The 66,202-nt window shown below is 33.0% G+C and overlaps 2 protein-coding genes and 1 long non-coding RNA gene across 3 annotated transcripts; 2 read left to right on the forward strand and 1 right to left on the reverse strand.

Moving 5' to 3' along the window:
* The first annotated feature begins 8,475 nt into the window (after positions 1-8,475).
* LOC134247035 (uncharacterized) lies at positions 8,476-9,093 on the forward strand. The gene has a single exon (XM_062729380.1). The coding sequence runs from the start codon at positions 8,476-8,478 to the stop codon at positions 9,091-9,093; it is 618 nt and encodes a 205-aa protein (XP_062585364.1).
* A 15,052-nt stretch (positions 9,094-24,145) lies between these two features.
* Positions 24,146-27,026, reverse strand: LOC134247037 (uncharacterized). Its single transcript, XR_009987756.1, has 3 exons — positions 26,895-27,026; positions 25,908-26,009; positions 24,146-24,596 (listed from the first exon to the last, which is right to left on the reverse strand). It is a non-coding gene; the product is annotated as an uncharacterized LOC134247037 (long non-coding RNA).
* A 5,233-nt stretch (positions 27,027-32,259) lies between these two features.
* LOC134247038 (uncharacterized) lies at positions 32,260-41,734 on the forward strand. The gene is made up of 2 exons (XM_062729382.1): positions 32,260-33,913; positions 39,834-41,734. Exons 1-2 carry the CDS (start codon positions 32,260-32,262, stop codon positions 41,504-41,506), a joined length of 3,327 nt encoding a protein of 1,108 aa, XP_062585366.1. The 3' UTR covers positions 41,507-41,734.
* The last annotated feature ends 24,468 nt before the right edge of the window (positions 41,735-66,202 follow it).

The following is a 66,202-nucleotide window of genomic DNA, read 5'->3' on the forward strand; positions in this document are numbered from 1 at the left end:
CTCATATGAATTCTCAATCATTCAATTTGAAAAAAAGATCTAAGAGATTTATTTCAGTTGAATTAATAACATTGCAAGCACTTCAGATTTCTTGTCTAACTGTATCTTCTGGTTTAAAAACCTACTGAGACAAATGATTATTCAAAGGTCAAGCTTTTTGTTAAAGTCATTAGATTTTTAATTTTCCCGACACTTCACATAATTACTGCTTGTAAAAATCCTGCAGAAACTTAAATATTTTCCCTGTTTTTAGTGTAAATGGATACAAGCTAGATAGATTAAAGGCCACATTTTCGAATTTCCACAAAAAAAAATATATCACATAAAAAATGTTTTAATAGAAAACAAAGTGCCACACACACACTTTCACATCCTGATATTTAAGCTGCCCAACAATTTGAGAGAGATTATAATTCTAATAATAAAAAAGTACATGTATTTAAATCATATGACTAAAAACTGATCTAAACACACAGTTAGTCTCTTGGTATAATAATTGTTGGTTATCTTTACAAATCATATATAAACTATGGAGTAAAATTGTCGTCCCAGAGCGATGATGTTAGATTTACAGGTGGGGCATGTTACATTAAAGCTGTTTTTTCTTGTTATTAAGTAATGTGTTATTACTAATCATGCAGATTAATTAATTATTGTTTTTTTTTTAAATACTTCAGATTGTATTAATTTAAATTGTAATGCGTTCAAAGGAAATATGATTATTTTAAAATCATTCAAATTTGAGGAAATAGTCGTTTTCAATTGAAAGTATCGATTTTCTTCGTTCCATTGTAAACAACATATTGTTTCATGAATTGTTTGTATCAGTACCTGTCATACATAATAAAGGTAATATTATGAGTTTTAATCAGCTGTATTAAAATCATCATGTCTCTCTTCTCCATTTTACTGCAGTATCACCAGGGCACATGACAAAATGTCAGTAAATGGACCCCCGGTATAGTGCTCAAGACATCCTTAGGTGTGACTTGTGCGAGTAACATGTGGTATAGAGTCCTTGCGAGTTTTGCCATGTCAACCTGTGTAAGGCCTGTGTAGGAGAGCATCTTTCTGATTCAACCATAAAACAAAGAGTCGTACCATATAAAGAAAGAACCTCAACTCCTAAATACCCAAAATGTTAAAAACATTACAAGAACTGTGAACTCCACTGTGAGCAATGTGACATTCCTGTCTGTTCTACCTGCATCTCCTCAGGAAAACATAAGGGACATAATTTATCAGATGTGTTGCAAAAATATGCACAAAAATAAAAGACATAAAAAAGATTTAAAAGAACTTAAGACTAGAATTCACCCAAAATATGAAGGAATTGGGTCAAGCATAAAAAAGTAAAAAAGACGACTTGGAATCACATTATAGTAAACTTACAGCATCCGTCATCAAACAAGGAGAAGACTGACAGAAAAATTAATATCATTGTCAGCAAGCAGAAATCGGAGATTGATAAGGCAAAAACGAAACACCTGGCTGTTCTAAATAATCAGGAAAAAGAACTCAAACACATTACTTTTGATGTAAGAAAGGGTATTGTTGATATGAAGAACATTCTGGAATCCAGTAATATTTCCTAAGCTATGTATACAATTCCAGAAATACAGAGTTCAGAGATTTACCTCCTGACCAAAAAGTAGCATTACCAAGTTTCACTCCTCTTATGATCAACACAGAACAGCTTCATCAAATGTTTGGTTCTCTGTCAGCATTATCCATTTCAACACAATAACATGGCTACACAATCAAACCACTGTTTGATAAGCCAGATCTCATCACCACCATAGACACTGGGTTAGTTACCTGTCTCAGTGATGAAGAAATGTGGACATGTGGAGATGACAAAATTATGAAACTCTACAACCACCAGGGAAAATTACTAAAGTCAGGGGTAATAAAGGAGGCATATAAAATGTTTTACCTTGACTAAATCAGTGCTACATTATAACGTCATAGTAGGCGAGATGACGTCCATTTTAGAACACAGGCTTTCCTAATATTGGTATTAAGAGATGTAATTTAACGCTATTAAATGATTAGAAACGTGTAAACATTAACAAAAATAAAATGTTTTTATTTTGTTCTGCTGTATCTGTTATTGTGATTAAAATCTACCACCGATGACGTCATATGTAAACATCAAGTAACTTGGGAATTGATCATGTCGAGTAAAGAGAATTTGGCTACGACGGCATGTACAAAGATACGTAAAATGAAGTTAAAAAGGAAATATCGTGAATAGTATGTGAAATTCATATGGAGTTAAGTTAATTAAACAGGTATACTACTTTATTTTTATCAATTATATTCTCTTTCGAAGACAATCAGCTATATACCTATCTCGGTCGGCCTTTCCTTGTCACTTGTGAAAAAAATGATGCAACAGAACAACAATAAGCTGGATATTTCAAAACATAAGATTTGTACAGATGGATAGTTTGCCTTCTGAAAAACTTGGAAAGGGCTGCTAGAATCCCGAGTTAAGCATGATTTTACTAAAAATCTCGGTTCATACATGTATGTATAAAATTCAAAACATAGGGAAAGGTTTCGTGCAAATGTGTGGAATAATTATTTTACTGACAAGACAGTGGGATTCTAGCAGCACGTTTTAGACAAAATATATTTTATATATATATTATTTACTCAAAGAAATTATTCAAAACAGTAAATGAAAGGTGCTTCACATTAATCAAACTTGAAATAAATTCCTTATTGATGGTGTGGTCCAAAGGATAATTATTTTCTACAGTCTCTCAGAAAAGGCAATTAGTATGTTCATTTTAAATCAGTATAAATTTATATTGACCACAAAATGAAAGAATGTTTTGTGCCGTAAAGTGAAAATATATGACGTCATAATGGATCTAGCACAAAAAGTCAAACTTAGCCTATTCGGTCAAGGGTTTATTTAAAGAAATTGTAGGGTAGTTCTGTTAGCTTTTTATTAAGGAAAATTTCGCCATTAATAGAAGTCACGATATGCCATGGCGGTGGTGCACGTCTTTGCGTTAGACACTGTTTTATCTCTATGCAAAAGTTAAAAACGGTTCATGTTTATCCGCGGTTTTGGTACACAAAGTTATCCCACTTTTTCCCAAGGAAAACGTCTTACAGTAAAACAGTTAAAGTTTGAACACGGATATAGCGAATTATATATAAATTATTACCAACTTCCAAAATTCTTAACAAATCTTTGTAAAATTTTACGGTTATAACGAATTTACGGTATAGCGAACTGATTATGTAAGTCCCGTTGGGGAAATATAACGTCAAAGATTTCAAAATTTGAATAATTGAACTGACTTTATTTTTCTTCAGCATTTATATATAAAATTCAATTCATAATAAAACGGTATTAATGGTAATATTTGCTTCCCTAACATATTTTAGTCACTTGCAAAAGGAAAAAACATTATGCCAATCGCTATATATGGTTACTTTATCAAACTTATCAAAAAGTCTAATTTTCCAGAAAAAAGAATTATATGCTTCCTTAACATACCCGCGCAGACAGACGGACATGAGTAACAACAATATACCCGAACTTTCTTTAGAAAGTGCGGGTATAACAATGCCCATGTTGTCTTTCTGTATTACTGTATCGACCCGTTTCTATTGCCAAATGATTGGTGGTGTCCTGTAGATATTCAATACCGTTGACAACAATATGTGCAGTGATGAGATGGGTAGTCGACTATAAAATACATGAATGTACAAAACATCATTATGTACGCTCACGAGTCTGTACACAGTTTCCCATTAAAGAAAGTATACAGAGCTAGAGTATTCTACAGTATTCAGACTATACACTTCTAATTTGTGATTGGTAGAAATTGCATGATGTGGAAATTTTCAATAATTGGATGATTGAAATGCTGTTTAACTTACAAGTAATATAATAATTGTAGGACAAAAAAAATTGAATAAGTGAAATTAAAAGGAATGAAAACTGACACTTTGAAATTTTCACAGGCAACTTTTAAAAAATGTTGTTATAAAAAATGTAACAATTAACTTATAAATGCCATCTAATGTGCTGTGTACATTCCTGGTAATGACGTCACACATGTGATGAGGTCATAATAGTCATTACATCGTTGTGTATTTTGTATTGTATTGTTATCATGTAAATAACCAAGTTACTTTTAGATAAAGTGTTTGCACCGGAAAGATGTGTCAGTTTTCATTCGTTAAAGGTATTTTTCTTTTTTTCATGCAAACGTTACAATCTCCCTTTTTTTCTAAATTTTGCACCGTGCTTCGTATATTGTTGAGCAATGTCTGTAAAAATTTATTTCAGAATTACAAAGATATAAGCTACTAAAGAGTACTATAGAGTAAACTGTCAGTTTACTGTTTAGATTTACTTCCTAAAGAGGCAAATCTTTTCGTAAATAAGAAAACAATTGTACCTTGTGCATGTATAATAAAGGGACTTAGCATTTACCATGTAATAGGCAAAATTTTGGATTTCCAAACATACCAGTTAGAAGTCTCATTGTATAATAAAGAACAGAGTTGGATAGTCAGAAAATCCCCATAAAAATATTTACTGAATGTTAAGAAAATTTCAATTTTTTAAATACTGATTTACACAAAGTTTGCTTATGCATGTGAATGCATATCATAAAATTTACGTGTACATTTATACATGAAGAGTAAAGCTTTGCATAGTTAAATTTTACTGTTTAAAGATTGCATCTCTAATTAAATGTGTTCATGTAAATGGGGTTGTTGCTAACAAAAATGACTTTTTTTTATAAAGGAAATATGCCATACAACGAAAGTTGTATGTAACATACATTTATTATATATAATAATATAATATATATATATATATATATATATTTAGAGAGAGAGTCAAGAGAGAGAGAGAGAGAAGCCAGAGAGAGAAGAGAGAGAGACACAAAATTTGTTTGTTTACCAAGAGAAGAGGAATATTTTAAAAGCAATAATGATTGACTGCGTGGCGCAGTGTTAGAGCGTCTGCTCTTGAGACGTGAAGTTTGGAGTTGTTCCTTACGTCGCAGGTTCGAATCCAACTGTTGGACGCAGAACCGGTCCTCAAATGAGACCGTATAAACCGAGGTCTTGTGTCGTAATAGGTGATGGCACGAAAAAGATCCCAAAGGCTGTAAGTGCCGAGTGTAGAACAAAATTTGTAGCTCTCCACCGGCAAGTGGTGGCGTGTCGTGTGAGTGAAAAATTATCGAGAGGGACTTTTAAAAAGTAAAAAGTAAAAGCAATAATGCATATTGACTATTTTTTTTCTATAAAGCCCCACCCTAACTCAAAAATCTTTGACCCTGGGGCCATGAATTTCACAATTGTGGAAAGAGACACAATGCTGGGTTCAATCCTGGTTTCAGTTGGAAAGATAGAATTAATTTTGAAGGTTTTAGTCCCACTCATCAGTCCTCAGAGTGGAGTGACCATGAAATTCATAAATTTGCTTCCCTTCACCCATAAATGCAATCGACCAAAATTGACTGAAACTGGTATAGTGGTTTCAGAAAATCTTCAACTGTTAACGCTCGATGTTACCGCTACATGTATGTTAATACTGAAGGACAACAACAAAAACAGATAGCAATAGGTCACCTAATTGACAAAAGTAACCTGAAATATATTAACGCAGGACATGAATGATGATAATAATAATAATTATTTCAGTTTTATGTAATTTGTTTTTCATTCCCTCAATATGGAGGATTTGAAATGCAAACTAAGTTAATAAACATAATATAATAAATATAACATTTAAACCGGACATCAACATTCTTTTCATTAAAATTTCACTGCATGGCATTAACCATTGAGTCCTCATTTCATCGACTAAAGGGTGTTATTTTATCCTTTGAAGTATATGATTTTTTTTTTTAGAAACATATTTTAAACAGATGAAAAGTGGATATTAAAATCACGTGACCAAACGCCTGGACGAGGCAGGTAAGTTTTATTAGTATAGTTTTAAAGGAGCCGTGCAGTATTTACAGGTAAGAAAGAAACCCAATAATTAATGTTTTTCACTTGTAAAATTAAAAAATTCTGCTTTAATTAGATATGATTTCCAATAGAATCAAATAATTATAAGGTGATAGAGTTAGCTAGTCTGAGAGTAAAAATGTAGATAAAACCATTAGAAAAATCTAAAATTCTTTTACAAGACCATAGGACATTAAACAATAAATTGCAGTGTATTTACCTCTGGAAATTGTTATGAAATGGTAAAATGTGAAAATGGTAAAAGGTTAATTAAGATTACGAACAATGAACACTCGATGTTGAATGAACACTCGATGTATAAGTTGATCATATTTTTTAGAGACTGATCAAAAGGTGGGTTAGTTAACGGGCGTTCGCTTTTTGATCTGTAGGCTTTGGTTCGATTCTCCCTGCCCCGCGTCAAATCTAAGACACAAAAACGGGTAGTGAATGTCAATTCCTTCATCAAACGTCTGGCATTAGAAGTGAAAGTCACAGATTATTTTGATGTTACTTTGAAAAAAAAAACAAGTTTCTTAGCTACGATAGGCTATGGCACGATAATTAACCCTTACCGCTCCTTGGCCCAGAATGTCGAGTAAATTTAAAGGCAAAAATTTAAAGCCCTTCATGGTTACATTTTTCAATATATCCTCCCCTAACTAGGAAAATTTAAACACACGCTAAGGGTGAAATCATATTTTATTTGTCTTCCTTCTTTGTTAAGTAACTACATGCATATATATTATATTTAAGTTTGAATAGACTAGAAAACAATGAGTAAATTAGAAACAAGCTCTGAGAAATTATTGATAATTTTCCGGTGCAGATGTCACATACGTTTACAATGCATTGTCACCATAATTAAAACTACTTCTGAGCAATCTGAATCATTTAGTACAGTGTATGTTTAATACTTAATTCCATAGATGACTGCAAAAGATAAACAACTAGTTCAACGGTGATTTAATTATAAAATAGAATAACATGACATTAGGGGTAACAACATGGAGTTTAAAAAGAAAATTGAGACGTCAAACGTATACTGATAAAATTATTCCAAAGTCTCAATCCGGTAAACCCTAATTACACCAAAATCAATTTAAAATAGATATAAGAAAACGCTAAATATCAACGATTATGCAGAGATTTTCTTGTTCTCAAAAGTGTATTTTAAGAAAAATTTATGTATTTTTGCGTTGTTTTTTTTCGACTAATAGGATAGAATGTATATATGCGCAGTACTTCAAGGTAGGGACAAAGAAAGACCATTGTAAATGTTAAGTGTCATTCAAATTAGGTAATTCTAATATCCGGTTCTTCAGATTGGACCGTATAAACCGTATACATTTTTTTAATAAAACAATTTTAAACTCACTGAAGTAAGTACAAAATTCATTCTAATGTGTTACTCAACACTTTAGCTTTAAAAAAAAAATAATTAGAAATCAATCACGTGTTGTAACTTTGACAATGTCTGTTTTTTTCACAGATTTTATGTGTTCTGCATTCATATTAAATAATTTCCAGTCTTTTAAAACAATGTTTGTTTCTTGGGTTTTCATTCCATATAGTATAACTTACTTCTAAATCTATGTGCTACATACTGTAATAATATTTATCCAAAAACATATGTGATCTAAAACTTTTGGTGTACAATACACTTTAATGATGATAGGCATTATTTAAAAAAAAAAAATAAACGGCCACCGTCTAAGCATGAATGGTTTGTATGAAATTGGAAGGCATTCTTATATCTGTACATCACACGTGTTTTTTTCCACCCAAGATGGAAAAGGTAAGCAGTTTAACACAAGAAAAAAACATTAATATAAGACATGGAGATAAAACATCTCTCTAACACACACACTATCACTCACTCACTCTCATTTTTTTTCATTCGTTATTGTAGTGTCATATGTGGATTTTTCCAAAACGTCATTAATGGACCCTCGGTATTGTGCTCAAGACATCATTAGATGTGACCTCTGTGAGATACATGTGGTACAAAGTCATTGTGAGCTTTGTCATGTCAACCTGTGTAAGGCCTGTGTAGGAGAGCATCTCTCTGATTCAACCAAAAAACATAGAGTCGTACCATATAAAGAAAGAACCTCAGCTCCTAACTATCCAAAATGTCCAAAACATTCCAAGAATTGTGAACTTTACTGTGAGCAATGTGACATTCCTGTCTGCTCTATCTGTCTGTCCTTGGGTAAACATAAAGAACATCTACTATCCGATGTTTTACAAAAACTCAACTTCAAAACAAAAGACTTGGAAAAAGAATTAAAAGAACTTGAGACTAGAATTTACCCTAAATATGAAGAAATTGCGTCAGGGATAAGATCCAACAAAGACAATTTGGAAACACACTACAGTAGATTAACGACAGCTGTCACCACACAAGGTGAAGAGTGGCACAGAGAAATTAACATCATTGTTAACAAACAGAAATCTGAAATTGATGAGATGAAAACTCAACACCTGGCTGCTCTAAATAAACAGGAAAATGAAATCAAACAGATTGCCGCAGAAGTGAATCAGTACATACTTGATCTGAAGGAAATACTCGACTGCAATGAAGCGTCCTTAACCTTTGCGTACAAATCCAGAAATGCAGAGTTCAGACATTTACCTCCAGACCTCGATGTATCATTACCAGGTTTCTCTCCTCGTCAGATCAACACAGAAGTGCTCCGTAAATTGTTAGGTTTTCTGTCACCATTATCCATTACAATAGAAGATTGCATGTACACATTCAAACCACTGCTTGATGAACCAGAGCTCATTGCCACCATAGACACTGGGTATGCAAATCTTAACAGTGTTGCCTGTCTCAGTGATGAAAATATCTGGACATGTGGTGATGACAAAATTATTAAACTCTACAACTTCCAGGGCAAACTACTGAAGTCAATCAAAACCAAGTCAAGGAGATGGCCAGCTGACTTAACAGTGACAAATTGTGGAGATCTAGTTTATACTGATAGTGAAACAAGAACTGTAAATGGCCAAAACTATACAATACAAAAGATATTTCAATGCTTTCAAGATGATAAAATGTACGAGGCTTTATTAGCGCATTGACTGAAAAAAGCTTTGACTTATTCACTTAATGTGGTAGTGGCAGATCTCAGTGCCATTATAAAAAGTCCTACTCCTATTAAACCTCAAATCATTGGTAGATTTGGTAGACTAACTGGTATTAGTATATCGTGAATTAATTGATGTTTTACTTGTATTCATTATATAGATCCTCATTTCAAATACTAAAGTCAATCTTTAATAAAAATCAAATTTACCTCTTTTGTTTGACTGGTGGCCCGAGCCTTGTTTGAACTTTGACACCAGAATCTCTGCCATCTGGGTTACCTTGACATTAGACTGAAGGTCATAGTTCAGCTTGACTTTGATATCATCATTATTGTCCACAGTAAGTTTGTTGGCAATCTCCTCCATTGGTAATTGGAAATTTCTTGTTACGATATTTTTTTTTTGATTGTTTGATTAAAACTTGATATTTGCATAATATGTACATAGATTTTTTTTTCAATATTTAAGAAGGTCTTCAGCTAGATAAATTCGTAACAAAGTGAGTTAGTGACCTAATACGGAGTCATACAGGGTGTGAAATAGAAATCCGTATTGGACGAGGCGAAGTCGAATATGACTTCATATCAGGTCACTAACCGACTGTGTAACTAAAAGTATTGTTTATATTTCAACAAAGTAAATAGTTCGCAGCTAGGATAAGGCTGTCCGTAAAATATCAAACCGTTCAAACTGTAGTTACTTCTCTGAATTACCTAGATATGACGTCATAATAGAACATGACGTCAAGTCACTGTAACGGGAATCCCGGCAATAAGAATTTGAAGAACTTTCTGGTTTTATAATTTCTTTTATATCAATAATTATATTGGCTCTGAAATTAATATAAAATATACAATAACATTAGAATGGTACAATAAAATATAATAGTAGATATACATAGGAGTCATTATTCAAATAGTGTCATAAATGAATATTTCACTCTATGGAATGTTGTTACACTATGTATGTACAAAGGGCAATAACCCTTACAAGCTCAATCTACTTTCCAAAATCGTGAAGAGTTATCTTTCATATATAATCAAAATAATAAAACAGTAATGCATTCCGGTTTGTGGAACCAAGTCCATCTGACATACTGTATGGATCTTTTCAGATATGGTGTTACAATGTTTCTGTACTGTTTCTGTCAGTAAGTCAGTATAAGATTTCAATATTTCAATAATTCACCAGATCTAGCTTTCTACGTCTGTACATGTCTAAAACTCTGATATCTTTTAAACTGAGTAAATATCACACACTAGACAATGTAAAACCCTTGACCAATGAAATGTAAATCTTCAACCAATGAATGAATGTGTGTGTGAAATGTATAGGTGGATCAAGAGGGATGGGTGGTAACACTTAATACCTCATTAGTAATAGAAAGACTTTAGATTTTAATTTATTTAACTATCTTAAATTTATTTTATTTATCACTTATTAAATTATTTAGTAAAATATACATCTACTACAGACTCCCCCCCCCATTAGTAAATGACGTCCCCGTCATTTCCATAATGGGCTATTACCTGGTTACATGCAGCAACACTATTCTTACAAAATACTGCATTCACGCTTCACTGCATCTGAAATATATACAAATAAAATCAAATTAATTATTCTTTAAAATATCAAGCATTGTTTGCACAATTTTATCCTCATATTTTTTCATTTCTTGGGACTTCTTCAAGTCATGTAGAAATTCACATTTCTTCATCCATTCCAGTGAATGTTGTTGGGTAAATACATATTCCTGGTTGCTCATCCAAGCAGGTTTTCTCCTCTCCCTTCCACTTCTTCTTGGTATCTGTCTATCTTCCCCTGACCTCATGCTATCATCTCGATCCACATGATCTACTTCTGCATCTGGCTGCTGATGCTGCTCATGCGGAATCTCTACCTCAGCAGTCTCCTGCTGCTGTTCCTCTCTAGGAAGTACTTCAGCATCCTGCTGCTGATGCTGTTCCCCTGGAATCTCTGTATCAGGTTCCTGTGTTCTCTCCTTACCCTCAACATTACCTGCATCATGATGCTCTTCTTCTTCCATCTGGTTCTGTATATCTCTCTGTACCGGTACATATACTACTTCCATTTCTCCATCTGAACTGCTTTCCTCATCTCTATGGGATATAACTTCATGAATATCCTCTTTCTCTTTACTCTGTAGTCTTGTTCTGGGTCTAGGCCTAGGTTTAGGAATTTCTTTTACCTTCTCGAGTTCTTCATGAGTTTTGTAATTGTTCAGCTGACTAATTGGGAGAAGTAGATTTCTATGTAGTGTTCTTATTTTACCCTTGGTTGTCTCTCTCTGGATCTGAAATACTGGAATGTTTGGATCTGGTTGGTCTAAGACTATATAAGGTTCTTCTTCCCATTTATCGGAAATTTTATGTTTCCCGTCAAAAGATACAATTTTAACTAACACCCTGTCACCTGTCTGGATCTCTGCTCCTCTTACTCTCTGATCATACCCTCCTTTCTGTTTCTCTTGAGCTCTCTTTGTATTCCTGTTGACTAATTCATATGCTGCCTTCATATTCTCTTTCAGGTCGTTGATATACTTTGAAGTTGACTTCCATTCTGTTTTCTTGATTCCAAATTCCTCATCTATAGGCAATCGAGGGTTTCTGCCAAACATAAGATAATAGGGTGATATTCCTGTTGACTCGTTTCTGGTGCAGTTATAAGCATGTACAAGGGGATTGATGTATAATTTCCAATTCTGCTTTTGTGATTGTTTCAATGTGCCTAACATATCAAGTAGTGTTCTGTTGTATCTTTCACATTGCCCGTTCCCCATTGCGTGATAAGATGTTGTTATTGATTTTTTCATTCCTGTAATTTCACATAGCTCCTTGATAATCTGACTTTCGAAGTTTGCACCCTGATCCGAATGTATTCTACTGGGAATTCCATAATAATTAATAAAGTTGTTAAATAATGCCTCTGCAGTTGTTTTCGCAGTCATATTCCTTGTTGGTATAGCTTGGGCAAATCTGGTGTAGTGATCTGTGATGACTAGTATATGCTGGAATCCTCCTTTACTCATTTCCAAAGTAAGGAAATCCATACACACCAACTCGAAAGGATATGATGATGTAATACTGACAAGTGGTGCTCTCTGATTGGTAGCTTTTCTGTGTACGCATCTGTTGCAGTTCTTAATTCAGTTGTCTATATCCTGATTCATTCCTGCTCAGTAGAATCTGTCCTTAATAAGCGCTACTGTTCTTTCTCGTCCTGGATGACCGAATTTATCATGAAGTTCTGATAAAACCTTGTCCTTGAATTTTCTTGGCAGAACTAACTGTTGATTTAATGTCTCTGCAACTGTTGTTTCCCTGAAAAGAATGTTGTTAATTAAATGAAGTTTATTAAAATTTCTTACCAATGCTTGTGATTCAAATCCAAATGGTAAGTCTTCCAGTCTTGGTTTCTGTTTGCGTCTAATAAAATAAATCCATGTTTTAAGAGTTGGATCTGAACTCTGTTCCTCATGCCAATTCATCTCCTGGTCAATAATCTTTTATGCTGACATGTTCTTGTCTATAACTGTTGAATCTATAGAAAAAGAAGTTATCAGTGGACCTGAATGTACCGCCTGACACACTTCTCTAATAGAATCCCTAGAAATAGACTGAAATTTATCATTAGAATTGAGTCTTCTTGATAATGCGTCAGCATCCTGGTTCTGCTTCCCTGGCCTGTAAAGAATGTTAATGTCATAGGCAGATAGTGCTGCCAACCACCTATGTCCTGCAGCGTCAAGTCGTGCTGTCGTCAAGACGTATGTCAGTGGGTTATTGTCTGTTAGAACTGTAAATTTGTGTCCGTACAAATAATCATTAAACTTTTCTGTGATTGCCCACTTTAAAGCCAGGAATTCTACTTTATGTACTGGATAATTTCTTTCGGCGGGACTCAAACTGCGACTTGCAAAACTGATGACTCTCTTTTGACCATGTTGCTCTTGGTATAACACTGCTCCTAATCCTGATTGACTGGCATCTGTATGTAATTCAAAGGACAGGTTATAATCAGCAAATCCTAAAATTGGAGGAGAAGTCAAGAGTTTCTTAAGATGGTTGAAAGCTTCTTCCGTTATTGTTTCCATCTGAATTCCATTCTTGCTTGTTTACGCATCTTGTCCTTGTTACATTTACTGTTGGTTTTTGGCATAAGTTCAGTTAACGGTTTGGAAATTTTGCTGAAATTTGGTATAAATTTTCTGTAGTATCCAATAAACCCAATAAATTTTCTGATTTCCTCTGGAGAACGAGGTGCTGGCCAATCTAAAACTTTTTGAACTTTTTCTGGGTCGGTTCCAATGCCCTCCTCTGACACAATGTGACCTACATATTTCACTTTCTTCATAAAGAGACTACATTTCTTCGGAGACAGCTTTAATCCTGCTTCTCGTAGTTTGTCGAATACCAACTGCAATCTTTGGATATGTTCCTCATAAGAATTGGAAAATACGATCAAATCATCTAAGAAAATAAAACAGATGTTCAAATGAAGATCTCCTAAGCAATTTTCCATGAGTCTTTGATAGGTAGCCGGGCTATTGGATAATCCGAAAGGAAGACGATTAAATTCATAAAAAGCCTAACGGTCCCACTGTGAAAGCTGTACGTTCCTTGTGTTTCTCTAGAATTTCAACCTGGTGGTACCCTGACTTCATGTCCAACAGAGAGAAGTACTTGTTTCCAGAAAGGACATTCAGAACTTCATCGATTCTCGGTAGGGCATATGCGTCTTTCTGGATTCGTTGATTTAGTTGACGGTAATCGATACACGTCCGTAACTTGCCATCTTTCTTCCGACATATAACAACATTGCTGGAAAATGGTGAACTGGATTTTCTTATCACCCTGAATCCAAAAGCATTTGTAGATGGTTTCTTATTTCCTCAAACATGGCTGGTGGAATTCTTCTTGTTCTTTGTTTGAATGGTGTCTGGTCTAGTAAATCAATTCTGTGTCTCACAGTGTTGTTGAATCCAATATCTCTATCATTCTTTGAAAATATGTCTCTATAATCTTGTAGTAATTGTTGAATTTTCTCTTGTTGTTCTTGGGTTAAACCTTCTGATGATATTTTAACCTCTTGTAAGTATGAATAATCTTCTGGTCTAAGCTGAGTTGTTTTGTCAATTATAGCCACTGGATGTAATTCACATATGATTTCTCTGGGATTGATGGTCACTGTTCTTGTAGTTAAATTGCTTATGTGGACTGGAATTTCCTGTCCTTCGTTATAGTTATATGAAGCAATTGTTGGTTCTATATCCAGGTCTTCAGGAATTCTGGAGTAACTAGTGGCTTGAAGCAATGCACATGTGCTCTGGTATGGTACCTTCTTATCCGGAAATCCTGTTATAACTACTTGGCTGTTTGGTGGTATGATGGTACGTTCTGATGACTTAATAACAGCTAGCCTGATATTCTGCCTAATCAGTTCCTTTTCTCTAAGTTGCAGACTTCTAAAGGCTAAAAACCATGTTTAAGCTGTTTCTTGTAGAAATCTTTCTCCATTCTGTACATGTGTATTCTCTAGTAATACTTTGATAATATTGGTACCAAGTAGTACTGGAACTCTGTTACTGTAGTTAGAATCATGAACTATCAAAAATAAGCATGGCTGTGGTCGACTATCTGGAATTCCTAATGATTTAATTTCCAGTTCAATGTATCCCGAGTATGTCAAAGCATTTCCATCCGCACATTCAATATTTATGAAATCTTCCATAGGATGTATGGTTTGTACTTGTAAAAAGTTTTCATAAAATGACTGGGAAATTGTTGATACAGTAGATCCAGTGTCAATAAGAGCTTTTGTTGTTATTTCTCCAGATATAATAATTTCAGTTTCTGTTGATTCTCCAATTAACTTTGGTAATCTGTTGGGGCTCTGCATACTCTGACCTATCGTTTGCCCCTTGGCGAAGGTCGATATACGTTTAAATATCCTCTCTTCATATGATCACCTCTGACTCGGCATCCTATCTCTAAATGGCCTTGCTGACCACATTTCCAGCATACTGGTGTTTCTCCTTGTGGTCTGTAAGCTGTATTTTGGTTTACAAATTCTGGTGTCAAAGGTGTCTGTTGATACTGGAATCTGACATTCATTGGCCTTCTGAATCTGTGAGGGCCTCTGTATCTTGGTGTGTAATTTCCTCGTACTATACTTCTACTCTGATGTTGATCATTTGCTCTTTCTCTTTTTAACGCTTCTAATTCTGTAGATAATCTGTTAACAGTGGTAATCAGTTCCTCAGTTTCATTTGATTTCTTTTCCACATTTGTTCTTTTCGCTGGTATAGGTTTATTTTGTTTGTCTGACTCGCTTTTCCTTTTCTCTCTGTCTTGCTCCAATATCCTCATAGCTCTCCTTAAGTCGTCAAATTCTGGATACTTATCATAGAGATGACCGGATATGTCCTTTAAACTGGTTCTCATCCCTGACCAAAACATGTTTCTTAGCATATCATTCTCATCATCTGGATTCACTAGTCCTTGTATGAGAGCTTTTGATAACAAGTCTTCTAACCTGCATCCCCAGGCAGATACATCTTCATTTTCCTGCTGTTTGCACTGTAAAAATTTCCCAGCAAAGACTCTTTCTCTTCAACTAAACTATAAATGCTATCCAGCTTGTATAATATTTCATCCACTGATGCATTAGGTCCTAACCTCATCAACACTCTACTTGCTGATCCTTGTAATGATCGACGCATAGCTAAACAAATAATATTGTCAGCATACCCATCTATTTGTAAACATTCAACTTCATACTTCCACTGATCATACAGTATATCACACTTTTTGTCACCCGAAAATATTGAAATTTTAGGGACACCACTAAGAGGGATATGTGATAGTGGATTGGGTTGGGTGGATGCATGGGCTGAAGTATTGGGAGGGGTAGATGGGTGGGATGATGGGCTTTGTTTGGGTTGGGACTGGGCTGGGGTTGCGAAACTAGGCTGGGGAGGGAAAGTGACTTGTTGTGAAGGATTTGCTGACAGACTGGGTGATTCACTTTTCAATTTCTCTGCATAATGCAAAACCCATTGTTTAAATTCTACTGAGCTACCACTCTCAGGCTTAATCTCTAATTCTTTCATTATATCTGATAAATCAGACATCTCATCTTGAGTCATACTTGCCATGATGACCACAAATAAACAACACAAATACAAATTCATATATCAATGAAAAATAAGTCAGAGACTCAATAGTGATACATGCAAGAAACCGCCGCGTAGCAGCAATGCAAAGAAACCGTAGTGTTTGTTCAATACACGAACACACATACACACACACAAGTTGTTTATCACATCTTTAAATTGTTTGCTGGTTTTAAATTGTATTTTTACATGTTTATTTTAAATATTGGTTTAGTTGTTTGTTTGTTTACTCTTGTTTATTTCAACCTAATTAAATTGCACTAAGTCTATAATTAAATTAACTTATTGTTTAATCAAAGCAGACAGATATTAGTATAGTATGATAACACTAAGGGTATAGGAACCTCAAACAGACAAATTACTTGATCAGAAAATATTGAGTTGTTGTTTTGTACAGTATGTGATGTTCAACAGTAACTATCTGTGTGTTGTGTACACAAACCAAATGTCTCAAGACTGGGATAAGATTGATGAATCAACTCTCAACCCGAATTTCCTCAGATCAATATACAACTGACACCTGTTATCAAGTTCTTACCTTTCAATAAACCAGGTCAGTGTCAATGGATGTTATAATTAGTGGTATGAGTTTTCAATAATAATAGATTTGAACCACTAAATACACAAAGCAAACCACAAGGTAAACAAACTAAGTAATTAAAATTCAATACACAATGACCCTACGTACACACAAGTTTGGGTCAAATAAATGTTCAAACACTGAATTAAATAATAGCTATATACACCTTAATTAAAGGAGTCAAATATATTTACATTTTCCAACGCTGTTGGTCCATGGTATCCGCGAATGATCATCGACGAAGGCCTTTGTAACAGATAAACATGTGCACATTGTAAACAGAGAAAATTCAGATTACTAAAGAGTCAGTGTCACTGAAAAGCTTGGTCGGATATTTCCGGAAATGTTCACAGGAATGGCATGCACTAAATAGAATAATCGGATACTTCCGGAATCGTTGTACCACTTGGGATATGAATCGTCGTTGTGACGTGGACGGTGGACGTCGGATGTTGTGACGTAGAGGAGCGCTCTAAATGGGTTGAGGTTCATTTACGTTGGGCGCCATTTTTGTAACGGGAATCCCGGCAATAATAATTTGAAGAACTTTTTGGTTTTATAATTTCTTTTATATCAATAATTATATTGGCTCTGAAATTAATATAAAATATACAATAACATTAGAATGGTACAATAAAATATAATAGTAGATATACATAGGAGTCATTATTCAAATAGTGTCATAAATGAATATTTCACTCTATGGAATGTTGTTACACTATATATGTACAAAGGGCAATAACTCTTACAAGCTCAATCTACTTTCCAAAATCGTGAAGAGTTATCTTTCATATATAATCAAAATAATAAAACAGTAATGCATACAGGTTTGTGGAACCAAGTCCATCTGACATACTGTGTGGATCTTTTCAGATATGGTGCTACAATGTTTCTGTACTGTTTCTGTCAGTAAGTCAGTATAAGATTTCAATATTTCAATAATTCACCAGATCTAGCTTTCTACGTCTGTACATGTCTAAAACTTTGAGATCCTTTTAAACTGAGTAAATATCACTCACTAGACAATGTAAAACCCTTGACCAAAGAAATGTAAATCTTCAACCAATGAATGAATGTGTGTGTGAAATGTATAGGTGGATCAAGAGGGATGGGTGGTAACACTTAATACCTCATTAGTAATAGAAAGACTTTAGATTTTAATTTATTTAACTATCTTAAATTTATTTTATTTATCACTTATTAAATTATTTAGTAAAATATACATCTACTACACATACTTGAGCTGACATGACGGGGAAAGTGTCATGATTATTACACGGCATGTAGATTTATTATGGGGAATTGTTAAATTTAAGAGCACGGGTTTTTTTAAGCTTGTTTGTGCTGTTATAATGTTTAACATTTGATATTTAAATGTGTCTATTTCTTTTGCTTGTCCGTAGACAGAGTTAGGATTTTATGAATCGTGTTTATATTGGACTGGCACAAGTGAAAGACAAGGATAAATTGAAGATATTCTGCATGAATCTAAAATAGAAGTATGTCTTCTAACTGAATTTTGACCGTTCACGGTAGCCTAGTGGTAGAGCGTTCGCTTCGTGATCGGGAGGCCCGGGTTCGATTCTCGCTCTCGTAGGTAGTGACTGTTCCTTCGCCAAGCGCTCGGCATTAGAAGTGAAAGTCACGGGTCTTTCGGATATGACCTTAAAAACGTATGTCCCGTGTCGCGGTAGGCGCTGGCACGATAAAGAACCCTCACTTCTCAATGGCCCTGAGTGCCGAGTATAGGTCTAAATTTGAAGCCCTTCACCGGCAAACGGTGACGTCTCCATATGAGTGAAAAATTCTCAAGAGGGACGTTAAACAATATACAATCAATCAATCTAACTGAATTTTGCTGGGGGATCGTATGTAGTTTATCTGTTTTTGTATAAATCGCGATAAAGTGTGGAAAATACCCCTCTTTACGTTGGTAATTTTAATTTATCGTAAAATATTTTCTTAAGAAATAAAAATGAAACCTGCCCCCAGTACTTTTTATGTATCAGGGATAACGATTAATTGATGTATGTAACAAACTTTGCACAATATTTTCGTTTTGCACTTGTGCCGAGGTGATTTTTGTGCAACATTTAAGAATATCAAAAATGTCCGTCACGTCATGTTGTGACGTAGAGGAGCGCTCTAAATGGGTTGAGGTTCATTTACGTTGGGCGCCATTTTTGTAACGGGAATCCCGGCAATAATAATTTGAAGAACTTTTTGGTTTTATAATTTCTTTTATATCAATAATTATATTGGCTCTGAAATTAATATAAAATATACAATAACATTAGAATGGTACAATAAAATATAATAGTAGATATACATAGGAGTCATTATTCAAATAGTGTCATAAATGAATATTTCACTCTATGGAATGTTGTTACACTATATATGTACAAAGGGCAATAACTCTTACAAGCTCAATCTACTTTCCAAAATCGTGAAGAGTTATCTTTCATATATAATCAAAATAATAAAACAGTAATGCATACAGGTTTGTGGAACCAAGTCCATCTGACATACTGTGTGGATCTTTTCAGATATGGTGCTACAATGTTTCTGTACTGTTTCTGTCAGTAAGTCAGTATAAGATTTCAATATTTCAATAATTCACCAGATCTAGCTTTCTACGTCTGTACATGTCTAAAACTTTGAGATCCTTTTAAACTGAGTAAATATCACTCACTAGACAATGTAAAACCCTTGACCAAAGAAATGTAAATCTTCAACCAATGAATGAATGTGTGTGTGAAATGTATAGGTGGATCAAGAGGGATGGGTGGTAACACTTAATACCTCATTAGTAATAGAAAGACTTTAGATTTTAATTTATTTAACAATCTTAAATTTATTTTATTTATCACTTATTAAATTATTTAGTAAAATATACATCTACTACACATACTTGAGCTGACATGACGGGGAAAGTGTCATGATTATTACACGGCATGTAGATTTATTATGGGGAATTGTTAAATTTAAGAGCACGGGTTTTTTTAAGCTTGTTTGTGCTGTTATAATGTTTAACATTTGATATTTAAATGTGTCTATTTCTTTTGCTTGTCCGTAGACAGAGTTAGGATTTTATGAATCGTGTTTATATTGGACTGGCACAAGTGAAAGACAAGGATAAATTGAAGATATTCTGCATGAATCTAAAATAGAAGTATGTCTTCTAACTGAATTTTGACCGTTCACGGTAGCCTAGTGGTAGAGCGTTCGCTTCGTGATCGGGAGGCCCGGGTTCGATTCTCGCTCTCGTAGGTAGTGACTGTTCCTTCGCCAAGCGCTCGGCATTAGAAGTGAAAGTCACGGGTCTTTCGGATATGACCTTAAAAATGTAGGTCCCGTGTCATGGTAGGCGTTGGCACGATAAAGAACCCTCACTTCTTAATGGCCCTGTGTGCCGAGTATAGGTCTAAATTTGAAGCCCTTCACCGGCATTCTCAAGAGGGACGTTAAATAATATACAATCAATCAATCTAACTGAATTTTGCTGGGGGATCGTATGTAGTTTATCTGTTTTTGTATAAATCGCGATAAAGTGTGGAAAATACCCCTCTTTACGTTGGTAATTTTAATTTATCGTAAAATATTTTCTTAAGAAATAAAAATGAAACCTGCCCCCAGTACTTTTTATGTATCAGGAATTAATTGATGTATGTAACAAACTTTGCACAATATTTTCGTTTTGCACTTGTGCCGAGGTGATTTTTGTGCAACATTTAAGAATATCAAAAATGTCCGTCACGTGATCAACACAGTCATCTGACATCACATAAATGTTTTTTTCCCTGATTAAACTGTTATCTCAAGTTGACTGCAATTTCAAACAAGGATCACATATTAAAAATTAAAATCAAGCTCAAAATAAAATGTAAGCCTTCGGACAGCCTTATCATAACTGCGTTACGATTGAAAAGAAAAATTCTTTTATATTTATGGTCTGAAACTTTGAAATTTTTCGTTGGAAGGTATCTTTCTCGATGATTGATTTCAAGAAGTTAATCAGAAAAAATACCATCTTTTTAACATGGAAAGCAGTCGAACAGATGAGAAATAATTTTATCATCTTGCGCCTTAGTACCATATTAATGTAAAGGAAATACAGAAGTTACACGAAGTGCACTGTTTCTGTATCTGGGCAAGACGAAGGTATGCTTTAAAATGAACGGAGACAAAGACAACTGCATTTAACAAGAAGCCATAAAAAATCATTTGGGAACTGTCATAATCTATCACCCAAAGGCATATAAAGATCCTACCAATAATCATGTATGAATCATGTTTAAAGTAATGGAATAAGATCAAATTGAAGTTATAAATCACTTTTATGATATATATTATTGTCACATTATACAATTTTGCATTATAACAATGTGACCTTAATTTGTGCGAAAAACCATCTGAGTTTAAAAACTGCGTCGAGCTGTACAAATAAATAGTGTTTTTCTTTGATTAAAAAGATTTGTTATATGACTTTTGTAGAACATTTAATAAAACATTTATTATGAGACATGGTTATATACTGTAAAAGCACAAATATTCGTGGGAAATTAAATTTTGTTTATTTTGTTGTTAACAATTATGAACGAAATATAATCCCACACGCAAATTCATAGTTTAAAAGTAATGAATAAGATCACATTCAAAACTACAGAATTAAATGCCAACGAAACTTTTTGATGGCAAATCAGAGAAATTTTATTCCCATGAAAATATGTGCTTCTAATGTACATTATCCTTATAATTTTGAACCCTTACAATATCCTGTGATCAAATTTCTAAAGTTAGTAGAACATTCACAGGTATAATAAGATATAAGTGTAATAAGCAAAATGCGTAATGATAATTAAGGTATGAAGCTTATTTCAACTTTTGTTATACGATATCACATAACTTGGGGCAGTTTTCACTTTATACACCGCGAATTTAATTTTAATGTAGAGAATGGGACATCTTTTCTATTTTTTCCTTCGAAAAAAGTCTTCAAATATCGCATATTTTAAAAGTTAACGTCAAGCGGAGTAATAAATTTTTGACGTAACTCATTGTGACGTAGGCAAAATGGATAAATCCGTCGTTTAACCAATCAAATGACGTGTACAACAAAAATCAAATTATGTATAAATAATTATAATATCAATAATAATACATTAATTTATAAAGCACTAAATATTAATAAATTAATTCTAAAGAGCGTTGTACAACAAAACGCTACTAAACATTGGGATTTATGATTTAGGAATTTAGGAGATATGAATGCATGTACGAGGGCCGTTCAAAAATTACGCGGAATGTGCTATTATTTACTTATATTTACATTTGCAAATGTTTTCCTTTATATAACACTACTGAAGGCAAGCGGTTTTTATAACTGTGTAAATACAGGTACGGGGTCAAGAGGTTATAGATGTGCGTTTGGATAAACGTTCGACGTAATTTCTCTGTGACATCATAAAGGGTCGACGCGCGTTTAGTGGATTACATACATGCCGCTGGGTTTGAAAAATTAACGCATTTCACACGTTAAAAGTAACAATCAGGCAGATATAAAGTATGAGTAAGTCACAAATGTAAATATAAGTAATAAGGTATCATTTTTTGAGTTTTATTGAGATGTAAAACGGGTTGGCACATGATCAAATTCGGGCTTTATGAGATTTGATCACGTGATCAACCCGTTTTACATCTCAATAAAACTCAAAAAATGATACCTTATTTCTTAATTACAGACGTCATATAGTTGTGAAATTTCACAAAAATATGTATCTTAAAGATTCCAAGTAATTGTGGGCAAAAGTTCTGTATTTAAAAAATAAATTCTACTAAAATAATCGGTATGTTGATATCGCTTATAAAGAGGTACGGAGCACGACAAAAAAATTAAAGCAAAAACATGCGGAATCCAAAATTTAAAGCAAAAACATGCGGAATCCAAAATTTAACTCATTTATTTTCTATAATTCGCGATATTTTTCGACAATTTTCTCAAATATATCTTTAAATTGTTCTATTATTATCACTGGGTGAAAAAAGTGGTTTCCCATCATGGGAAACCTTATGGAAACCACATGGAAACCTCAAGTTTACATCATGTTTCCCAGTGGTTTCCGTAGCGGATGCTAGGTTATTCCGCCAAGTTTCCGTGACACGGAAACCCCCTACGCTCCGATTCCATAAGGTATTCCGAACCATGGAAACCTCTGTAAACCTGAAGTTTCCCGAACATCCATGTAGTTTCCCGTAATGGAAAACCTGAAGATTCCACTGGTTTCCAGAATCAGGAAACTTGATGGAATCGGGGCGTAGGGGGTTTCCGTGGAATGGAAACTTGGTGGAATCTTTAGGTTTCCTTTTACGGGAAACTACATGGAAGCTCGGGAAACCTCACGATTCCTAAAGTTTCCTTGACTCAGGAAACCATATGGAATCGAGGCATAGTGGTTTCCGTGGAAAGGAAAATTGATGGAATCTTTAGGTTTCCTTATACGGGAAACTACATTGAAGCTCGGGAAACCTCACGATTCCTAAAGTTTCCTCGACTCAGGAAACCATATGGAATATGAGCGTAGTGGTTTCCGTGGAATGGGAACTTAATGGAATCGTAAGGTTTTCTTTTATGGGAAACTACATGGAAGCTCGTGAAACCTTATGATTCCTGAAGTTTCCTTGACTCAGGAAACTATATGGAATTTGTGTAGCACTTTCTGTGTGGCAGAAACTTGGTGGAATTGTCTGGAGTCCCATTCCTGGTGGAAATTACTGGGAAACTTCAAGATTCCCTAACTTTTCTAAAGGAAGCAATGTGAAATAATGCGTATTCTTTTAAAAATCTATCAAAAAGATTTATTACATGTAAAAGAAAAAAGCATTACCATTTTATATGTTTAATAATTCATTTGATGTACAAAAACTGTAACTGAATTTTTCAATGATATCAAAATATTAAATAAATTCATATATCTTAGATAAACAATGGAACAGTCTTTCACATTTAAGTCCATTCATAAGGGTCATTAAGTACTTCTTTCAACATCAGTTTCCTGGTTTTCTTCACATTACCTATGATCTGCAATATTCATACAAAATTATTATATGATGTCAGAATTATAATGCTTGAATATAACTTAGAAATCTGAAATATCAGTCAATGTCCTTTAATATACCAATATTAATAATTACTTTCCATGACCATGATACACATGATTTCAGCACTTAATGTATCTCTTTAATATTTAATGCTTTATGATGAGTGAAAAAAAATAACATAATATAAATAATGTTTTCAGCCTTATTATGTCATTGAGAATATATTACTACATGTATCTCATACTAAGAACCCTGCTTTAAGTTTGATTAGTTTGAGAGAAAACATACTTTTTATAATAACAAAAATATTAGGGAGAGATTTTTTTTTTAAATTTTGATATTCGACCTAGAAATTGGTTGAAGATCATTGCAGACCCTCCACCCCATTGCACAAAAGCTAGATTACACCAGGGGAGAAATATACTCTGGACTACGATTTTAAATAAAGATATACAGTAGATTTTGATACTGACCTTTGACCTAGAAAATTAGTCCAAGGTCACTCTTCATCCTCTATCCACAGGCTCTCTGTAGTTTAAGTTTGAGAGAGAAATATGCACAGAACAAGTGATATCAGATGGAGTGATGGGTAGACACTGTCTTAGGGCATCCATATAACAGGACCTAAAAATAATGCAATATATATGTATTACAGTATATATACACATGTACTTGTATGTTAATGATTTATCATATGCTGCATTGGACACCTATGATTTTATTATGGTTTAAGTATACATGTATCTTATGAGTAATTTTATACCGGTATTGCATGTACGCTCAGTTTATTTAAGAAATAAATAACAAGTTTATAAACTTCAATGGGAGAGATACCACAAATGTATATATAAACAAGTAATTTAATATTTTTTTTTTTTTTGCATATATTGACCAACATTATTTACATCCATTCATCACGTTCATGAATTGGCTGATCAAAATTCAGTCAGTTTTAGATCTATATGATATACCATAAAGGACTTTCACATTTACAAAAGTTATTCCCCTTTGCAAGGTCGATCTGGGGTCAACCGGCTTAAGACGCTGTTTTCCCTCTTTAACCGTATCAACTTTGAGGGACAATATCTTAGAAATAAAATCTGTATGAACATGTTCATTCATCTTCGCTAGCCAAGGGTTTCCGATCCGATACCTACTCTACAACCCTTGGCAGATTTGGCCGAAATTTTTAGAACTCGCGCAAACGAATTTGATTGGCTGCGAAGCCCAAGTCTTCGCAAGGTTTTTACTAATCGACGATTTTCGGCTGAATTAAAGTCTGCTCGTGTTTTATGCACAAAATAAAAGTAATATTTACAATGGATGAAAGTTAGGACGTGATCTATGCTTAAAAAACAAGGTATTAATTAATTTGATTTTTTTTTTCTTTTAATTATATATGTTTTCAAGAATTATTGAAAGGACCACATAAGTCCCTGTTCCGCATTTTAGATGCATCAATTTAAGCCAATCAAATGTCACGGCTCATTGATAATAATTGATACGGCAACAAGTAGAAAGTAGTGTCAAACTCTTGACTAAAAATCCACGAAGAACGATACTTTCTACAACTTTTGAGGTGTGCCCACTGCCCACAGCTGTATGAAGTTGTTTGGATATATTCCACATGGAGGTCGCCATATTGTTTCAAACGTCATATTGATCTACGTATGTTACAGCTATTTTCATTGGACAAATATTAAAGAGCTTCAAGGGACTTAATTCAATTACGGCGATAGGCGGCGCAATCAAAGTTCCCGTTTGATAGGACTAAATCTGCCAAGGGTTGTAGAGTAGGTATCGGATAGGAAACCCTTGGCTGGCGAAGATGATGTTCATTATGATTTTCATGTTGCCCCCATACTCTGGCAATACAGATACAGATCGTAATTGTCCAATATTTTTGAAGATTGAAAATATTAACAAGTAACTTACAAAGGACAAGTGGGAAAAATGAGCGATACGCCGACAATTGGAGAAAACTCTTAGGAAAGTGAAATTCGTCTATTGGTGATGACTATTCCTGTTTTAATGTCACTGAAAGATGAAGAGACATTAAAAATTTAAGCCCTATTGTCATACACGCATGCTGTTTTTTCATCCATATAACCTTTTAGTATCATATAATTTACCAAAATTTAATACTTCAAATAATTTCATTGAATATCTATGAAATAAAGGAAACTCTAAAAACTTAGTGACTTGCAGAAATTATTCCTTGGAGAGAAAAAAATCTATCATATTTCATATAAATATGTGCATAATGAGCCTTTTTTTATTCATTTAGAACATATGGTATGTGCCTCATTTCCCCAAGAAATTTTCAAAGACAATGGACTATCTGTAAGCAGAAATCATTGATGTTTACTTACATTGGAAAAATTTATGAAAATAATTAATTTCCTATTTTTTTATTTTAAATAATGCTAAAATTAATTTAATCTATTAAAAATAATCTAAATGACTGTAAAATAACATTTAAATTTTTTCATAATCTTAATCTATGGGCAGATCACTCTAACTTCATAAAACTACCTGATATTAAAGTAGAACTCTTTAGTGTGCAGTTTTTAGAGCTTCCTTTAAGTAATCAAAATACTGACCAGCAAGAAATCAGTTAATAAGCATTTCCTTTTTTTCATTCAAATTTCCAGAGAGATCTCAGAGTTTTTTTCCTGTACAATTCAGGTTCAAGACGACAAAGTTTTATTGAAGTATATATATTAGAGAACTGATTGTATGCCAATCATAGCAATACACACATAACATGGAGGGGGCAAATTGTTTCAGCCCTAGCTTTTACATAAAACTTCTTGTAGCTCACAGCTGATATACCACAGTTCAGTATTTAAATAAAATTTAGAATTTTTTTTTTCAGGCAATTATCATATACATACTAATCATGAATGAATTACCACTTACCGAATGACCACATCCTGAATCATCATACATTTTCTATGATTTTTTCTCACTGGTTTTCTTTTAAAGTCACATAGTTTTCTTCTCTCTGAAATGATAAATTATGTCCAGGTACTATTGCATTCTAATTTAAACTTATTATGTAATAGCATTAGCAACAACCGGGATGGCAGAAAAAATAACCAGAAGTCTCTGTCGAGACTGTAGCTTTACTGGTTTGTACTTATCAAAAACTGATGCACAGAATTATGTCTCTTAGTATAGTCTACTTGTGTGCCAAGTTATATTTAAATCAGACTAAAATTTAAGGAGGAGTAGTGTTTGCAGACAGACAGACGGACGCCGGACGCGTTACTATCGCGTAAGCTCTTCTGGTCTCTGATCAGTAGAGCTAAAACCAAGATGCGCTTGTGAAACACAGCAACAAAGTTCGAAAATGCAATTTTTTTAGCATATATAGGTCACAGTCAAGATCACATAATCATTCTCCTTGTTGCCATTTGAAAGCACTTCATTAGTGGAGTATGCATACTAAATACGTAGCCAATATCTCGTATAGTTCTAAAGTTATGGTGAAGGTTTAAGTTGACAACAGACAGACAGATATACAGTTATGGCAAAAGTTTGAACATTATAACTTGGTATACACACAGCCACTTCGAGATATCAAGGGTAAAATTCACAGCACAGCGGGACTGCATTTTGACTTCGAGGGATCAAGGGTTTCAAGAGATCAGGAGTTCGAGAACTCAAGAGCAAATCTGCTTAGTTATATAGTGGAAAAAATCGGAACCGGAGACTCACTTCAAGCGATCAAGAACTTCAGAGAAATCGAAGTTCAAGCCATCAAGAGTTACCTGTATATACAGATATAAGAAGCATGTTATTATTTGCAATTTTGACCTAATGACAGCTAAATCTGTTCAGTAAGACAATACTGTGTACATGTATTTAAGTAGTTTTATTGTGCATGATTATTTACTTATTTTCTTGATCTTCTCAACTTGAAGTGTTCTGTATTTTATTACCAAGTTTGTAATAAACATAATGAAACATACCCTTTTCCACATCACATCCTGTATCAGACCTTCGACCAATATCACCCCTAGGGCATTTGTCCCTCTGCCTGATATTGGTGTCTCGGGCTAGGATGTGATATGGAAAAGAGTATGTATTATTCGCTATACATTGACCTACTCAGGTCAATAATTAGTGTTGTAAAATCGGACATATTTTACTATCGATTATCAAATTGAATCGGAAGAACACAATCGATTATATAATCGATAATTTGAACTATTAAAAAGGTTAAATTTATTAATTCAGCACGAGTAGAATTCCATGACATGTGACCGCGAACTTCAACTTATCTTTATTGGCATACGACATTTTACACATTTTACAAATAACCGAGTCCATCAGTATATTATTTTTGCATGGAGGCCCATCACCCTTTTTCAGAAAGCCAAAAAATTTCAAACTTTAGATTGTGTTGCACCAGGATATTGATATAATTAGGCGTCAACCTCTTCACCATGCACGTTCGCCATTTTGTTTACCGCCGATTAGAGTGACGTCCCTTTGGTAAATATAAAAGTTAAACCTGATCGGCTTAAAAAATACGGCATGAAAAATATAGCGATCTATCGATGATAATATTTACAATCGATTGTCGCCGATCTGGGCCTTTAAACGACGATTTTTCGATAGTCGTAACAACACTATCAATAATTGTGAAAAAACTGATAATTCAAGGTGATGATTCATTTGCATTTCTTGACATACTATCAATATTAATTCACTATTAGGCTTTTTTGAGCAGTAAACTATTTCAATAAACAATAAAACAAGTCTTATCTCTTCAGAAAAGTGGACAGGCTTTCAAGTACATTCACTTTTTTAAGTTTTAAGTTCCATAAAATGGAAACTATATGGAAACTACTGATGTCACGATTCCCATATGTTTCCATCGGGTTTCCAAATTTGGGAAACCTGGCTTTTCATCCTGTGTATGCATTTTGATTTCTGACGTGATATTTGAAGTATTTACAGAAATATAGTGATTTTTCTCTGATGCGATACCCGTGAAAACGACTGTGAAAATGCCGTCTCCTGAATTGACGGCGCACCACACTTTTGTTGAATTATATGTGTAATGCTCGAAATATCGCCAACAAAGATCCAAAATATGCATAATATAACATGTCGTAAACTAGGGTATTCGTGACATTCGTCCACAAATAGAAAAATTGAAATTTTAGACCGTTAGACCTTTAAAGAGGCTATACGGGAGGACGGACAGAAGATTTTCGGCGAAAACTTTATCCGGGTTGTAAAGAACGTGCTTGAGAGTCACTAATATCACACTATATCTCATAAATATCTGCAGTTTTTAGTTTTCAAAGAAAAAATAAATATTCTTTACTTGTTTAATAGATATTAAGCTTGACAAGAAATGGTGTTTGGATGCAGAGTCGATAAGGTAACTCAAACTGTATAGGTACTCTTGGGAAAATGTTGAGAAAATGAGAGATCAATCACATATTTTTTATATTGCCTGTGACGTCGAAGATTTTGCCTGTCCGTGACTGTTAATGATATGTCCTGAAAAATCACTCCAAATTGATACCAATTTACAACATTTTGATATGAAATTTTGAAGACCATATAAGTAAAGATTTTTTTATATTATGCTTGACATTTTGCCTAATTATGTCGTCAAATTTTTTTTTTCTGTGCAACAAGTCCGCGTAATTTTTTAACAGCCCTCGTATAAGTTAGTAAAACATACTCGTATATGTGATAGGAATTATAACATTAAAATACTAAAATAACATACAAAATACATTTACGCCATTAATAAGATTGTCAATAAAGGAATATATTTTTGGATTTGCTCCTAAAAGTAGTACATCGGATAATTAAAAAGCTATTTCATAAATAGATGTAAAATTTGTCTTGTTTGAATAATACTGAGACAATTGATTATTTAACCTAGGAAAAACCTAAGTGAAATTGTTTAAGTTACTCTGAAGCATTTCATGACATACATAATGCACAGTTCATGTAGTTTACTCTTACCCAATCTGAAACGATTCACTCATTAGCTCACCTGAGCCAAAGGCTCAAGTGAGATTTTTCGGTCTAAATTCGTCCGTTGTCTGTTTTTGTTGTAAATTTTTCACATTTTCATTTTCTCCAGAACTACTTGGTCAATTTCAACCAAACTTTTCATGACTCAGAATATTCCTATGTAAAGGGTATTATAGTTTTTTTTTTAATTGAAGGGCCATGCCATCTTCAAAGGGGGAGATAATTATGAATAAGTAACAAATAGATGGCATCTTTCAAAAATCTTCTTCGAAAGAACCACTGGGCCAGAAAAGATGAAACTCATGTGAAACCATTCTTTGGAAGTGTAAATTCAAGTTTGATCAAGTCTTGGCCCCCAGGGGTGGGGTGGGGGCATTTTTTCGGATCAAAGTTTAACATAGGAATTCTAGGAAAATCTTTAAACATCTACTCAAGAACCACTGAGCCAGGGAAAATGAAACTTATTTGGAACCATCCTCTGGTAGTGTAGATTCAAGTTTGTTCAAGTCATGACCCCTGGGGTAGGATGTGGCCAATATCATGAATATGGAGGATCAAAGTTTTACATAGGAATATATAAGAAAAATCTTTAACATTTCTCAAGAATTTCTCTGATTTGTCGGTGATATGGAAGCATCCTCTTGTAGTGTAGATTTAGGTTTGTTCAAATTATAACCCCTGGGGCAAGGATGGGACCATAATAAGTGAACAAGAAGGATTACATAGAATCTTTTTTTTAATCTTCTTCTTGAGAACATCAAAGTTGTGGCTGTTCATATAATTGGAAGCATCCTCGAGTAGTGTAGATTCGAAGCTGTTAAAATCATGACCCCAAGAAGAGTGGGGCCACAAATGTGATCAAAGTTTTACGTAGAAATGCAATGGTTAAAAATCTTCTTCTCGAGAAACACTGTAGCAGGAAAGCTGAAACTCATGTGGAAGCATCCTCTGGTAGTGTAGATAAATGTTTGTTCAAAACATGATATAGGGACTAGAATGGGGCCACAATTAGTGTTCAAAGTTTTACGTAGAAATGCATGGGGAAAAAATCTTCTTCTCAAAAAACACTGGGCTAGGAAAGATTAAACTCGTGTGGAAGCAACCTCTGGCAGTGTAGATTAAAGTTTGTTCAAATCATATCAAGGGAGAAGAGTGGGGCCACAATGATGATCAAGGTTTTACATAGGGATGTATAGGAATAGGATAAATTGTTAAAACTCTTCACAGAAACAACAGACCCATGATTGATCATCAATATAAAAGCATCAAAAAGGGTCATGTAGAATTATACTTGATCAAAATCATGACCAACAAGGAGAAAAGAAGAGCCATTAAAGTGGATCTTACATGTAATTATGCAAATGAATATAAAGATAAAATCAATTACAATTTTCACCATATGAACAGCAAAGCCATTATGTATCATATTTATTAAAAGGCATATGTAGGAAGTATAGATTTAAGTTTGTTTAAATACCACGTTCCCACAAACTTCCCCTGAACCCACTGTTATATTTAAACTTCTCAATACTGAACCGATTTTTGCTTTTACCTAGCCATTTGCTCAGGTGAGTGATGTGGCCCCCAGGGGCTCTTCTTTTAAAGTCTTATTACTACCTTAAAATCTTCATTTTATAAAAAGTTCAATACATTAAGTAAAAAAAAAATATTATGGGTAATAAAAAATTGAAAGGTTGAATCAACACATTAAACTTTTTAAACAGACATTAAGAGGTGGCTGCGATCAATATATACATTTTACGATAAACAAGAAAAGGTTTTCAAATCACGTGACCAAAAGACAGGTTACAATTACTTACAACGAGGATGGAGCCATGTTAGATTTACAGGTCAGGCATGATAGATAAAGCTGTTTTACTTTCTTATAAAGTACCATTTGTAGCCTTATTTATGTAAATGAGTGAATCATTGTTCTATTTAAAAACGTAACATATAAATGTGGATCGATTTTCTCAAACATATCTGAAAAAAATGAGACTTTAAATAAGGTCATTAATGTGTATGCATTTTTTTTTCAAAAAATTTAATTTTTTTAAGTTCGTTAAAATTGAATATTCCTTTTAAGTAACAGTATCAAATTTCTTCATTAGCTGTATTACCCATAATATTTCTTACTATTTTTTTTTTATTGTTTTGATCAGCAAATCAGGTAATTTCCTGAGAATTAAATCAGTGGTATTTAACCATCACTTTTACTTCTCAAATTTCATTGCAGACTGTTAACGTCACCTGAGCTTTTGACTGTATCCTCAGTATGGACCCCAGATACAGTGCTCAAGACATCTTAAGGTGTGACCTCTGTGAGACACATGTGGTACAAAGTCATTGCCAACTTTGTCAAATCAACCTCTGTAAGACCTGTGTAAGAAAGCATCTCTCAGACTCAACCAAAAAACATAGAGTTGTACCATATTCAGAAAGATTTTCTACCCCTAACAATCCAAAATGTCCAAAGCATTCCATGAAGTGTGAACTTTACTGTGAGCAATGTTACATTCCTCTCTGTTCTACCTGCATCTCCTCAGGCATCCATAAGGGACATCATTTATCAGATGTTTTACAAAAAATCAGCTCTAAAACAAAAGACATGGAGAAAGAACTGAGACAACTTGAGACAAGAACTTACCCAAAATATGAAGAAATTGCATCAGGCATAAAAACCGAAAAAGACAACTTGGAAACACACTACAGTAAACTGACATCAGCTGTCACAAAACAAGGAGAAGACTGGCACAAAGAAATTAACATTATTGTCAACAAACGAAAATCTGAAATTGATGAAATGAAATCTAAACACCTGGCTGCTCTAAATAAACAAGAAAAAGAAGTCAAACAGATTACTAAAGAATTGAATCAGTGCAAGGTTGATCTGAAGAAAATTCTGGAATCCAATGATATTTTCTTAGCCTTTGTATACAAGTCCAGAAACGCAGAATTCAGATGTTTACCTCCAGACCTTAAGGTTATATTACCAAGATTCTATCCTCATCCGATCAACACAGAACAGCTCCATCAAATGCTTGGTTCTCTGTCAGAATTATCCATTACAACAGAAGAACATGGCCACACAATGGAAACACCAGAAGCTGTATCCTGTCCTCCAGTCAAACCACTGCTTGATGAACCAGAGCTCATCAACACCATAAACACTGGGTATAAATATCTATACAGTGTCACCTGTCTCAGCGATGAAGAAATCTGGACATGTGGAGAAGACAAAATCATGAAACTCTACAACCTCAAGGGTAAGTTACTAAAGTCAAGTAAAACCAAGTCTGGGAAGAAACAACTTGACATTGCAGTGACAAGGAGTGAAGATCTAGTTTATACTGACCATAATGCAAGAACTGTAAACATAGTAAAGAATAAACAGATACAGGAAGTGATAAGACTACAGGAATGGATACCTAAATATGTCTGTAGTACCTCCTCTGGTGACCTTCTGGTTGACATGTACAGTGTGGATGAAGAATCAAAAGTTGAACAATCAAAAGTTGTCCGTTACTCTGGCTCTACAGAGAAACAAACCATTCAGTTTGATAGTGAAGGTAAAGCTCTCTATTCATCTAGTTACTCTTTTAAATACATCAGTGAGAACAGGAACCTAGATATCTGTGTGGCTGACAATGGAGCCGGTGCAGTAGTGGTGGTTAATCAGGCAGGAAAACTCAGATTTAGATACACTGCTTATCCCCCTACTACGTATACCAAGGGAAGATTTGATCCTTACGGCATCACAACAGACAGCCAGAATCAGATCCTGATAGCCGACCATTTCAACAAGTGTATCCACATCCTTGATGAGGACGGACAGTTCCTCCGTTACATTGATAACTGTAATCTACACTATCCATATGGCTTATGTGTAGACACAAGAGACAATCTCTTTGTAGCTGAGTGGATCAGTGGTAAAGTGAAGAAAATCAGATACATGTAAGCACTGCATTGTGACAAGATATAACTGTGAATAAGATTTAGTTATGCACTGAGAGTAAAAAGTAGTTTGATGTTGGACTAATTAAATCAAATTATAAGTAGTATATGCACCTTATACAATGTTTTGAATACCTGTTAATTTCAGGATAAACACAGTTGCTGTCAAATTTATAGATAATAGCAAAAGATCAATGTTCATAAAATCAAAAGTGTAGTTTGGTTGGGTTTGTGCACATTATAAAAAAAATCTCAAAATTCTATATAGATTTTATCATTAAAACACCGTGTAGTGATATCTAGAAATGTTTTAAGACATGATTGCATTTTCAATAATAAATACATTTAAAAGCCTGTTTATAAAATACATGGTTTTATAATGTGATTGAAAAGCTCATAAATCCCTGCCTGGCTTATAGATCCAACAATGTAGAAAAATATACTTCACACCTGCACATGAACTACCAGAAGAAGGATATGGAAATAACGAACAGTATTCAATCTCAACGTCCATCAAACAATATACAAATAAGAGCAGAGCAAACACGGACCTCCGAAACATCAGAGGTGGGATCAGGTGCCATGGAGGAGTGAGCATCCCCTGCCGACCTGTCACACCCGCCGTGTGCTCGTTGTCATAATCAGAAAATAACGGAAAAAATCCGTCGTCAATTCAGTGTATAAATAATGGACTAACAATTGGTATGAAAAACGTCAGTCAGCATTTCATCCAATGATAAATTGTATTTGCTGACAAGGTCATTGTATCGACCATAGAACTTAGGAGAAGATGACTTTAAACGAGACTGTTGATATTCTTGTTTCATCAACTTGCTTGTCAATAATTTACCTCGTTTAAGACATTGTGCATAAGATTTTGCATAAATTCTGCTTCATATGAATATAAAAATAAGTCTGCTAATAACGGAGCGCAATTTGTACCAATAGGAATTCCAATAGATTGTTGGAATACCTGGTCTCCAAAAACCACATAGATATTGTCAATCAGAAACTCAAGCATCTTCTTGATGTCAACTTCAGAGTACTTATGTGTGCAATCAGAATCTGTTTTAACAAAATAATTTTTCAAATGACCAATGACGAGGTAAGTAAATTTACGAGTTCCATTTTTGTTGAAGAAGCAGCTGTCAATGATATCAAAAAGCCTGGATTTTAATTTGTCGTGGGGAATTGTTGTGTATAAAGTTGAAAAGTCGTAAGTTTTTAAGCTGTTGATTTTTGTAAAGTCTTGCGATTTCAAATTGTCAAAAAGTTCTTTAGAATTTTTAAGTATCAACATCTGATTTACACCACTTTTTGAATATATAGTTGTACAGTACTCTTGAAGTTTTTCCTTTACTACTGTCAATATTTGAGTGAGAAGTAACGAAAGAGGCTTGGTTGAAAATTTACTGGAACCTGCAATGTATCTTTGTTTGTAAGGATTCTTATGAAGTTTCGGAATCCAATATATATAAGGTAGTTCAAATTCATTTTGGCTCTGTGGAATATTAAAAGTATTCAAAACTGACAGGTGATTTTGAAGAATTTCTTCCTTAGAAAGAGAAGTATGAGTATAAGTAGGATTACCACTTATGGAATTAAATCCAAGTTCTTCTAGAATGCAATTTATATAATGAGCTTTACAAACGAAGACAATGTTGTTACCTGCTTTGTCGGCAGGAACCAGTACGTACTGATCGTGTAATCTATCTAATTCTTTTTTCACTTCTGGTTTATTGAACACAGAAGGATAGATGGTTTTCATTTTGCCCCTCAATCTTTTAATACGTGACTGATACATTTATTCCATTCTGACAAGGTGTCAATGTCTTCTTTTTCATATCTGGCCCATCGTCTGGCGTAATTTTCAACAGAATCCATAATATTTATGAAATTCCGACGCCAGTTGAAGGATCGGGGTTCCCTATATTTAGGACCTTTTAAAATAAGTAATCCTCATTACGAACTATTTTTACGTCACCTGTAATAACGTGTCCAGCAGGACTATAGTTATAGGACGAAGAAGAACATGAACACGAAGGGGGATTATTTTTCAGATAGTCGATATCCAGGCCATGTAAAGTGTTTTTGTAATTGAAAAATTTGGATAAATTTAGTGACTGAGTTCACTTCAAGGCTGTAACGTTTTCAAAGCAGTGTTAATGGACACTATAAAGAAATAAACCCAAATATAAATTTAGATGAATTGTACACATTCAAATACATGGAATATATATATACCTTATTAACAACTGAATTTATTTTTGTAAGATTTTATCATCATGATTTAAGTTAATTAAATTTAATTAGAATAAGTATACTTAGCAAACTCTGTAATGAGCTTAGTTTGGTCACATTATTTTACAGCCATGTAATAAATGCTTATACATGTAACTGCACTACGAGAGTGGTGATTTAAAGTTTCATCCTCTATTTATAGCAATATACCTGAGTGGTGTTGTAGGGTGTGATGTAGGATGTTTTACTCATAAAACTACACCTGAATGGTTATATAGGATGTCGTATTTGTAACACTATTTGAGTGGTGATGTAGAGTGAACTGTACTATTTATAACACTAAACCTGTAGAGTGTTGAATTCTATTGAGTCATGTAAAGAATGTTGTGTTCTACATCTACACTACAGCACTCAAAGAAAATATTTACGACAGATCGAGAAGCGAACTTTTCTTTTAATAAATGTGATACATTATATCTAATGGTGTTATATAATCACGATATTTGCCAAAACATAGGTATTCAAAGATTACAGAGCTCACCTCAAAGAATATATGTTGTCTTTAAGTAACACAAAGACAGTTAACCAAAAAAAGTTTACATCCAAAAATGTAAACTTTATGCAATTTTACCTCTACGCAAATTTATTAAGTTACTTAGGAGGCCATCTTGGATCTGATACATAGTACAAAATATTTTTGCTAGATTTCCCTAGGTAGCATTAAGTCTAGCATATTATACAAGATCCTTCCCTTACGTAGCGGCTATGCTATTCAACGAACATCAGATTAATAAACAAGGAAACATTTTGGTCAGGACTTGGACATTAACAAACTATAAATGTAGACGTGAGAACTCTGTCAAAAATGAAAGAGATTTAAAGAAAACCACAAGAAAAATATTGCAACATTACCAATGCTTTCTTAAAAAGAAAAAAAAATTAACATCATTGTAAAGTAATTAGCATTTATTCTGTTTGTTCATATTATTTGCATACACTGTTTCACTAAACAAAATACCCAGCTCAACAAGGTTTACATTTTAAACTGAAGACATTGCAGGGATCAGCTATATCATCAGCTATATCATAAAGCAAGAAGAACAAAATAAGTTATCAATAAATATAACACAACATCAACTCTTATTATTATACCTCTACTGATTTTTTACTATATAAAATTAAATCGATATATTATGCTGATTTCCTGAAAATCATCATTTGAATAAACCGATTCCCTGCAAAACAGACTGATTCCCTGCAAAAAAGTACGTTTTTTTATGAACTGATACACACCTATTCGGAACACTAAGCATTTTGTTTCAAGTAACGACAAACTTAGAAATGTTCCGAGTAAACTCATGAATATTCATTGATGAATCGAAATGCATCGCGAGTCAACTGGCCCCTAATCAATCAGAAAGAACCAGTTTACTGGTAGCGAACGACAACAGAAATGGCGATCTCAAGAATTACGTAATGTTACTTTCGTTTTAACTAGGTAAAACACGGACAATGAACTGATTTCTTGATAAAATGGAATTCTATTCATGTCTGTATTCTGTTTTGTTGTTATTTTTTTATTTATTTCTATTGGAATTAAACATTGTTACAGAATACAGTATTGAATATGAAACTTTTTCAAATGTCTTGTTTAATGTTTGTATCGGTATAATAAAACAGTTAAAGTATATCATTGCGGGAGTCAGCAAAATTCCAGTTCCTCTCGACCAAGCCTCGGGAAATAGACTTGCTCTTGGGGAACTGGAATCTTGCTGACTCCCTCAATGATATACTTTAACTGTATACTGTCAGCCTTTGGATTTCCAACAATGACTGAAATACATATACATTTAGCATTTAATCTTTATCTAATATTTAAAATTCTGACTGAAAAATAATATACAAACACCTTCACAGCCCTGATATAAACAAGAGTGAAATATAACTCGAAAAACAATTTTAAATAAAGAATACAATATGCTTTTTTATCACAGTAAATTTTTTTTGTTCATGATATTCTTTTTATGAAAAGGAAAAAAAATGTAAAAAAAAAAAAAAAAAAAAAAAAAAAAAAAAAATTAAATTGATAAGGTTTCTATTGTGAAATAATGATTACCTAAATTAATGATAAATCATAATCATATATGTTGTAATTTTTTTTATTCCTTTTTGGAAAGAGATTTGTATCTAAAAAATAAGTAATAAAGAGATATAATTCAAATTATGGATATTGCTTCAATAAACTTCATTAATCAGATTTATCTTAGTCATTCATCACATGTATACTTGTACCAACAAAGAATGGTTATATAAAATTTTCTCGGAAGATTCTGAAAGGTTTAACTTACTTTAAATTTCAGAACTTATGGCTGGGATATTTAATTTCTCCTACTTAAAGGTACATAAATAAAAAAGGAGAGATAAGGGGAAGATAGATGGCCAAAAGAATAAAGTAACGCAATTACATGCACGTATTTATATATTTTACGCGAAAAAAACTTAAAAGAATGGGAATCGAAAATAGCAGTGTCAAAACAAGGATTCCCCATTATAATACAATATAATAATATATCTTTTAAGAGAAAAACGACATCCTATTTGATCTCCTCAATGCACTCTCATTCTACATACACATGTAACATGTTCCTAATAATTTGTGATTGTTTAAATGAAAATTTTAATCAAAATTCTACTCCAAGTTGTTGTGTGGACAAAACATTTCTTCCAAAAATATGAATTGAACGAGCCCAATTATAAACACATTTTATTATTCATTATTTGTGATATCACATGGGTCATTTGATAATTAATGGTAATAAATTCAACAATTGAAAATTAGTAACTGGAAAACACACTGTTCATGCAGTTTATTCCTTCCCCATCTAAAACTATTCATTCAAATCTCTTATCGTGATCCTTTCTATCTTTAGGATTTTTTAATTATGACAAATTTCAATACATTTATCAAAATAATAAAAAATAAATCAGAAACCCTTGGCTAGCGAAGATGAGTTTAATGCTACACACACAACTTCATAACTGAAATCTGATCTGTGCCATATTTTTAAAGAGATCTTTATTCATGTATGAAAACTATGAACTATGAACAGGTATGGGTATTTAAATCACGTGACCAAGAAGAAAAAAATCAAGACAGATACATGTCTTGTAACTTAACTACGAAGTAATATTGTCTTCCAGGAGCCATGTTAGATTTGCAGGTAAGACATGATAAAAAAAAACTGTTTTCACCTTGATATTTAAGAAATAAAGTAGCAATTGAATTTTCAGTTATATTAATGGGTGAATTAATGTTCTGTTCAACAACTTAAAATATCATGGATAGCTTGTCTGAAACTTTAATATAAGAAAAGGAATTTAGAACATCGAATTAGGTCATTGATGTGTCTGAAAATTACATTTTCTCAATAAATCTAATTATCTGAAAATCATTCAAAATTTTTAAGTCACAGTATATATATTCCCATCATTCTATTGTAAAAACAATTTTTTCAAAGATTTGTTTGTATCAGTTAATCATTATAGTTTGTATCATTTATTCATTATAGTAAGTGTTTTATAAGAGCCACTGCATTATACAGTCTTTGTTATTCCTCCATATTTATTACAGTGTCGCCTGGTCAGGTAACCAAGCATTATTAATGGACCCCCTGGACAGAGCTCAAGTACTCCTCCTCTGTGACCTGTGTCAAAAAGCTGCACTACAGAGTCATTGTGAACTTTGTCAGATTAACCTGTGTACGGCCTGTGTAGGGGGGCATCTCTTTGATTCTTCTAAAAGACATAATGTTGTGCCATACAAGCACAGAAAATCTGCTACTTATAACTATCCAAAATGTCCAAACCATTCCCAGAACCACTGTGAACTTTACTGTGATCAATGTGACATTACTGTCTGTTCTACCTGCCATTCCTCGGGAAAACATAAAGGACATAATCTATCAGATGTGTTACAAAAAATACTCACAAAAATAAAACACATGGAAAAAGAATTAAAAGAATTTGAGACTAGAATTTACCCAAAATATGAAGAAATTGCATCATGCATAAAAACCAAGAAAGACAACTTGGAAACACACTACAGGAAACTGACAACAGCTGTCACCAAACAAGGAGAAGACTGGCACAGAGAAATTAACTCCATTGTCAACAAACAGAAATCTGAAATTGAAGACATGAAAACTAAGCACCTGTCTGTCCTAAATGAACAGGAAGACGATGTCACAAAAATTATTGCAGAAGTGAAACAGAGTATTGTTGATCTGAAGAAAATTCTGGAATCCCGCGACATTGCCTTAGCCTCTGAATACAAATCCAGAAATGAAGAGTTTAGACATTTACCTCCAGAAGTCAATATTTCATTACCACGTTTCTCTCATAACAACATCAACACAGCACAGCTCTATCAAATGTTTGGTTCTCTGTCAGCATTATCCATTACAACAGAAGTACATGGTTACACAATGGAGACATTAGAAAGCGTATCCTTGCTTCCAGTCAAACCACTGCTTGATAAGGCAAGGCTCATAGCCTCCATAGACATTGTGAATGAGTTTACAATCTACAATATTACCTGCCTCAGTGATGAGGAAATTTGTGTATGTGGAGATAACAAAATTATGAAACTCTATAATCTCCAGGGTAATCTATTGAAGTCGATCCAAACCAAGTCAGGGAATGATCCCTGTGACATAGCAGTGACAAGGAGTGGAGATCTAATTTATACTGACCATAATAGAAGAACTGTAAACATAGTAAAGAATGAACAGATACAGGAAGTGATAAGACTACAAGGATGGAAACCTTGCTATGTCTGCAGTGCCTCCTCTGGTGACCTCCTGGTTACCATGAACAGTGATGATAAAGAACAATCAAAGGTTGTTCGTTACGCTAACTTTAGAGAGAAACAAACAATTCAGTTTGATGATAAAGGTCAAACTCTCTATTCATCTATTTACATCAAATACATCAGTGAGAACAGAAATCTGGATATCTGTGTGGCTGACAATGGAGCTAGAGCCGTAGTAGTGGTCAATCAGTCAGGAAAACGCCGATTCAGATACTTCGGTCATCCCTCTAAGAGTTTATTTGATCCAGTCGGCATCACAACAGACAGCCAATGTCAAATCCTGACAGCAGACTATGACAACAACTGTATCCACATCCTAGATCAGGACGGACAGTTCCTCCGTTACATTGATAACTGTAATCTACATGATCCATGGAGTTTATGTGTAGACACCAAAGACAACCTCTTTGTTACTGAGTGTGGTACTGGTAAAGTGAAGGAAATCAAATACATGTAAACACTGCATTGTGTCAAGAAATGATTGTGAATTAGATAATATTTAGCTATGCATTGTAATTTAAAAGACAATGCTCACTGAGTCAGGATTTATAAAACAAAATTAAATGAAAAGTTTGTGAAATACATGCACTACATACATGTATGATGCTATGATTTGACAGGATTACCTTTTCAATATGAATAAAAACATTTTACAAAATACAAAAAAAATTTTGGACATGTACAACTGAATTCCTAATTCTAAATATTAACATTTTAAAATTAAATCGATGCAGTCAATCAATGATTTTGAAACACAACGTTTTGTTGCAGGTCAAACACGACGGCCAAGTGACTGTCTCTTCGAAACAGATTGTTTTTTTTTACTAGTAATTATTTATATAAGGTATAATGATATACATTGATTTATTCACTGGTTTCAAGGACAACTTGTGGTTGGTCAACCCCAAGAACCAAACTGATCAGACAAACAGTTTGGTTTGAGGGATAAACAAACGTATTTTGCCCGAGAATACTTAATTTAATTTACATTAATTTTTAGGTAATACCTTTTACTTATATATTGACATAAATGATTGTTGTGTTGGATCCCATGTTTCGAATCATGGATAAGATATAAAATAACTGATTCCGCCTAAAAAGTAAAAAACAAAAAACAAAATGGAGGTCAAAATCTCATGGACATGTCCAATATCTCACCTTCCAACATATTTTTTTATCATTAGTAAAACATTGAAAAATTAATGTATCATTAGTAAAACATTGAAAAATTAATGTATTGTGAGACTTTTTCATGTTGATTTATATAGGAAAAGATATAATAATGGAATTGATGAATTTCTTAACATTTAAATAAATATAGATTGAAAACTTCGAAATTGATACACAATTAGTTTTAAAGAGTTATTTCAACTGCATCCGACTTTCACTCAAATGAACATAGGCACATAGAATCAGGATGTGGTATGCCCCCTTTCGCTAGATTTTTTTTTTGAAAAGCCCCATACCCCCCAAAAAAGAGGACAAAATCTACGCATCTTAAAATAGGGAGGGTGTGGGTCCGTTAATGCAGATGGATATTTCCCCAATAAACTATATTAGAAAGTTCGGGGAATCAGACGTTTAATAAAGATTTCCATAGTAAATTAGAAGTACATGTAAACTTTATATTCTGACAAGAATTTCTGGACGAATTTTTAGAATTCACTTTTAGGGATAGGAGGCTTGTCAAAGTTTTTATTATTTAAATTGTCATTTTTTATCCATACATAACCCATTTCAAAAAAGATAGTATGGGCATGACTTTTTCATTCATCGTACCAAAAATAGATTTGAAATATCCAAATCAATAAAAGTCACTATATATGTTTTTTAACCCCGTTTCTCTTACTGTATGTGGTCACTTTTCTTCAAGAAAGATGGTATTCCTTGCTTATTGATGACTTTGAATCATTAAAACATTCAATTCGTGCAATAAAACAAATCTTGCTTTTTTTAAAAAAAAATAAAATACTTTGATTAACTAATCATTAAGTACAATATTCACCAAAACTTTAGAACTCTGTGAAAATGTACTCTTCATTTGGAGAAATCAACGTATTCATCTACAATAAAAAAAGGAATTGTCGTTTTGTAACCTGAAAAATGGACAATTGAGAGTTATTCCCCTTCACAATATATGAATACAGGGTAGAGTATGACCCTGTGCGGCAGTGCCTGGAAAAAAGATTTTTTTAGTCCCCTTAAACGAAGTTTCGGGGTATATAATTTTTGTCGTGTCCGTCCGTCTGTCTAGCTGTCTGTTTGTCTGCGAAAACATTAACCTTGCTCATAACATTTGATTGAGTGGAGCTATGACTTCCATATTTCACATGTGTATTCCTTGCAACAAGACCTTTCTTTGGGTACCACAATATTTGACCTTTTGACCTTGACCTTAAGGTTTGACCCACTTTTACACAAGAATTCTAAACTTTTAAATTAGCCATATGTTTTGAACAGTAGACACCAGGATATTTATACTTCACATATGTATTTGAAGTAAAGCTTTTCATTGGATACCAATTACCTTGACCTTTTGACCTTGACCTTGGAGATTTTTGTGCTCATGGAAAGACTTAAACCCTAGCCATAAGTTTTAAAGGCTAAGAGTTGGTGATCTCTCACTTCACATATGTAATCCTTGTGAGAAGAACCATTATAAGATACCAAGAACATTGACCCTTTGACCTTGACCTTGGAGTTTGACCTACTTTTCAAAAGCAAACCTTTTTCTATGACTTTCAAAGGGCTGGGGGTAGTGCTTTCATACTTTATATATTTAATCTTTGTGATAAGACCTTTTTTGGATAGCAAGACCTTTGACCCTTTGACCTTGGATTTTTAGCTACTTTTAAAAATTCAAAATCTTTAACCTTGGCCATTACTTTTGAAGGATTACGGTTAGGGTTTCCATACCTCACATATTTGTTTTTGGTGGCAAAACTTCTCATTGAATGCCAATTACTTTGATCTTTTGACCTTGACCTTGGAGATTTCTGTATTTATGAAAAACCTTTAACCTACGCCTACTTTCTTATTTCATAATTGTATTACCAGTGAGAATGCCCTACTTTTGGTACCAATATATTAAATTTGCACTTAAGAAAATTTTAATCTTCACTATGTTGCTATACGGGGGCATCAGTGTTTCACAAACACATCTTGTCTTTACATTAAATGATGGTGAGATAAACAATTTGGATCTAAAAGTGTAATTAATCTTATAAAAAATGATGATAGGAAAAATTAATTAATGGTCCAAACAGAGCCATGATATTTCGTAATATTAAAGATATTTATATACAAAACAATTCAGTTCAGTTCTTTATTAACTTTCAGCTTTACAACTCATCAGTACAAATAAATTCAAATAGATATGACTGTACTAGTACGCTTACAGAAGAATGTCAAAACAGTGTACGTATGAAAATACAATAAATACTTAATTTAACTTGCCTTTTTTAGTTCTTAAGCATAAGTTATATAAATTACCCCCCATTACATAATTCTTTCACATTTTCAACGTTAAAAATTAAGTTGCAACAATTTAAACATTGAATTTTTTTCAGTAATAAGATTTTAAGTATTTTTTCGATGGATTTCTGAAGCAGGGCAGCTAAAATTAAAATGACGTTCGTCCTAAACAAGACTGGAACAAAAGAAACAATGCCCATGTTGTCTTTCTGTTTTACTGTATTGACCCGTTTCTCTTGCCAATTGATGTCATGACAGTCTCAGACCATTTAGACATATAAACAATGTCAAGTGTTTCACCACCAATTTACCAATTTTAATATTCTTTTGCCCCCTTTTCTAAAAACAACAATCTTTTCCTCTATATTTTTTATACAGCAATCTCACAAATATTAAATTTGTGCAGTGTACCAGAATACTTTTTATATAATGAGTGAAGTTTCTCACCATTGCAAGGTTTGTCATTTGCAGATATATAGAGCTCAACATGTGCTTGCTTCTGTTTGTTAATTTTGGATTTACATTTACTTGGTTTAAAATTGCATGCACAAATGGATTTACAGTTCTCAGGAAAAACCTAATCATTTTTTTATATATACTCACCGTCAATGAAAACGCAACACTCTAATTTTAGGGTGAAAAGTATATACGGGTTATAACTATGTACAAAAAAAGTTAGGACATCTTTTACTTTGCCAAATCAATTATTTAACGGTTGAATGAATTTCCTTCCTCTACCGGAAGTTGCTTTTTAGCCCTCTTAACAGAAATCAAATTTTTGCATTTTTAATAAAATTTTAAACAATATTTTGGGTTTTCAAGGTTTTGAAACTGTTAATCATAAGTATTGTACTAAAAGGCCGGGAAAAAAATCCTTCTTTCTTTACCGGATGTGATGCCTATATTTCCTCAAAATGATTGATTTTCATTGCTAATGCTGGAAATTCTTAAAATTAAGAAAAAAAGAGCTGCAGATGCAAATGTACACTACATCACAACTCATCAGGCTCATGTGTTTCAATAGCATAAATAACATTTTCTTGACCGGAAGTCCAAGAGTTACTACACTACGCCAAGTTAGAGAAAATTCGACCGCAGTATCTGAACAACAGGCAATTAAAAATGCCCAAGAATATTTATTTCGCTCAGATAAAGACATTGATAAACCTAATGGGTGGTAGAAATCGGACTGCGTACATGTATAATTTTCAAAGCGGACTAGCATGTTTTGATTAGATGGTCGGAAGGGGGGGGGTGTTTTATTTAAATGTTATCTGTTAAGAGGGCTAAAAAATCAGCTTTCGGTAATGAAATGAAAACCATTCAACGATTAAATAACTGATTTGGCAAAGTAAAAGATGTCCTAACTTGTTTGGTATATAGTTATAACCCGTATATACTTTTCACCCTAAAATTAGAGTGTTGCGTTTTCATTGACGGTGAGTATATTTCTTATGTCCATATATTTTCAATTTTAATACAGTCTTCAAATGTATGTTGATTTAATAGAAAGTACTTCTTACATGGTTCCAAAGCTTCTAAATCTCACTCCGAGCGTTTACTTTGTGTATATTGATGAAAATCTGCTGGAATATGACATTGATTATCATTCTTCACATTGCGCTAGTCATGTGCAGCGGTGCATGATCAGAAAAAGCATTAAAAGTACAAATTTTATTTGTCAAAAAGATCAAACATATGTATAGGGGTAACAAATAATTGATTGCACTAAGTTCACGTGACCTGTTGAATGTAAAATTAAGGCCGGTATACACGATTAGATTTGTAGTATAATAAAAGTATTATAATACATTTGTATTATGATACTTTCTTGTACACACGCTAATACATGTCTTATAAGATTGTAAATACACTATTATTCCCACGTGTTTTTTTCTGCCATATTTCTCTCTCTGTCAAAATAATCAAAATGATAATAATATTAAGCTCTGCCTCTAGCATCTTTTTTGTGGTACATTTTGTAACTACAGCTTGATATATTCCATAAGTCCTCTTCCCCTTCCCATAAAACCACGAGTTTTTCGATATCTTTACTCGAAAAGTCGGCCGTTATTATTTACCATGTGCTTTATTCAGTAATGATATAATGCAATGTGAGTACATTTGATTGGTTGAAAGTGAAAGGTGAGGTAAGACTTGTATTAGGAAATAGAACATTGCTTAATACAGTTTTATAAGATTCGAAAAATCTTATGATACACTGTATTAAGAGTGTATACACAGTAAGATTTTGTATTATAATACAAATCTTATAATACAAATCTTACCGTGTATACCGGCCTTAAGTATCCCATTTTCTATAAAGTCTGGTGGTGACCGTGTCCTACTATTGAAGTCGACGTCTCCAAAGACAAGTTCGCCTTGATTTTGGAACTTTGCAAAAAATTTTCTTATTCATTTAATATAACACAATTATTGCTTTTCAGAAATGTGGAATTAATAGGATATAAATATGTAAATGCGCAATAAACATCAATATCATGATCACATGGAGATTTGTCAATTTTGAAACCAAATTATAGCATCATAAAGAAATCAACAATTGAAACAATGGTAGAAATATATCTTATATCAATATAGAATAAATCTTGAATCTCCTGAAAATATGCAAGTACGAAAAATTTTCCATCTTTATGAATCCAACATTCAGATAAAAATAAAGTCTCTATGTACAAAAAAAAGTGCTTAAAGAATGTAATTTTTTTTAATCACTGTTAATGTTCCATCCAATTATTGCAGGTCCTGATTTTTTTTCCGGACACCTTTATCTTGGCTTCGGTCTCCTGTGTTCTGGTATTTCAATAGCTTGGTCCTGTCTGTTAAGTCTATAAAGCCTTCTTTTACGAAAAGTGCCTTAATTCTTGTTATCGTCCTTTGCTTGCTTCAACACGGGAAGTAAGTTTTCCTAGGAAATTGCTCCGATATCGATAGTTTTCATTCTTTGAATTTATGCGCATTCTCAGTTCACACTTTTTCTTTGAGAAAATTTTGTGAACTTCAAAACCAAAACCTCAGGCCGTATCTTACCATTTTCCTTTCTTCTAATTAAGTGCGCTCTCTCAATGTTGACATTTCCCTCTATTACCAGTACAACTCTACATATTTCTTGAATAAGGCACAGTCCCTAGTTTCAAAGGGCACAAAAATTGGCAAAGCTTTTTTTAATATTATATAACAGGAGTTTATCTCTTAAAGAACAGCATTGTAGGACTAGAGTGTCGTCTTTCAGTTTGCATTCACTGACTCTTCGAGTGCTTTTTTCTCACCAAGGGCATTCCTAGACTTTTTGTAACTGTCATCAACTGTTTAAGATAAGAACTCTTGGCTTTTTTGACATCAGAAACTCTAGAAGTAAGTGACTTAGCCTTACTTTGCATTGCACTTAAGGAATTTTCAATTGAATCTAGTTTTTCTAAATGACGTGATATTCCATCTACTCTACTGAAAATTTTCATTGCCCATTGTGGCAGTACACCTTAACTCGTAACAGGAATGAACATTTAAAATTTGGCTGTACAGGCACTTGAGTAGAGTTCTTACTTACAAAGTCTTGCGGTAGTTGGCGGATTGGATGGATATTGTACTGGGATGGAGTCCGAACACAAGTTAGACAGATTCGGTGTGAATTACCAGATGAGCCTGGCATGTTGGTCAATATGCTGTTTTCCTGTCCCCTCAACTTTGATTACATTCTTTTTTGTGGTTTTGCTGGTGATGTAAAATTCATTTTATTTGCTGCAAAGTATTGGCAAATAGACGACAGATAACATTTTCATGCTGAAAATTTCACATGTGGGTTAAAACTTCAAAAATGTTTGGATGTCTATCGTTTCCCACTTGTACTTTTACCTGATGCATGCGCATACATATTTTACACTTTCTCTGTTTTACTACTCTGTGAAATATGAAATTAATTTGAATGCCATATTTGTTTATACTTTTGGGTAGAAATGCTGTATTCTCGGAGAAACTCAAGCTAACCCGACGTCACATTGAGACTCAGGCTAGAGCTGTTACTTAAACTATAACAATGTTATGCTATTATAAGGACTGCAAAGTGAATTGTTGATGTGTAAATCACACAGACATGAACATGCACATTTTTTTCATGAAGTGTAAGCCTAAGGAATATATTTTCACAGGCATCTAAGGACAGAATATAATCGGGCTTCGATAAAATGCGAACAGAGTGGGGGGGGGGGGGGAATCTGACAACTATCAGATATTATTATGCTTCCTGTCAGTTTGTCTCTATATAACTCATACCCTACTATTCTCGCATAGTGGTCTAAGGATTTATATAGCGTAAGCATACTATGCCGAAATAGTGCACGGCCTTATTTTGTGAATAATATTCTTCAGTCGACACACCGGGAATCGAACTCACGACCATGAGGTTGCCAGTCCGATGCCTTATCGATTACGCCACAGAGACGATCACTGATTGGGAGAATTTTATTAGATATATAAACTTAATTTATACAATTGACACAAGAACGAGAAAATAGACAAATATTATTTGAAAAGAGTTATATTTATTCTAAGGAATCTTAGATAAATGTGTACAACAAAGTTTCAAACAAATTACATACAGATCGTCAGATGAATTGATATCATGGGGTCATTAAAACGCTTTTTTATATAGCGCTTGATTGAAGGATGTAAAAGAAAATTATCAATGAGAATCCACGTCTGTAAACAAATCAGTCTTACTAACAAAACAGAAAATAAAGATGAGTATCTTTGGGACAGAAAATCCTGACTTATTTAGAGAAAATACTAGTAACCAAAATAACTAAGCATGCAACTTATTTTAGCATGAATATTTTGAATGAGTTTTTGCAAGTGCGCTGTGTTACCACCATTATTTTCAGGAAAAAATCAAATGGATTGCCGCATAAATAATAATAACAGTCAGCATAATAATAACAATAGTGTTGCATTATGCATGTACTATGCCCAAATAGTACGCAGGGTTTGACACATAGTGCACTCGCCTCCGGCTCGTGCACCATGTGTCAAATCCTGCCTACTATTTAGGCATAGTACATGCATAATGCAACACTATTATATAATTAGTTCAGAAGGTCATGTGAAAATCAAAAGTTTTCACATGAGTAGCGAGCTGGGATGAAGTATATCAGAGGCCAATCTCTGGATGTTAGTTTCTTTGATCTGCTTCAACAGCGCTGTATCTGGATCCCCAAGTCCAGTTCAGTTCTTGGGCAGAAAAGTCCCCCCTAGCTTTTTCATAAAACATGATTCCGGAACTCTACTGCAGTTTAATCTCGGTAGGCATGCTCCTTGGCCTCTTTGTGGATCAAAGAATAACCGAAAACAAAGACATTGTGCATTTCTATCCATTTTACAAATCAGAAAAACTGTATTTTATGAACCAAGAGATGAAAAATTCGTTCGGAATGCCAAAATTAATTTTCCGTACCATCTTCTGAGGCAGACGATAAGTGAAGAACTCTGTTCCCCGCCACAGGTCTGGGAAGTGGATGACGCCGTTGACGTCATGCTGAGTTGTTGTGAAGAAAGAATCAGAGATTACACCATCAAATTCATGGCGTCCGCTAACATAAAGAAGGTGGGTATATGATAATTTTTGGACACACACCAGTGCTTCTTTCATCAGCTAATTTTAGATCAGTCCCGGGATATTAGGTATTGCAGTGCATAGCAATAGCTGTTGACAATACTCGAATATTTCAATATCATGTTTGACAAAGTTCATAAATGTAGAAATAATTATTTAACGGAAAACTAGAAAACATTAAAATTCTTAAAATTCTCTTTATTAATATCAATCCGTGTGGATTTTGCGAGATTTGTGTAGGGAAATACAAATACATGTAAAAAAAAAAAAAAAAAAAAACAAACGATTGCTTACTGAAATCTGAAAAATAGTTTAAGGTTTTATTTAAAAGATGTAGTAAGATTGTTTTTAATTTTATCTTTACGCAGTATGGAAGTTGATAAATTAAGATAAAAAAATAGTTCAATGACCTTTTCCTAAAATGAGCGCAAAGTCCTAAGTCTTGCACACTCATACTTCTGAATTTGATTGGTGGTGTCCTGTAGGTGTGCAGTAAGATTTCAGAATTTTCATTTTATCGTATCCTACGAGCCTAGCTAATGGAATAACAAGCGGCCCATGGGCCACATCGCTCGTCTGCGTTTCTCAGAGCTGAGTACCCATTTAAATTTAATTTATTAATTAATTATTATTTATATATCTATTCTTTTTCTTCCACGCTTAAATATTTCTTTTAATGATGAAAAACTAAGTAATCAAACTTTCTTTTCTCTTTTTCGGTTCAAGTAATTTTACTTGAGTAAACAAAACGAAAAAGAAATTCGGAACACCTTGGTAGTTTCTTCCTGTAGTAAAGATAAAAAGCGAGGGTTTCTGAATATACATGATAAACACAGAACACGATGCACGATAAAACCTGATAAACGATCTACACGATAAACGCAAAACACGATAAGCGGAAAACAGGATAGAAAAAGCAAAACACGATAAACGGAAAACACGATACGATAGGATACACGCACGATACGATAGGATACACGCACTATACGATAGGATACACGCACGATACGATAGGATACACGCACAATAGAACACGATAGATTTGTAAAGAATAACGATGCGGGTACTGTAATATTTCTACACTACTGGACGAAAAAAGTGCTGAGAATCCCAAATTTTACTGATAATGTCTGATAATTACTGATACGGTGCTGTTCTTGCTGATAATTACTGATATTTACTGTTATTATTACTGTTGTTGCTGATAATTTTAGTTGTTGCTGATAAATACTGATAATTACTGTCGTCTTTTACTGTGGAGTCTGATAAATACTGATAAATACTGTTGAGGTACTGTCGCTGCTGAGAATTGCTGATAATTACTGTTGAGGTACTGTCGATGCTGAGATTTACTGATAATTACTGTGGTCATTGTTTTTAACCTGGGAATGGATTAAAATAGCCTGAGAAATGATTATTTGTTTTTTTTTAATAGTATTTTAACAAATTCATTACAGTCAATTACAAATAAATTATTCTAAATAAAAAAGTCACATTTTATTAATTTGTTTTCAGTTTCCATATATTAATTTCATTATAATAATTTTTGACCATAATGTTAACATAAGCTTTCATAAATGTTTATGTTTTTTCTTTAAATTTTTCCTTACACGTAGATGACATTATCTGAGGAAAATTATTCTGTTGTATTTGCAGTGGTTTTTCTTCCCGAGTACTTTTTTAAAAAGTTTAATTTTTGTTCAAAAAAAATCTCATCTCATATTTTTTCTCACATGTATTTGTACAGTCATCAAAAGCTTTTTGTGGGTTTCTTTAATACTTCAATACAGTCAATGGTTTTAAATATCAATTTATTTTACCGTGTGGAGAACTGAAAATGCATGCGCACAATAAGTTGAAAACCCCCCCCCACCCCCCCCCCCCAACCCCCACCCCTTTTCCAATTACTTTTAAATTAAGCTCTCATTTTAACAAGACAGTATTAAATACTTTTCATAAAATCTAGTCTTGAAGCGTACACTTTGTTATTTTATAGAAGAATGTGACAGGGTTAAATAACTAAATTGAAGCATCTTTAATTATTTTTTTATATATATGATGTAGACAGCGCGCTCTAGTTTTCCGATGTCCTCCCTGCGAATTTTATATCGTGTCGCTTTCTAGCTTTTTCTCTCTCTCAATCTCTTTTAAATTATTTGTTAAGGCTAAGAGGATTGTACACTACATGACATAAATCTTATGCAGAGTGATTTTCAGTCAATGAAATATACGTCTTTCTTTAGGCTAATTCTTTTTTCATTGTATACAGTTTTAAGTCTATTGGCATATGGCTTCTTATATTATGCGCCACTCCTTAAACATTTTATATGCTGTCAGTCAGTTAAAAAACTAAATAAAATAAATCATAACTGGAATAAACTTTTTCCATTAATGCAAACTTTGTGCTTGTTGTTATTGAACATACATGTCAACCACGAGTAAAAGTTCTACTTTCGTTTTAGAATCGGGTCAATTATTAGTACATTCTGCCATAGGGATATCGTTACGGCTTGCGTTTTTGTAAAATTAGAATTTTGTGCAGTGATTATAATTTTTTTAATTCCATTTTTCTCCGAGACCTTGGTATAAACGAACAGTACAGACTTGGTGCTTATTTATATGATTTTACTTGATTGTAGCACAAAAAGGAGGGGGTGAAATACTGTTAACAATTAAGTGATAGCGGATAGGGCAAGGTCTGTTCTTTAGTTGTGTGTTTTAAAAGTCATGCAAGTTATGATATTATACTTATCGAATTTTTTATATGCATGAATAAAATTATTTTAGAGAATCAATTGCAATGAACCATACAAATTTCAGAACTGAAGTAATTAATAACATTTATTCATGAGTGCGATACACAACGTCATGTTTCTGACATTTAAAATCCATACATTTAAGGTTTTTTTTTTCTCGGATTAAGCGAAGTGGAGTTTCCCTGCATCTGAATTGGGAACAATTCATGCTAATATTAATTCAAAAAAGTGCTTCACTAAACAATCTTTCTCTTTATATCTATATGATTCTATATTTTGCACACTTTTTTTTTTATTTAAAAGTGAAGTCAATTTCTCGTCTACGTACAGACCCTGAGACGTGCTACTACCCCAAAAAAGCGTGTGACTTTCGTGCGCTTTCCGTTTCGTGCAAACCGTGTAGCGTTTCGTGTAAACCGTGTAGCGTTTCGTGCAAACCGTGTAGCGTTTCGTGTAAACCGTGCAGCGTTTCGTGTAAGCCCCAAAGCGTTTCGTGCAAACCGTGTAGCGAGCGTGCGAAAAGCGTGTGAGAAACGTGCGACTTTCGTGTAGGAACCGTGTGAGAAACGTGCGACTTTCGTGCAAGAATCGTGTAAGATTCATTCGGAAGTCATTTCATTTTAAATATGGCCGTCGATGGGTCAGGATGTAAAATTCTATTAGTCTTTTATTATTGAATTAGTTATGCTTGTGATATTATAGGAGTAAAAACAAAAAAAATGGAAAAACAAAATGAAATTAAACGGAAATTTAAATCTGTTTGATTTCCAAATATGTACAACAATTTTAAGGGCATTGAATTCAATATACTATCAACGCGATCATGGCTTCTTCAATATTTTTTCTCAAAGAAAGAAAGAAATACCGGTATTATTTTTTTTTTAATTTAAAGCAAAATGTATCAGGACTCCGCTGTTGTCTTTACATTTGAAACGATGTGTCATTTAATACTTTTTAATACATAAAACTTGTTGCTCATTATTTTCAAATAAATGGATTTTATAATTTTAATACACATGCACTGACGACCACATCTTTATAAACGAAGGGGGGAGGGGGGTTAAATTAAATTACTAGTACAGTCTTTCATTTTTTGTTGTAACTTTCAATCTAATGTTAGTTTCAGCAAACGCTTAATTTTCTATTCTTTTTTAAATTCTCTGTTAAATGTGTGCGCAGATACACTCCTCCAAATTTTATTGGAATCTTCTTTCCGCGTTTCAACTGTGATCAAGGTCATTTACAACAGCGATCACGGGCTCCGAGTGCATGGCACATGAAAACCGGTTTTACTATATGTACATGTTGAGTTCACGGCTTAACGACACCTGGGGCTCGTAACATAAAGCTTGCTAAGTTTTTGACTTAAGTAGAGTCGTAAGTACGTTTTAGGCATAATCTTAGGACCTGTCTAAGTACTACTTAAGTATGTCTTAAACCGTATCATAAAGCGAACTTAGCGAGATCTTAGCTAAGTCAAACTTATGTTAAAAATATTTCATATGAGTCAATTTATGGTTTTTGATTTAATATAGATATATTGCTAAAAGTGATTCAGTTAGGGTTTTAATTAATTACATACTAATGTTGATGTCCTTACCTATCGGTTTAAGTATGTTAGATTAGATTTCGTATTAAAATAATAATTATGTTATAAGTTATTCGGAATGTTTGAAATCAAATACCACACGGTCAGAAAGTAGCAATTTGTGGTTAATTGTAAATGTTCACGACAATTGTTTTATCACCTGAGATGTTTTCAGTGTACCTTTTGTAACTCTTTTGTTTTGACAAATGTTCACTTACCCTGTTATTATCGCAGACAAGAAAAGATAATCGGCCGCCTTTCCACTTGAAATTGAAACTCTAAAAAATCAATACATTTTGAATCCCCGCTATGTATACATGTATCAGGCCATGCATGTCAGAAGCAAAAACTGTGGAAGTTTTATGATATACTAATTTGCAATTTAATTCAAGGATACAAAAAAAATCGGGATATTTTTCTATGTCTCCACTTATCAGCAATTCTCCCTCTCTCTCTCTCTCTCTCTCTCTCTCTCTCTCTCTCTCTCTCTCTCTCTCTCTCGAACTGTAGTGAACCCTGTCTTTTATTTATTCATTTATTTTACTTTAAAGATACTTCTTTATTACTGTTTTAGTCATCATCCTCATTCTTTTCTGTCGTTAACAAATTATTTCAACTCATATTTTCAAAGTGAACATACAGATCCATGGTTTATTACTGTGTTCAATTTATTTCTATAACCGAGGTACGACTATTTTTAGAGGTACCCCTAAAATTAAACCTTGTATTTACATGTACGCTGTGTTGGAAGTGATATTGGAATCACTGAGCCACCCCCCCCCCCCCCCCAACGAAAAAATAAGATTTTTAAATCAGCGTCAAATACAGATAGTTATTTTCTTTAATGCATAATATGAAAAGAGGAATGTTTTAACATCGAAAGTTAACATTAAATAAGTCGAAATACATGTACAAGAAACTTAAGACATACTTAAGTCACCTCTACCGGCCGCCTAAGTTTTGCTAAGATTGACAAATCTTAGCATGCTTCTAGTTACGGTCTTAAGTTTTAGACTGTACTTAAGTCCTACTTAAGCACGGTCTTAGACTTAAGTAGCCTTTATGTTACGACCCCCTGAAAATTACGACTGGATTTAATTTTTTTTTTAAATAAAATGGTTCTATAAATATTAAATGGGTACAACTTATAAATCAGCGGATTTCATCTTTTATTTGTACATCCGAATTTCTAGCCGTAAACAGTAAAATAAACAGAACTGATTTGGTAGTCTTTTCATGAATATCATGTAAGAAAAGCTTAGGAGTAAATCATGAATAATTGCATATTATTTGTTTTATAAATCACGTACTTTTTATTTAATCTAAGATATTTCAGTTTTCTTGTAATATACCTGAATGCCGGTGTAAAGATCGATCTATTTTGTATGTACAATGTATAGTCAGATGCCGTGAGTATTAATAAATGTACACATAAATACATACGTTTAGTCCTGTTTTGAAATGAAGGAATTTACAGTATTATGGGCATACTGGTGTTATTTGATAAGCTTTATGTAAAAAGAGAAAGAGAATAGAATAGATTACATTAAACCAACCCCCCCCCCCCCCTTTACGGTTTCCCTCCTATTGAAAATGGTTGTGTAAAATAAAAAAAAAATCTTTAAAAATGTATCAATAATCGTTAGTAGAGTATATAGGCAAATTTTATAACTAATTTAAAATCAAAATCACGAAAACTACATGTAATCCGCCTACGGAAATCAAACTCAATATTATTAAAAATCAATGAGTTTATATTCCTGCGGTAAGAAATTGAATTTGTGTTTAATTTATTAAATTATACTCGTAAAATATTACATTGAAATGAATGACTAATACCTATATAAAAATTGTATTTTATTAAACAGTCATTCATGATATCGGCATTTCATTTTTAAACAGATGGATAAATAAATAAATAAATTCGAACTGACAATTATTTATCAATTAATTACAACTGTCAGAGTATTAAATATTTCTATCGGTTTATATAATACAAATGTATACTGAAATTTAATTTAAACAGCTGCTTAATGTGGCTTTGTGAAAGATTTCCATTGAATTAATGATAAAACGGTAATAATGCCCGAGATATTCCGAGTAGAAAAATCAAAATCGAGGCCAAAACGTGCGAGAATCGTGCACAAAGCGTGTGAGAAACATGTACAAAGCGTTTCGTGCAGCCTTTCGTGTAAACCGTGCAGACTTTCGTGCAAAGCGTTTCGTGTAAACCGTGTAGCGTTTCGTGCAAACCGTGTAGCGTTTCGTGTAAACCGTGCAGCGTTTCGTGCAAACCGTTTAGCGTTCGTGTACCGTTCGTGCAGCGAGCGTGTGGGGTAGTAGCACGTCTCAGGGTCTGTATTTACCGGTCCCAAACAATCGTTAGCAGAGATTCAGAATTGAAAATAAATGTGACCACCTCCCCCGGAATATTCTTTTATCTGATAAACAAAATATACTCCCCGGCCTAAATTCCTTTACTTCGCATTTATAGCAACCTACAAATCTTTTTTTGTTTAGTTTCTTATTTACGCATGCCTTTTAGACCTACTGTTATGTATAAAATCACATACATTTTATATGTTTTTGAGGTCTATGTATACTAAAGTAAAATGGTAAAAAGATTCAAATAAATGATTGATTGATTGAAGAAATATGCGTAAAACTAAAAAATGAAATTAAATACTGAAGAAGATAGATCTTTGAGAATTGAAATAATAATGAAAATAAGTCTGTACAACGTACATGATGTACATGTATATATCTTTTTTTTCATTATAGTACCAAAGTGTTCTATTCTAAATATTTTTTCTATCAATTTTATTTGTCATCAAATTCAATATTATGGAATTTTTTTTCGCGCGACCATAAACTAAGATTGTTCCAAAGTAGCGAGTACATGTACAGTGTAGGTCGTTTGTTTATTGAAAACACCGGTAGCTGCAGACGAAGAAGAATAGGTAATTTGTGCCCATTGTTACGCTGAACACTACAATTTGCATGGAATATACAAGTTGTACCCAGTTCTACCCCGGGGCTGAAGACATGTACACAATACAGCCAAATCACAGGTCGATCACCGATTTCTGATCAATTGAAATCAATTTAAAGGTGTTTTCCTTTCAACTTTTTACCATGCAAAATTAAAATCGATTAATTTGATCATATACTAATAGTAACATATTAAATTAAGTCTCATTTCAGTTCTTATTTCCCATTCAATAAAATCAAATAAAAAAAATTAATGAGATTTCAAAACTGATTAAATAAAAAATGATTTTGTATTCAAATTTTAAGACAAACTAAACACATGTACCTTTGTACTAGGGATTCTTAACCTCTAATTTTTAATCAGCTCGCCCCATTTGCCGGTTGCACATGCATACAGTGTGTACTTGTACATATGTACATGTGGAGGAGTTTAATTCTTGGACGATCTACAAACGTCTACATAACATTAAAATAAATGAATAAATAAATAAATATTTAATTAAAATCAGTGCCCACAGATTGAACATTCATATTCAAACCTGTTTTCACCTCTTAATTACTTTTTAAAAGGGATAAAATTTCTAATTTCCGAGCAAATTTTCAAATATTTCGGAAAAAGAGACCAGAAAACTGAACATTTAACAAGATAAATATAATTGTTTTTGAGAAAAAAAGGCCTTCAAAAACAAAATGTTGTCCAAACTCGACCAGTTGACCTAGTGAAAACGGAACAAATCCAACTTTTCTAACCTGCAGGAAATTATTTTTATCCCGATTTTTTCCCATCCATTAAGAACTTTTTTCTTATTATTGAAGAAAAAAGATCACCGATCTCCCTACATAATTTTTTTGGAGTCGGGAAAGGCGGCGATGGATCTTTTTTAAGATAGCATAATTTTCTTTTTATTTACAGTTTATTTTTCAATAAGATCTTATGCAAAAGTAAAATTCCATTTTTTTTCTGCCGTTAATTTTTTTTTATTAATTCTATTTCTATATATTCATTCTATTATTCATTTGATTTTTGTCAAAATTTTCACAAAGTTAACGTAATGTAGAAATTGAGATCAGCATACATACATACAGTCATGTAATTTTGCCACAAGCAGAACATTGAAAAAAATATGAAAATTTTGCCATGATAGTTCAAGTAAAAGAAAGTAATAATTGAAGGTTTTTATAGCCCTCTGTTTTATTTTAAACCAATTACCAGGTTAAAAACAATGACCACAGTAATTATCAGTAAATCTCAGCATCGACAGTACCTCAACAGTAATTATCAGCAATTCTCAGCAACGACAGTACCTCAACAGTATTTATCAGTATTTATCAGACTCAACAGTAAAAGGCAACAGTAATTATCAGTATTTATCAGAAACAACAAAAAATATCAGCAACAACAGTAATAGTAACAGTAAATATCAGTATTTATCAGCAGCAACAGCACATTATCAGTAATTATCAAACTTTATCAGTAAAATTTGGGATTCTCAGCACTTTTTTCGTCCAGTAGTGCTACTTGCAGTATTTCATGAAAATTACGATAAATACAGAGCGTCTGCTGTACGACGCCATTTTTGTTTTGTTCGGGAGCGGATCAAAATTCACCACACGCACCTGTTCTTAATAAATCTGCAAAAGGTTATTTTTATCGATTTATCTTTGCTCATATCGCTTCAACTTTTTTAAATTAACATAACAAGGTGGGAGTGTCTTATTTAATTTTTTTTCAATAAATATAATAAAATATTCAATATTTAATATGATTTACGGTGTGACCGTTGGGACGAGCGCAGTTGTACCATCATAAACACTCTAAAAATTGATCACTCACTTCAAACATCAAGCCGCTCGAGATATCTCGACTAGCTGTGACGTCACACGACGTCAATGAGCTCCTCCGAGCTTACGGAGACAGCCGAGCGTCTGTTTGACACTATAGACATAGTGCAATTTTGGTTGAAAAAACATTCGAGTTATTTTTTGTTTCTTTGAAAGATTTCTACAAACTGATCTAGTCTTTTATGCTTTACGTTATTATTGCATTCATTTATTTTTTGCGCAAAGGACATTGGGTAGTGCAGGGATTCTGGGAATGTTTCACAGAAAAATTTGGCTGACGGATGTACAGATTTCAATCCGAATTACCTCTGTTCTTACACGTTAGTCTATTGAGCTCGCTTCGCGACACTCGCTGCGCTCGCTTTAAAGGGAAAAATTAAATAGGAAAAATGAGAAAAAAAATTCACAAGTTCTGAATGACATGAGCGTACAAAGATTTATCCTTGTAGGAACAATATACTCAATAACTTGCTCTAATTTTTTTTTCAAGAGATAAAAAAAATTGAATATTATGAAAATGAAGTTCTATTAAGGATAGGTGTGCAAGCTACTTTTCTTCAAAAACCCCTTTTACAACTCCAAGTCATTTTACAGCTATAAAAATTGGAAACTGAAACCCATGCAGGGACTGAAGAGTCTAAAGTCATACCTTATAACTGAATAAAATTCTTTTGAATAAATACCAGGTTTACCCTTAGCTATTGACATACTGCAGTATTAATTGAACTTTTATGTAATTTTATAACCTATAAATACACAGTGAGTCTGACAAATATACATGTTTATAATTTAACAAAAACACTTTAGAAAATTCAAATGCTTTGAAGCTCTTTTATTTCCTTTTCTTGCGACTTGTTATAAAGAAGCAATGTATAGGTAATATCCACCCCCAATGGTTTAGAGAGTACCTTAAAATTAAAGTTAAGCAAAGTCAAAATATTGTTTGCATGCAATTTGTAAAATTATTAATACCTGGAAATCAAATGTAACAATGCAATTTTTATCTAACAGTCTGCTTCTGAAGGGGGGAGGGATAAATTGTTTACTAAAATAAATTAAAAAAAACATACATTCCCAAATATATTGTATACTTCATAGATCATAAAACATTTAATTTCTGGAACATGATATCTTACACATTTGATGGAAGGCATAGGGGAAAAAATACCAAACCAAAAAATAAGATTACCATTACAATCTAATTTTTCTCAGTGGAATTAATGGTTGTTTTTTTTTAAAGAAGGTGGGATACATATTCAACTGTAGGTTCCCTGTGTAGAGTGCAGAAGAATTAGAAAAACATGTTTTAAAATTTTTTATGGCTTATGAATGATATGGCTCTAAATTCGCTCTTGTGTACATCTTGACCTATGACTTTAACAAGAGAAATATTTCAAAAATTATTGAAAAATCTGAAATAAAAATTTTTTTATATTGAAAACTATATTGCAAATATATAGAAAAGATAATATGAGCAGATTTTTTCATCAACTTACTTATTTTTCTTGAAATGAATTTGAAAATTCCACTAGAATCACGCATGTGTAGGGGGACATTTTCAACCATGTCAAAATAAAAGACTAATATACAGCAATGATACCTTGTACACAGAATAGTTTTATTTACTACTGTTTAGGAAGGATAGAATTTACATACAAAAGTATTTTAATGCACATTATGACTCAAATAAAAGAAAAAATAAATTTTATTTCTCCTCGTATTTTGAACGTAACGTCTGTCCGTCTCAATACCCATGGTAAATTGCTATTAAATGGGACATTGCTTATGCAAACACTCTTAATTCTCTTGTCTACTGGTAGAAAGTTTACTTTTTCATCAATTAAGTTGTAACAGATTCAACAGAAAAGCGAGTGTGCTGAGAAATTAACAAATCTGTGAGATGCTTCCTGTGTCTGTCATGACAAGTGGGCGTTACGTGCAAATTTAAGAATTGAGCTCGGAGACGCTTCTTCTCATGCATTTGACTTAAGGTCATGAATATTTAAAATTTCTCTAATGTTCTATGCAAATGTGTTTATATTTCTATCGGAAGAGCTACCGAGAGATTCCGAGAAGCCACGAAAGCTTGTCTGTCCAAGTGTTACGTTACAAAAAGTATGTTACGTTCACAAAACTATAAGTCGTCTTATCTTAGATTTTATACACATATCATCAAAGATTGTCAACTAGTAGATGTATTTTGTACGTTTTGTTTAAATTATGAACTTGCACGCTCTTCATGTAATAGATAAACACTTCAAATTTGGAATTTCTTACATAACTTACCGATTGACAGACATTGCCCGAATATTATCGTAACGATGACGGACAAACCGAATGTCTGTCCATGTTACGTTAATCAAACAGATGCATTCAGATTTAAACATTCAGTGAATTAAACCAAAAAGATATTTTATTCAAACATATTATTGTATTATAAGGCAGAATTTGTCTTTATGACTCAAACAATACAATTTTTTAGTTATTTTCCTGCAGTTTTTGAAACGTGTTTGTCAGGGTTACGTGCGTCTGTCCATGTTACGTTATAGGTTTTATCAATATTAAATAATATTATTTTCAAAATTTCATGAAAATTTTCATAAATAATATTATTTTATGTATTCTAATTCCTAAGAATAAAAGATTAGCTTTGAATAATAAATTTTATTGGCTCGTTTCAAACGGGTATTGCTCAAGAAATAACGTAACATGACAGACATGGTTGAAATTTTGTATGCTACAAAGCGTATGGCAGAGATTTATCTTAGAAAAATTCAAATTTAAAATTTATAAGGAATAAAAATTTGAACAAAGTAAATTTCATAAGATAACATTACCTTTTTGCTAAAATAATGAAGTTTAAAGGTGACTTGGCTGGATTAAGTAAGGAAGTCTGTCAGTGTTACGTTCGTCACTTTTTGCATCAAAAGTAGCCTAAAAATCGTTTTTTTTTCCTTCTATGTCAGAATGATTTTTTTTAACATTGTTGAAAGAATTGTTTAAATTTATTATTAAATTTATTACATAACTATTGAAAATGACTACCTTAATTTTATATACAATGGACACATACTTTTTACAAGATGTACAGTTTACATTTGCAACTTTTTTGACTATTCAGTGTATATTTGTGGATACATTTTTTAATCTAGATGAAAATAGAGAAAAGTTACTTCCATTTATAGTTTCAACATTTCTTTACATACTCCTGTATATTTTATTAATTCTTTACATAAAACTGTAAAGCTTTGATTTAGCAGCCATAGGCAGAGGTCCGTATGACATTCAACTGCTTAAAAAATCTTCAGATATGTGCCTTAAAAACAGAACAAATTTGGGATATTTAGCAGTTATCCAAAATAAATAAACAAACAAATAAGTTTTTTTTTATTTGATTAATGATTAAATTTAATTCCAATTTTTCTTTCTAAATATATTTCCAACATTAATAGTACATACTGAAGATTAATTGTTAAGAACTTTAAATATCTTTAAACACAATTGTAAAAGAAAAATAAAAATCTACTACTTGAATGATTCATAGAACATTTCCGAGTTGATATGTATTACATGTATTTAGAGAACAAGCCATGTTCTGTATCCTAGATACAAATTTGGGACTGGACGAGTGCGTAGCACAGTCTCCACCCCTAAATTTGTATCTAAGATACAGAACATGTCAAGTTCTCTAAATGATTTGTGACGATCAGTCAAAGAAAAATAGCTCCGCCCACTCTTTAACTGAGCAGCATCCAAACTTGCGCCAGAGTTCTGTAGATGAGGCCCGTAGAGGAGTACCCATACTTCCATGGACTTTGTGAGATTCGGGCAGATTAGTTTTGACAATTTAATGGGGTGGACATAATGAGTTTTAGTCAGTCATGAATAAGGTTAAGGATTTAACCTGTAACTGTTGTGTTCTATTGAAATTTGAGATTGATCATAATATAATTATTTCACCCTCTCAAAATCCTGGATTTACTAGATTTACAAAAACAGGATATACAGAAAACTTCCATGGAGTTTAATGTCACAGACTTTTATTTTCTAATTGAATTGCGACATATAAAATTAAGTGAAAGAGATGCGTGGCTGTCGTCATCAATTTACGATGATATTTAAAATAAAAAAAACACAAAAAATGGACTTGAACGATTTTTGGACTTGGAGAGTGGATGTTTTCTGTTATTGCAAATTTTCCTTTTCGTTTGGATCGAAATTACGTGTAGATTCTGTGTAAAACCTGTTTTTAAAAGTGATTGTGAAATTTTGGCATTTAACGTTCCCAGGATAATATTTCTCCAAAATATTTATAGCAGGAAAACCTCAGCATTTACTATTTGTACACACTTTTGATAAATTGAATCAGATTTATTTTTAGATCGTGCTGTATTTTAGATACAGAATAGTTGGCAAATACAGTACGGTATACTAGGCTAATACAGAACGGAAAGTAGCTACGCCCACCATAGTCCCATTCTGTACTGCTAATACAGAACAGTAAACTTCAAAGAAAAACACCGCTATCGTGTCGAAACATACAGTTAAGGAATTTATAAAGGTCAATATGTGTTTATAAGGACTCATGGCAAATTATATTGGCCGAAAACACAGGATATCATAATTATTTTTTAAATGGTACCGTTATACCTTGCACATCTCTCCTCTTCCTCAAAGAAGCTCCTCTTGACAGTCACAAAATACTTTGCCATCTTGAGCGGGAAAGCACCAACTACCGGGTAGTCTTATGACAATGGTCTTATTCCAAAAACTTTTGAATTCACATGAAAAGGACCTTCAACAAATATAAAGAATCATGATAATTTCTTGAACACATATAAAGTAAATAATTATACTTTTATTGATTCCACATAAATGTGACTCTCGGTTGCCAACTTAATTTTTTTCAAAGTTGATATTTTCTTAAAGATTTCCTTCATTGCATGCAGTTTGTTGCATAATGGTTGGGATAAGGGAGAGGTTTAAGTGATTTGTTTCATAAAAATATTTAAAATTATACATAATTCAACATTTCATATTAATTGTTATTATAAAGGTAGATATTGTAATCTTGTCATTCCTAGAGAAAATAGATTTAGTTTCCAATGTAAATAACTGGATATTTATACACGTTTTCAATCGATCGATAAAATGCCCCGCCTACTCCGAATATTAATGTGACACAATTAAAACCAAACTCGGGCAAGCGCAACATTCCGGAATGCACATCCACAAGAGGACTTTTTTAAATACCTCAAATAAAACTAAAGCGCCGTTTTCTATGAAAATATTTGCAAGTATAGTACCACACTGATAACAAAATATCGGTTAGGTGTAAAATTATTTAGATTTGGGGTAATTAGATAAATTTAGAGGGGTCCAAAAAGGGGCCACAGCACTATGCTTAAGTGGAAACATTCTTTTCATGTTGCACATATGGTGAAGACATTTGATGGATAGAAATTCTACAAAATTATCATATTCTATTTACACTTTTCATTAAATTATCATATAATTAACAAGTATCATTTACACATGCATTTGATTTGTACGATGCTATGTATTATGGACATGTAATTCAAGTGTAAACACAACCTGCAAAGTTATAGTTTATAAGAATGATAATCATTGACATATATAGGCTGCTAGAGCTGGTATTATTATGCACACAAAAGGGTCCCTTATTTTCTTTAGTACACAGAAGGGTTAACCGAAAGACGAGATTGTCTTTGCTTTATACCTGGAATATCAGGATCAAATGAATCCTGAACCTGCTATATTTAAACTTGTAAATCTCTCTGACAGTTGTATCAAAGAAGAAAATATAATTGCCAGGTTTTTTTGTGTTCATTGTTGTGTTTCACCGAAAAAGACATATTTCTGCGATAAAATGTAAAAAGTAATTGTATTACTCTTTTTACTAAGCACGGAGAAGAACTAACAAGTATTAAACTTTAATCAGATCAAAATCACGAAGGGGAGTGGATTCCACTCTATTTTTATTAAAAATTAAAAAGATATATTTTATTGTGCAATGTCGATATCTACATGACAAAAAAGATGTTGTGCTCAATTTTAAAGCCACAATTTTTTTTTTCTTCATGGGACTAAACTTTTATTTACAAAGATGCTAATTTTTGATTCAGGAACAGAATTTTAGTACAACTTTTCAAGGTTTGTGTAGTCATCTCGAAAGAAACATCTTCCTCAAATGATGGTGTCCACCATTGTTGATTTTACCTTGACGTTGAATCTCAACATTTGTCGTATTTCTCTCTTATTTGGCTTCTTTACACAATTTTTTTTATTAGTCATGACATGTTTGCCTTTATTACTGTTGAGTTTATATAAAATAAAATACTTAAGATTGTTTTTCTTTACATATAAAAATCTTCACCCGTGAATAATTCATTAGCATTGGCCAATGGCCATCTAGCATATTTTAAATTTAAAACATTTTCATCATAATCTCCTTCAAAGAAAATGTTGAAACATTTTGTATTCATTATATATATTAGGATTTTAGTCTTAAACACGTTAATTAGCACATTGTAAAAAATACATTTTCTAGAATACTCCGCCATTTTTAATCATGCGGAATAAACATATCCTTTCCATATGTCTAAATTTACACCGCAAATCACATTTTTTATTCATTCAATCATAATACCAAATAAGAAAAGTGTTTTTATAAGAACTCTACATTTAGATATATCAACGACATATTGTCAATTAATAATTGTAATTTCCATTCTTATGTCGATACGATATATCCGAATGAGTTTGAGATTAAAGATACCACAGAGTCTGAGACATCTAATTCATTTAAGGAATGAAGCTTATTTCAATTTATGTTATCCGATATAACAAAACTTGGGG

This window comes from Saccostrea cucullata, unplaced genomic scaffold (assembly GCF_032062105.1).
Source record: "Saccostrea cucullata isolate Sc308-1 unplaced genomic scaffold, CSIRO_AGI_Scuc_v1 ctg4691, whole genome shotgun sequence".
In the NCBI taxonomy this organism is placed as follows: Eukaryota; Metazoa; Mollusca; class Bivalvia; order Ostreida; family Ostreidae; genus Saccostrea; species Saccostrea cuccullata.

Excerpts from the sequence above, each read along its gene's own strand:
- LOC134247035 (XM_062729380.1), top strand. The coding sequence starts at position 8,476 with ATGAAAACTCAACACCTGGCTGCTCTAAATAAACAGGAAAATGAAATC.
- LOC134247038 (XM_062729382.1), top strand. The coding sequence starts at position 32,260 with ATGGACCCCAGATACAGTGCTCAAGACATCTTAAGGTGTGACCTCTGT. Across the intron at positions 33,914-39,833 it reads TGTAGCTGAGTGGATCAGTG|CATTATTAATGGACCCCCTG; the intron begins GTAAAGTGAAGA and ends CAGGTAACCAAG.